The sequence below is a fragment of the Dama dama genome, chromosome 23 (assembly GCF_033118175.1).
Source record: "Dama dama isolate Ldn47 chromosome 23, ASM3311817v1, whole genome shotgun sequence".
In the NCBI taxonomy this organism is placed as follows: domain Eukaryota; kingdom Metazoa; phylum Chordata; class Mammalia; order Artiodactyla; family Cervidae; genus Dama; species Dama dama.
The window spans coordinates 63,639,065-63,711,153 of NC_083703.1; the positions used below are offsets into that span (position 1 = coordinate 63,639,065).

Genomic DNA, 72,089 nt, shown 5'->3' on the forward strand with positions numbered 1-72,089 from the left:
ACATGACCTCACACAAATTAGGGATAGTACTTAGGCAGTACTACCTATGTATTATATAAATGATTACTTAGGAAGAACACAAAGGGAATTCCCTGGTAATCCAGTGGTTAGGACTTGGCACTTTCACTGCTGAAACCTAGGTTTAGTCCCTGGTCAGGGAACTAATCCCACAAGCTATATAGTGCAGAAGAAGAAAAAAAAAGCCCAGATTCTGGGCCCTGAGAGAGACATATGTCATAGTGAGCTAGGACTGAAAAGTGAAGCAGTCATAACTCTTGAGGCCAAAACAGTTAATGATAGTCAAGTTGTTTCCCAGCATATTAGGTTTGACCAATATCTCATGTAATATTTTGGCTTTAGTTTGGTTCCTGGCTCTCTTCAAAGTTCATGAAAATCTGTACAATGAATATAGTTTTTAAAAGTGCCCATTAAAATGGTGATGTTCAATAAGAATATCCGTTAATATCCTTTACAACAGCTTGTTCCCCAGTGGTTTCAAATACTGTGTTTGAAACAGAAGCCACACTTAAAGCAAGGGGCAGTAATTAGAAGGTTCTTGAGTATCTGTTACCAGGGAGGTTTGAAGGGACAGGACCCACAGCAGTCACAGGACACCCAGCAAGTGTTTGGTCCTTTCTTCTCTGGAGAGCACCACCATTAATGGGACAAAGTTTGAAGGATTATGCCTGTTGTTGCAAACCTTTGGGAGAGTGTGATGCTCCTGGAGACAGGTAGCCACCCTGTCTCAAAGCAGAGCAGTTTTTCACAAGGTCAGTAAGCCACTGTCACCATAGAAATAGGTAAGTAATACCTATAGTCCTCAGGATGTGCACAGTTGGCAGGGCAAAGGCAGAGCATCTCTCTTTGGGAAAGGGGATACGCTCACAAGTACTATCAGCCATTGCGTCTCCTCCCCTCTGACCAGCGTAATTCAGCCTGAGAGGAGTACAGAAGGAAGATAGTGTACAGTGCAAGGCAGGCAGGCCTGGGTTAAGCACTTTAAATACATGATATAATCAATGATAGAAGGCTGCCAGTCCAGACTGTTCAAGACCTGTACTCATAGCATTATCAAAACCCACCATTTAGGGTACTGACAATAAACTATGGCACACCATGAATAGATTCTTAGGCAGTTTTTAAAAATACTGTACTAACTTGGAAAATGTTCTTGATATAAAAAGATTCTATGGTGATAGGATTATGGGAATTAAAACTTTGAAATTATAAATTCATCTTAATTAGATAGACACTACCACATGCTATAAAGCCTGACATGTAAAAACACACTGTAAAGCTAAAAAAAACCTGACTTACTACCCACAAGCTAAGTCCTGCTTGCTCTAGGTATGGGGATACATCAATGAACATGTAAACTCTGCTCTCAGCACTTATGGTGACCTGAGGATAAAACAGTTGTTTACATGAAGTGGGCAGGGACCTGTGAAGAGCCAGGAAATCTTAGGAAAAGTTTAAGCTTTTCTGTAGATGGGGCTGGGGGCAGGTATGAAGTCAAGAGATATAACTGCATATTTATATGCTTGTGAAAGTGCACATCCACATACAAAAGACTTTCACTAGGGCTTTACTTAGTCATGGAACATGTTTATCTGGTCTCAAAAAACTCCTCCCACAACCCCCAGCATAATTAGGAACACCCTTTAACAGTTTCTGAAGACACTTTGAAAATGGTGGTCTGATTCCCTTATAACTAGAACATTGCTCTTGATCAGAAACCCTCAATAGCCTTTGCTTTGTCCCTCCATAGAAGATTCCTTCCAGCTGAGCTATGGTTGGTCTGAGATAGTACAGTAGACAGAAGAGATGCTGATGCTACTGGGAATGTTAACCTAGGGTCATTTTGAATGGGTCTGCTACAGTCAATCCAATTTTGACCAAATAGTACCTCAACAGGACTATCTTGAAGAAGTCTTGATCAGTCCGGAGAATCTGTTTTGGAGAATGGACTTAAGAACTGGGGTTGAAACTGCCAATCTGTCACCAAACTAAAATCCCATGTCTCCCGACTAAAGAAATGAACAAAACACACATACATAGGCACAAAAGCGCTAATTACACGAGAGGCACTGATTCTTGGTTTATTCACGCAGTAACAGCTGACATTGGGAATTGTGTGGATATAGATACAAAAGAAGGAAGATGAAATAAACAGCAGTTGAGTTCATCAGGGCAGTGTTGGCAGTTCAGCCAGTGTGTAGTCCCCCTCAGGACCTACTGGGTTGAGAAAGTGCTCTGCCCCCTCTACCACTTCTTGACCAAGGCACCTTAACAACACTTGGCCTATACTTTGGGTCACAGTGATCAAACACAACATGGTCAAGACATTCAAGGCTGAGTGACTGCTCCTGGAATAGTCTGGCAACAAGAAAGAGGAAGGAGCAGCATTATGCCCTTACCCTCAGCAAGTGCGTGCAAGACAGATCACAGCAGGCATTTAAGAGGATCTTTTCTCTTGTGCTCAGTGGAGAAATACCTTTTCGGCCAAAACCACAGAAGGCAGAACCAGGAGGAGGCCCCAGAAGTGGAACACAATCAGAATCACCTCTTGGTTTCTCATGATCACATTCAAAATCTACTTTAATAAAGAAAAAGAAAAAAACATTTGTGGTGGGGCCATTTTTCAAATCCAGAACTCAAGTTGAGGAAAAAGAAAAGTGTCCTCCTCTAGCATCATGGTTTGGACTCTCAAGAGTTCTTTCTACTGCATAAGCCACACCACTTTCTCTCCAACAGATGCCCAACTAGGATTGTTATTGGTGTGCCAGCAAGTTATAAGACATACCCAAAGGCTGTATCTCTCTCTAAGCTTCTCTTAGTGGCCAATAGGGAGGAAAATTCTAAGGAAGGTACTTAGCACCTTGTATTCCCCTCATGATAACAGATGGAGGACTCAGCTGTGAGGTAGTGGCAACAATCCCCACATAATGAAAAAGAATTCAAGTCTATATAATTGTTCTCTGGACACCAAAAACAGGCTGTCCTCCCAGATCTCATGTTCCAACCATCCTCATGTGAAGCTGTGTCTACTTCAGGCATCCCAAGAAAACTGAGAAGGAAAATGACTACCCAGCTTAAGGTTCTCAGGACAAGCATAAAGAGACCTCACCAGAGCTGCCCAGGCACAAACTGTTGTGCTGAATTCATTAAGCATAATTTTTTAATAGAAAAGAAAACTGAAGGACAAACCAAATTGAAAGAATCACTGTTATAATAACTTTAATTTATCTTGCATTTTACAGAAGTCTATGAACGATTTTAAAAAAGCACCGCCTTACCCCATCATGTTTCTCTGACAGTTGTTAAAGTAGGCAATGAGTATGTCAACAGCTTCAGCAACGGCATCTTGCAAGAATTTCAGACCAACCAGCCACACGCCAAAGAACCTGGCAGCTTTTCTATCTTGTTTTTAATAGTGGTATATCCACTCTGATGGTAAACCTGTCCAGCCAAATCTCCAAAACACACTTTGCAAAATCAGTGGTGATTAGCAAATTAGTTAGCTTTGGCACGGAGCTGTGCTCGCTTGCCCGTGACAGCCTGGAAGCCAGTTTTGATGCTGGCAACAGAGCATCGAGAATGACAAGTTTCGCACTGTAAGAAATAGAGTCGGGTGTCCTTTTGCAGGATTGTGTCTGGTGATCGGCACGTGTGACAGGTGACGTATTCCTCTGAGGAGAAACAACACACAGAATTACCTGATAGCCACAGGTTTTTTTACCTGAGCCAAAGGTTTTCTTTCCTCTAAAATGCTTCTACTGAACTCTGCAATCCCACACTGGAACCCAAACTGAAAGCTTATCTTAGCTGCAACCAGCTATTCTAGAGGTAAGAAAACACAAGCTATCTGATGTGATACTTCACAAACTTAACCATGGGTTGAAAAAAGGCTCCAAATGTCCAAAGAAGCAGTGACACCTGCCAGATGCCTACTCCTGGCTTTGTCTATAGGAGATGCACTCAAAAGAGAACTTAATAGCTTTTGTAGGTGGGAACAGATCTGCCAATTTTAAGTGATTAGGAAGGTAAGAAAACTAGGTCAGATCAGGGGTCTGAATGCAGATAGATTTCTTTGACTTGGCCTTCAGCCTAGAACCAACCAGCAGCCTTGATCAGCTGGGTCTTCTTAGGAAATCCAAATCCCACCCCCTGACCCCCAACTGGCTACCAAGAGCCACCTCCCACCCCAGTTCCCCACCACTATCATTTTCCCTCATCTTCTAAGGCCAGCCTGTCTAGCTTCATTAAAAACCAATGGCTGTCACCCAGAATATTTCAGCCCAATGGGAACATTTCAGAGTGATGTGTTAAAAATTATACACTTACTGATATATCTTCTCAAAACATTTTCTATCTGTTTCTGTTGGAATCTTCCTTTAATTACAAGTTGATTATTACCATCTATAGAACCACTATGAAAGAAAACAAATATCTCTATTATTGTTTTTCCCTATAAGGAATCAAATACCAAACATTTTAAATCTTAAATATTTATATTTATTTTTATAATATATAAGTATTAAATATTCAAATATTTTAAATACTAAAATATATTCAACGACACAGGTAAGTCATAGGGGCAATGCTACCTGGTTTCTCAAAAGTTAAGTAGTTGGTGCCTAATGATTTAGTCTTATTTCCTAACATTAAATTCAATTTTTAATTACATCTTCAGCAACAAATGATTTGTAATTGATATTAAGTGTAAAACCAGACTGGTTCAAAATCAGGAAAGGAGTATTGTCAAGGCTAGATATTGTCACTCTGCTTATTTAACTTACATGCGGAGTACATCATGTGAAATGCCAGGCTGGATGAATCACAAGCTGGAATCAAGATTGCCAGGAGAAATATCAATAGCCTGATATGCAGATGACACCACCCTTACGGCAGAAAGTGAAGAGGAACTAAACAGCCTCTTGATGAGGGTGAAAAAGGAGAGCGAAAAAGCTGGCTTGGAACTCAACATGAAAAAAACTAAGATGAATGGCCTCTGGCCCCATCACTTCATGATGGGGAAAAAGTGGAAACTGACAGATTTTTATCTTTCTGGGCTCCAAAATTACTGCAGTGACTGCAGCCATGAAATTAAAAGACACTTGCTCCTTGGAAGGAAAGCTATGACCAACCCTAGACAGTGTATTAAAAAGCAGAGACATCAGTTTGCTGACAAAGGTCTGTCTAGTTAAAAGCTATGGTTTTTCCAGTAGTCTTGTTACGGATGTGACCGTTATACTATAAAAAAGGCTGAGTGCTGAAAAAATTGATGCTTTCAAATTGTGGTGCTGGAGAAGACTCCTGAGAGTCCCTTGGACTGCAAGGAGATCAAACCAGTCAATCAGAAAGGAAATCAACCCGGAATATTCATTGGAAGGACTAATGCTAAAGCTCCAATACTTTGGCTACCTGATGTGCAGAGCTGACGCAATGGAAAAGACCCTGATGCTGGGAAGGAGTGAGGGCAGGAGGAGAAGAGAGTGACAGAGGATAAGACTGGTTGGATAATATCACTGACTCAATGGACACTGAGTTCTGGGAGATAGTGATGGACAGGGAAGCCCAGCATGCTGCAGTCCATGAGGTCACAAAGAGCTGGACTCAGCCACTGAAGGGGAAAAAAACCTGATTCCTTAACTGTGTGATGACCCATTCACACAACAAAGGACAATCACATTTTTATTGACTGTATACCACATGCAAGGCAGTGAGGTGCACTATAAATATAAAAACTATGAAAAGAGCTACAGATATCTTTAAAAATTCTAAGACCAAATCTTTTGATTCAGTGGCATATAGTTAATGAAAGTGTTCTAAAACTGTGATGGTTAACTATGTGAACAAATTAGAACTACTGGATTATACATTTTTAAATGTGTGAATTGTATCTATAAAGCAGTTTCAACCCCTCCCCCAAAAGTACAGTTGAAATCACAGGCCTCATATTGTCAAAGATGCTTAAAGAGAAACTTTTTTAAAAGGCCTGTGATTTTTTAAAAGTAGTTGCTGACAAGTAATACTTTTGAGAAAGCAAGGCTCTGGGCTAGACATCATTTTTTTTTTTTAAAGTTGATGTAAAAATAAACAAACTTATATGGAAATGCCCAGGACTGAGTATAGCCAAAATAATGGTGAAAAAGGAGAAAGTTGGAGGACTCATGTTTTCTGAGATCGAAATACACTGCAAAGCCACAGTACTCATGTACATCAATGAAAGAAATTGAGTCCAAAAATAAACTCTTTATTTTATTGTCAATTAATTTCTGAAGTAGTGTCAAGATAATTCATTGGAGCAGAGAATAGTTTTTTCAACAAATGGTGCAAGATCAACTAGGTTATCTATTCATATGCAAAAGAAACAACTTTGACACTTTTAACATACCAAAAAATAGCTGCAAAATAAATTGTCGACCTAAACATCAGAGCTAAAATTGTAGTCATCTTAGAAGAAAACACAGACATAAATTTCATGACCATGTGTTAGTCAACAGTTTCTTAAATATGACACTGAAAAGCACAAGTGACCAAATAAATACACTGATAAATTGGGTTTCATCAAAATTAAGCTTTGGAATTTCAGCCATACAAAAATGTGAGAAGAAAAAAAGAAATTATAAACCAGAAAGTAAACAAAAATCCAGCCAAGCAGCATTAAATCTATTCCTTATCTTACTATTAAACTGACTTTCGCAAGAACCTCTCCTATGATTCTCCTCTAACTGTAAGTTTATTATCATCCTCCATGAACAGTAACCCTTAATTTCCAGGCAACACTGATTCCAATGCTTGACACTGAAAATCTTTTCCATTCACTGTCAAAAGAAATTTGATTTTCTTGATAGCCCTATAATATTTAGCTCATAGACTATAAATTCACTGGTTACAACTTGTTATAATTTACCTCACCTCCACAAAAACTGTAATTATTCTGAAAAGTAGGAAAAACACTGCTACCTTTTGCTCCATCAGTTTATGTAATTTATGTTTGTAACAAATATACATTTAAAATACAATTCTCCCACAACACAGCCCACATGTCTACCATTGGTCAAGCAAATTACTCCTTCACCTCACAGCAAATACAGCCAGTTCCAACAAAATGAGTTTCTAGATAGGAAGAGACGAGAACACCTTAATTACCTCTGTACTACCAACAAGGCACAAGATTAAGGCTTTTGAAAGAGTTAAAAGCTCCCAAGAAACGTAGACCTGAGTTTACATCTTGACTGCAATTAACTAGCTGTGTGACCTAGTGGCTCAGATGGTAAAGAATCTTGCCTGCAATACAGAAGACTCAGGTTTGATCCCTGGGTCAGGGAGATTCCCTGGAGAAGGAAATGGCAATCCACTCCAGTATTCTTGCCTGGAGAATTCCATGGACAGAGGAGCCTGGCAGGCCACAGTTCGTGGGTTGTGAAGAGTTGGACACAACTGAATGACTAACACTTTTTCTTTTTTCTTTCTCTATGTGACCACCTATACAACCTCACTTCACCAAACCTGTTTCCAAATGTGTTAAGATGGAGTAACACTACTTTCTAACAGTCCACAGAACTGTTGTAAAGATTGAGATGGTATCCAAAAGAGTCTGGCACACAATGGACACTCAACATGTTAGTCATATTCATTATGTCCTTAATTCTACATTACTTATTTTTAAAGGGATATTCAGCTCACTTTGGTATACCTAACAGACCTGTTCACATATGAGCCACTGTGAACCGTTTCCCTATTCCCAAGAAACCAACCTCTCCCATAGAAATGAACAAGTTTCCCTCCTTCATTGCCCTAAAAGTTCTTCTGACAATCAGGTGGATGTTTTTTTTCCTAAGTGTATTACATATCTTTTCAAGTTAAAAGAAGTTCTTATAAAATGTCCATTAATACTGTAAGTAACAAATGTGAATATAGTTTCTTACCTTGTACCCAATTCAGCCAATAAAAATGCAAGGAGATGTTTAGGCTGACGATGTAATCTAAAAAGAAAGTGGAATAATATAAACCTTATCTTTCATGGAAATGTAACCAAACTTCTAACTACCTCATTCTCTTTACTGTTTTGTAATCACTCAGCTGTTAGGTGAATTTTAGCACAGTTCATGATACCATTTGTTTACATTTTAAAGCCCATAAAACAATATTACATTTTATTTACAAGTATATACACACTGGTAAATGTCTATAGACGTGGACAGGAAAGGTAAATACCAACTTTTAAGGATAAGATCTTTTTCTAGGAAGGAAAGTAAAAGAGATCAGAAAGATAAATATATATAAAAAAAAAAAAGATATATAAAGATGGCCTTAAATTGTAACTGTAAAGCCCCCTTTTTAAAGAAGTAAAAAGATGTGAAGTTAAAGTATCAAGAGGTCAAAACACACCAAATCAAGGCAATGAATACTTGGGTGTTATGTGAATTCCTATATATTTCCTGTTTGGAATTCATTTTTAAAAAGGGAAGTATTTCATGGCAGCACAACAACAGAAATTTAAAACAGCTAAAATATTCACCAACTGGGAAGTAGTTAAATTACGGTACATCCATTCTATCCTGCTTTTAAAATACAGGTCTCTAAATAAGAACAAAAAAGCATAAAATGAAAAAGCACATAAATTAAAAAAGCAAATACAAGTAATGCCACTCAGTACACTTTTTAATTCTATTCACTTGGCACGGTTTGAGTTTGTTCCAATAACTAGGTACTACTATTACAATTTTAAAAGGCTTTTTTCCCCCAAAAATGTAATGAGTAAGGGTTGGTGAAATATAATAAAACTGGTAGGTACTTATATTGCTAGTGGGAGTATAAACTGGTATAAACTTGCTGGAAAGCAACTTGCCAATGTTTGCTATAAACAATGTCCATTCCTTTTGACTAGGCAATTCCCTCTTGGGAATTTTCACCCTAAGGCTCTATTCTGAGTTCTGCCAAGATACACGTATCAGGATTGTTCTATGAAGCTCTGCCTGATAACGAAAAATTGGGAGCAACCATGTTCAACCAAGGAACTGTCAGAATATGCTGTATAACTCTTAAAAACATTTGTAAAGATTTAATGATATGGGTAAAAATTTCACTATATATTGAGGAAAATATGTTAAAAACCAGTATAATACCAATTTATTAAAAAATATTTAGATGCTTAATAGTAGCTAAAGAGGGGGCTTCCCTGGTGATCCAGGGGCTAAGACTCTGCACTCACAATGCAGGGGGCCCACATCCTATCCCTGGTCAGGGAACTAGATTCCACATGCCACACCTAAGAGTTCACACACTGCAACTAAAGATCCCAAGTGCTGCAACTAAGAGCCGGTGCAGCCAAATAAATACTAAAAAAAAAAAAAAAAACCACGTAGCTAAACATAAAAATACTAAACTATGATTACCTATCTCTTAACGATGAACTTAGATGATTTCTCATTTTCTTTAGCAGGTCTGTCTTTTCTCATTTTCTATCAATTTCTATAGACAGAAATACTATTATCGCCACCAGCAAAAAAAAAGTCAAACTTTTTAAGTCATGCCTACAAGCAATGAAAAAAAGTGGTTACTCTGGTCAGGGAATTTTTAGTGATTACATTTTCTTTATTTTGACTTCCCTGATGGCTCATATGGTAAAGCATCTGCCTACAATGTGGGAGACCCGGGTTCAATCCCTGGGTCAAGAAGATCACCTGGAGAAGGAAATGGCAACCCACTCCAGTACTCTTGCCTGGAAAATCCCAAGGACGGAGGAACCTGGTGGGCTACAGTCCATGGGGTTGCAAAGAGTCAGACATGACTGAGCGACTTCACTTTCTTTTCTTTCTTTCCCTTTTACTGACAACAAGCCTATATTACTTATGAAATTAAAGAACAAACAGGAGATAACGTCAGTTGCCCTGAGGAACCTGCCAAAAAAGGTGTAGCTGAGGAAGTCTGAGAAGAGCCAGGCCCATGTGACAGTGACATGGGGGTAAGACAGGCATGGAATATGATGGTAATTAATGAAGTAGAAATCTCATCAACTGTGTCTTGGCAATAACCAAGGAAGCAGAACATTAAATGTAGCTGCCTTCCCAAAGCTCACTGCTTGTTACTTGCTTGGCAGGCCCACTCCAGCCTGATGAGCTTTTCCATCTGCCTGGGCTTCCCAGGCTTCTTTCTAAGGACTATATTCAATCTCCTGACTCTTCACTCCATCTGGTTAGAATCCTCTCATAAGTCAGCATGAGTTGCATTCCCTTACTTTTAGATGCCTAATAAATCAAGCCTTAAGACGTATGAATCAAAAGAACTGATGGACTTGAACTGTGACCTCCCTCAACCCAACCCTGACACCTGTGCACTGTCTCTTTCTACATCCATATTAAGGATATTTAACATATACTCCACTGAGAACCTGGCATTTGGGATGGAGACTCTGCATTAACCAACTTACAGTTTACAGATATCTGTAAAGTTGACAAAAGAAGTTTTCTTGGTTCCTACTCGGACGACCTGTGGTGGTTTCATGACAAATTTCCTTTTCTCTCCAGCTACCATATCTGGATTCTTTTCCCTCATGATGTTGAACACTCGATTCAGTAGCTATAGAGATAAAGTGGTATTCATGTACAGTCTTATTAATAGGAGTATACAGTTCCCACTTGAGTAACTTGTGCATTTCCTTTAAGAACCAACTTTACTTATCAAATGTACACACTCATCACATGTTCTGGGAGCTCCTTGAAAATAATTCTCAACCCTGAACAGCAACTGGTCCATTATGAAAGTGGAACAGTTCCATATTCAGAGTTAAAGGAATCAACAAGCTCCTACTAATTCTACTGTTACCGTGGGAAAATATGTGGTACCTGGAAAAGTAAAATTCAGTCTACCCAGAACAAACAAACTCCAGACTAGCTTGGCCCCATATTAACACTTCCTTCTCTAATGTCCCCCTCTAGGGGGGCTCCAATGACCTTAGAAGTTCATGGATTCTGATGATACTATAATGACTGCCTGCCCCATACGTGGGCATCAGAAAGTGCTGTGCATTGGCTGTGTGACCTCTCTGGGTCTGTTTCATTATCAACCTGTACTTCAATGGCCCTTTCAATTCAGGGGACATTTATCCTGCTTTTGAGTTCTAGTGAACAGTTTAGCCCCCTTTCACAACAGAATTTGTCTTACCTCTTCGTATGTGTAGTCTCTTTCTGAGCCTGCCCAAGCAGGGCCTGTCTGGTTACTGAATGAAATACCATCATCTTTTTTGCTGTCTTCATCTTCTAAAGCTACAGATAACAAAGACTATAAGAATGAGGGGTAGGGCCTGATACAAGAACAAAAAGGGGAAGGGAGAAGCAGATCTAGAGAAATGAAAGCTTTAGGACATTTGTCTTCCCTCCCACAACTGCATTCATAACAGTCTTAATCATAAAGGCATCAAGGCTCTTAAATAACCCCATATTCCTTAGGGAGATGTTACAACTTTCATAAATCATCCTTAATAGAGACCTTTCTAATTAAGAATTTGTGGTAATACAGACACACGGAACTGTTTCTTGATTTAACAAACAAACTAATGCACTAGGATAATTAGAGAACAAAATGTCTGTTTTGAAGCACTTAAGAAACAAACACATCCATAAAAACCCATCTGCTGACTATAATAAATTCTCTAAAGTAGTTATAGTACTTTGAGGCTAATAAACAGCACTTTTAACAAAATAGTAAAAAAAAAAAATTTAAATCCAGTTACAATAATTGTCCTGATAATCTAAATCAGTATGTTATAATGTAATCACAACTGTCAAGTTCTTCCCCCATGAAATCTTTTAAACTTTGATTATCAAGTTAGATTCTGTTTCCTTTTAGCTTCCATTACTAGGTAGCAGAAATAAGGGGCCAAGAAAAAATAAATAAGGAACCCATTCATGAAAGAGATTGGGCCAAAGGTTTCTGTGAGCCTAGAAATGAGCTGTTAAGCCCACCAATATTACCTTCATCTTTCTCTAGTATTTCATCTTCATCAGGGAACTTGACAACCTTCTTTTTCTTCTTTTTATTGCCAAGCATAATGTCAAGATCTTCCTCTGGTTCAGCTGCTTCCTGAACATCACTTTCAATCTTAAGATCCTAAGAAAGTGAGATAAGAGTCAACATTTTGCTACTAGAATTATTATTTTTATTTTTAAATGATATGGGCCGACATGGCTTTGGAGGAAAAAAGTATTACACATTCAAAACTGAAGTTATAGATCAGAAATCTCTCTCACAGGTGAACCAAGCTGGTTCAGAGTGTCATTTAAACTGGAAAATTTTTAAGACACTTAACAAGGATTCTTATATCTCACTGACAGTCTTCAGCAGGCATGGGGTTTAGGAATACTTTAAATAAGTTTCTGAGTATTCTGATGCAGTTAGTAGGAGCACTTTTTCCTCCTGACACCAAATGTGTGATGTTTTTCCACACCAATTTTCCAACTCTGACACTAACTAGATAACATACAAATCAATGTAGTTCTGACACTATCCAGTTAGTGACAAACTCCATGGATTTAAGGGCTCAGTTCCATAAGACTGTTTTCATTTCAGAGGCCAATTTCAAGTACAGAGTCCCCAGGTTTCCCACACGTATGTCCTACTTAAAAGTTCAGGGGTTCCCAGACACCCCTAATTCAATCATTTGCTAGAAGGGCTCAAAGAACTCAGGAAAACACTTACCTTATTATACTTGATATACATATACATATACACAATATTATATAAAGGATACACCTGGAAACAGCCAAATGGAGAACATGCATAGAGCAAGAACAGGGAAGCAGAAGTGTAGTGCTTCCATGCTCTCTCCAGGTATACTACTCTTAACATCCCAATGTGGTCACCAGCACTGAAGCTCTCCAAAACCGCCCCCCAAGGGTTTTTTTTTTACCGAGCCCACCCATGAGATTTTTATGGAGGCTTCATTCTGTAGGCATCATTGATGAAATCATTGGCTCTTGGTGATCAAACTTAGATCCAGAGATTCTAAGAGTCTTAGGAACTGTATGCAAGGACCAGTGAAAAAACCAGGTATTTTTTTTCTTATACCACTGCCAACATGGCACTAGGCTGTAAGGAGGTCTTTGGGCAACACTTCAACAGATGAAATCATGAAAGAGGGAAAAGGCAGAACCCATGGAGAATTAGGGTCACATGATGAATGAACAGAGAGAAGGTAAAGCTTGATCCCAAGATTAGCTGCTATAGTCATGGATGTAAAGCAGGCACAACCTTGAAATGAGACACAAAAACCCTAGAAGAGCAGAAAGGGCCAGTTTTAGTTCCAGCCTTCTAATCTCACCTACTTACATCAGTGTATCCAAACTGAAGTGTGCTGTCAACATTACTTATCAACATCTACTTTTGTGCTACTCTGTAGACTTTGCTATAGCAATTTTAGAAATCTAATGAGCAAAAAAGCTCAAATAGCCAGGAATAAATAAAGTGCAGCCTTAAGATGCCAAATCTAGCTGTGTTGTCTCAGTGCCACATCCGACCATCAAAGACCAATCAGCCCATGTGTATCAAGCTGGATACACCAGACAAGAAACCAGATGTTAACCTGGTCTCTAAGACGACAATCAGTAAATGAGAAACTCAGACAGGCTAAATATAAGTTAGCACACACCAGTCAGCTTCTAGTCCTATATTAATAATTTTATCCCAGTAAGCTCTATTTCTAACCTCGAGGCTAAGACCCAGTGAAAGGTAGAGAATAGCACAAAGTATTTTTCAAAAGCCCTGTGGTGGTCTGAAAATGCAAATCTTAAAAACACTTCAGCCTCAAGTTAATGTCCATGTCTTGCCTGATAAGGATACTTGAAACTTCTTGTTATGATTTAAGAGCAGAGAAAAAAGTATCCAAGCACTGAAATTAGAGCTTATAAGTGACTCTTCAGGACAAAAGTTACTAGAGAAATTTGTTAACCAAGATTTTCTGTGGCACATCTCTAATGTGTCACCTGGTTACCTGGGATATTTATACTTCATTTATCCAGTATAATCTGAACATTTCTCTTTATCAATTTCCCTACAGTAGTAGGAAAAGAAGAGAATCTCCAAACAAGGAGAGAATAGGATAAATCCAGGTAAAATCATCTTGTTCTAAAGAACTCCAAATTATCCCTGAACCTCTGAAAACAGAAAGTATCTTACTTGTTTTAGTACCCTAACAATTAGCACACAATGCCTGACTCACGGTCTTCACTAATACATATCTGCTGAATTAACAAATCATTAAAGAACAGACTTTCAGCTCCTTCCTCCACCCATCCTCCTATTCACCTACTTACCCACCCATCTTTCTACTCCTTATTCAAAGTTAACTCTGAGATATTTATATTAGAAATCGATCCAGTAATAAGACAATTACAGGGCCTCAAGTCCCCTCAAGATCAGAGAATCCCATAAAACCAGCCTGATTGCTCTGGTTCTCCTGTAGGAGAACAGGCCATAAAGTCATCAGCCACCAACCACCACAGGCCGGGGTTCATTCTTTGCTGCTCAGAGGTATATACATAAATCTGTGTATCCTCAACATGCTACCAACATTTTAACAGAAGAAATCATAGAGATATTTGCTCTACAGGATTTCCCACAGAAATCTCTCTCCTCAGCCAATCTCAGTATGATTAATGACAAGTGGCATTTTGTAATCATCTTAATGGCACTCAATACAATGTGTAAAAGCTAAATTTACATTCCTTTGAACCATAATTCTTTTAAAATACCTAGTCAGACACAATGCCAAGAAAATGACCTTAACAGTAGTGACTAAATCCTTAATTAAAAAAAGCAAAACTAGTAAGAGATGAGACAAAGAGGGAGAAACATCAGCCATTAGCAACCTTTCAAGAGGTCAAATTTTACCTTCAATAAGAAAGCAATACTACCTTTATACCTTCTTCAGCTTCATCAATATCAAATATCTTTTTCGATTTTTTCTTCTTTTTCTTCTGATTAAAGAAATTCAAATCATCTAGATCATCAGAAGCATCTAAAAGATAATTAAGATTATCAATTATTAACAAATAGCAAAACGCAAAACATTGAATTAAACCAATGTTTCAGTTATTAATCAAGTCCCCAGAATTAGACTGATAGTAATTAGAACAGTCATTCCTCCACAACTACAAAGGTTATGGTTCTAAAAACACAATGGCAGGTCAACTCAAAGCTTTGTAGGAAACTACCTGGCTAGAGGACCATATGCTGTGCTCAGTCACTTAGTCTTGTCCAACTCTGTGACCCCATGGACTGCAGCCCACCAGGCTCCTCTGCCCATGGACTTTTCCAGGCAAGAATACTACAGTAGGGTGCCATTTCCTACTCCAGGGGATCTTCCAGATCCAGGGATCGAATAGGGGACCATGTAGGGGCTATTTATATAGTAGCTGACCATATGATGCCTCATTGTTCCCAAAACAAAGTCAGGGTTCTAACATAATTTTCCAGGGCTCTCCAGCTTTATCTACTTCTGCCTAGTCTCTCATACTCCACCTTAATTCCTAGTTCCAGCTCAACTGAACTACCTCCACTTCTTAGTGCAGTATGTGTGGTCTCTCACCTTCAAGCCTTCCTATGGGCCCTTCTCCCATAGCTCTTACCTTCATCTCACAGGATCTTTGTTAGGAGTTACCTCCACCAAGAAGTCTTCTCTAAGCCTGTCTTTCCTATTCCCTAACCCGGTTAGGTATCCTGTAGGTGCTTTGATAATAGTACATTCTGTCACTCCAACAGAGGTGTTTACTTGCTGCTTGTCTATCTCCCCATGAAATACCAAGGGATTATGCCTTTCTCACCCAAATTATTGTGCCTAGTCCAACAAGTTATTCAATCAATCAACCAACAAAAGGCCTTATAAAGTATTTCAAGTTCATGAAAATGAGACTACAATATGAAAAAGATGAAATTTTATCCACCATTAATGAGTAAAAATAGGTTTGGTTCAATACGTTTTCCATTTGTTCTGCCCTACTGTACACAAGGAATATTTTAACATGCTTCTATTACAAAGTTTTTCAAGGAGCTATTTATGAATTCATAATTAATTCTTATTAAAAGAATGATTTACTTTCCAACTTTGTTTTAAAAGTTTACAAGATGCTTAGCACATGGCAGATGCTCAATGAATGTCAATTTTCTCTACCCCTACTACAGTGTCTTCTATTCAACAGACACAAACATGTTTACTAAATCATTTAAATGGTGTTTTATGTTAGAGCTCGAGAGTGAGTAACTAAATGCTGGCTGTAATTTTAATTTCTTCTATATATTTTCCAACTTGTTAAGACATAAAACTATATCTTGGTCCTATTTCTTTCAAATAAAACCACTGTTAAAATTGGAAAAGAGACAGGGGGGGGAAAAAAAAAACTGAAAGAGACTTCTGGACAGGCTAGACTGGAAAACCAGCCCTGGAGTGACAAAGTTTTATCATCTTTGTCCTGTGGATTTGGTGGAATCTTCCCTGAAACAAGTCGTCTAGAAATCTGGCAAGGTCCCATGTGCCCAGACTGTTCATGGCCTCATCTTCACTATAACAGCCTCTCAGGTCATTGTGTGCACAAAATTCAAAACACCGATGGAAGAGAACGAGGTCTTCCAGAACAATATTGACTCTCTCATATTTACCACTTACCTTTTTTCCTACTGTCTTCTTCATCAGCTTCTACATCTTTGTCCTCAGTTGGCTCTGGCTCCACTTCTTTTGTTTCTGAGGGCTGGGTTTCTTCTGTCTGGGCATCCCCTTCCTCATCTAACATAAAAGGCTTCTTCTTCTTCTTTTTCTTCTTGCTCATAGTAGGATCAAAAATCATCTGTTTAAAAGACAAGAAAAGAAATCAGGACCATGTGATTATTTTTAATGATGCTCACATAACAAACGTGCTGCAGTCTTAAAAGGTATACTCTTAAAAAAACCACATGTACTGTTTTTTAATTTATAAATTATCACAACATAATAGAATTTAGGAAAGGAAGTTTAGCGTTATAATAATCCAAGCTTCGTCCCTTGCTTTATGAATGAGAAAACCAAAGCCCAGACAAGTCATACATGTTTTATTTAAGTTTGGTAACCTGGGTTGCTACACCAGGAGACTTGACCTGATTTTAAAAAAACTTAAAAATGTTTTTTTATCCTGAAATCCATCATCAACCCTTCATATAACAAATCTCTATCTGAGTAAAAGAAACTTCTATACAATCTTTTACTCTGCTTTTTTCTTCTAGAACATTAAAAGATAAAATGTTTAAAAGCACAAGTCCAGAACCTAACTGACTGAATTCAAATCCTAATTCTGGTTTTTACTTTTGTTACCCCAGATAAGTTCTTGCCCTCTCCACGCCTCAATTGTAAAATGGAGATCAGCAGCAGAACCAAAACCAAACCTAAAAAGGTGAATAGGCCTAAAAAGGTAAATAGGCTTCCCTGGGGGCTCAGACGGTAAAGAATCCACCTGCAATGTGGGAGACCTGAGTTAAATCCCTGGGATGGGAAGATCCCCTGGAGGAGGGCATGGCAACACACTTCAGTATTTTTGCCTGGAGAATCCCTTGGACAGAGGCCACTTCAGGCTGCAGTCCATGGGGTGGCAAAGAGTCCGACGTGACTGAGACTAAGCACAGCAAAAAAAGGTAAATATACATAAAACACTTGGCACAGTACCTGGTACAAAAATACTCAATAAATGTTAGCAATTATTATACAATTTATATGTAATGCTTTAGAGGTGACAAAAGCATGGTATGTCTTGATTCCTATCACCAAAATTCATCAACTCAGGGTGATCTAATCTTTAAGACATATCATGAAACTCAAAAAAATTCCCAAACTGATTGTAATTAACTTAAATTCCTTTATGTCCCAAGTACATTAAGGAAACTGAGCTACACTGAAACCAAACTATGGTCTGTAATAAGGGAGAGTGGTAGAGTATCATCCTCACTCAATAAAGAAGGATCTGCAAGAGTTCTGGAAATTGATACAGCCTCATTTCAAAGTTATCCCCTCCTACCTTAAGAATGCTCTAACCGTATAAATGATTAATTCTGGAAAGCAGTCAGTCTGAGGAACATAGTTTGGCAAACTTAAGAGTAGTAAACAGAAGAGTCAGGAGGAAGGAGTTCCCCACTGCTGACCTACTGGGTCTTGGTTTACCCTAAATACAGTCTTGTAATCATTCCAGGGAAGAAGCTATAATCCATCCTCATTCCTGAAATATGGAGATTTGGCAAAAGGACAGATAACACTCCAAGCACTATAAATCTGGTTGTCTGGCAGGGCTTACATGCCATTTATTGCACTTTTTTTTTTTTTTTTTCAGTATCAAGTTTGCCTAGAATATTAATTATCTTTTAACTATATTATTCAGCAAGACACACCAAAGATGAGAGGGACATCCTCACAACTGCCCTGTTATCCTTTGAAAAACATTCATATAGGTCCACAGGGAAACATTATGATTGTAGCCTGGAAAAGAGTTATAAATATGCAAGAATTATACACTGATGTATCTCTCCCAATTACTGTCTCTGGATGCTGAAAACATATACTCATCCCTTCATTTTATTCACACCACTCAGCAAAACTAGAGTTTAAAAATACGGAAACCAGGGATTCCCAAACAGTACCCAAAGTAGACCTCCCTCAAACCACAAGGTCAGTCTTGACTTAAATGTTTTTTTTTTAAAAAGACTTTTATATCTGATTTAACAAATTATCACAATCCAGATGTTTTATGAGACTAGTTGGGATCTGAGAAGCAAATAGTTGCTCACAGTGTGCTTACGGAAAATCAGACTCTTTTGAGTCTACAACAAAGTCTTCAAATGTTTTCTCTTTTTAACTTCCCACACTGGGTTGGGTTGAAGAAGGTGAGGGAAAGGGATACCAGCAAAAATTACCCTGACAACAGGGTGCTTCAGGAAATTGGAAGCCTACTCATATCTATCATACCTTACTCAAGATAACTTTAAGGCCTAGAAGGCACCACACCAAGAAGGCAGGAATGAGCTGCAAAAGAACCCAGAGAGGCAAGTTGAGCAGAACAAATGCTGTGTCGTCATCTCTGGGTGATAGGATTCTGGGAGATTTTTATTTGTATTGTGTTCTTCTGTGTTTGTATACTTCATACAATACACATTCCATTTTTCATTCAGTTTCTTTTGTAAAACACCTTACCATGTTGTGTGAAAACCCAGTATTCAGATACTTTGTGAATGGGGCCCAGTAATAAGCAATAATCTTAGCTACTGACAGCACTTTGATGCCTGTAGATTAGGGAACTTTTCCTCACATGGCAGCACTCATACTTCTAGAATACTGCTTTTTCAGATGTCAGTTCAAAGGAGATTATGCTATGTGAGTTTTGGGCTTACTTGCCAGGTTTGAAAGGAAGTGTGTAGTTTATGGCAACTATACATTAAAAAATTAAAAAAACAGGAAATGTGAAAAAAGAAATAAATTACTTTTTATTAGCAGATTCTTTAATCCTCTGTCCTGGCTACCAGGCAGGACTACTACTGCTGTAGGATGTCCCTAACAGTTTATCATTTCCACCTACTGATTTTTCACTTGATCCTTACAAGCCTGTAAAGTAGCCAGAAGTTAAGGATTGGCCTAAGAAAACTTCTCTATCCAACAGGATTAGAGGAACCAGAACCTGCACATACCTTCAGAGTGGAAGGCAAAGGTGGGATTCTACTTCCACTAACTTGCTCTGTGATGTTAGGCAACTTAACTTCCCTGGGCAGTAATTTACAGTTTACAAAATGGACTGGCAGATCTGAGAAATGCAAAGCTTTTTAATACTTTCTTGGCTTTCAAAGTCCTCTGCTGGAATGCTGGTTCTGCCATCTCTGCTTGACAAAGTTCTTTTCACCCTTCAGTAATATTCCACTTCTTTCACCATCTAATCCCACCGCTAAAACGGAACCCTCCAGCTCTCCAAACTGCTGTGGATGCTCTATTTCTACCTCCTGTACCAACTAGAAGTAGATCTCTTACAATATTTGTGAGCACTTTACCATATAAAACACAGAATAGCACCCCAGAGAACTCTGTGCTATATAGGTGCTTACTTGTTAAAGGTAATGAAAAGCTTAGAAAATGAGTAGAAACAAAACAAGCATGACACAACTCCACTCTCAGAACTTTTAAAAAGACAGGTGGACAGCAATGTCTACCCATGACCTCCAAAGCAGGATCACATACTTCCCTTAGATTCAGTTTCTTTCCTGAGAATCTCCGAGGCACCAAACGGAGATTTGGAATTCTAAATACTACTGACTCGGTCACTTACTATTTGATCACGAGCATCACACAACCCTCTAGAAGCCTCAGTATTCTCATCTCTGAAATGGGCATAACAATAATACACATCTTAAAGGGGCGTCATGAGAATCAAATGAGAGCTTGGAATCGCCTCCGGAATAAAACCCAAATCCCTTAATTTGTCTTCAAATTCCTCCATGAACTAGCCATTACCTGTATTTTAAGGAATTAACTCTAACCAAGTTGGATAATATTCTACTTCCTTGCTCTGAATCCTTTCCACTACTTGAAGAAATTCAAAGCATTTTCAGGACGCACCTCAAATGACAAAGCTCAAAAAGCTTCGAATTTTTCTCTGCTCTCCAAGGCCCTACTGGCCAACCACTCGAATGTTTACTGAAATTAATTAAAAACTTAAGGGGGTTTTCCATTGGCAGTTCTCAAAGTGTTAATCAATACCTATGGCTCGTACTTAAAAGTCAAATGTCATTTTAGGCCGTTTGGATTTAAATAAACTGAGATAAACCTGACCGAAAAGGTTCTTGAGGAAATTTGCTGAGGTACCAGCAAGACAGTGGAAAAAGACCCAGGCAGCTTTGCAGCCCGGACTTCCCGCTGACGTCGCTGAGAGCTATGCTGAGGCAGGCTCAGAGACAACGGCCCTAAAACTTTCCCAGGTTAATCACTTTTTCAGGCTGAAGGATATTTTCCTCTTGACTTCTCCCCCTCTCTCACGTCTTAAAAAAAAAAAAAAAAAAAATGCTCTAGATAAGAACAAAAGTGGATGCTGGGCAGGACAAGCCAGCCTGCGAAGTTTGAAACGCGGTCGCTCTACTAGAGCCGAGAGACGCTCCTCTCAGTACCACCAGCGCCCACCGAGGGAGAGTTGGAGCTGCAGAATCAAATCGAAAGGAATGCAGGAGTCGCCAGCCCGTCTCGTTCAGTTGGGGCATGAACCGGGTATTCAAGCCCTCTTCTGGAGGGCAATTTCTACGTGCTCTCCATTCCGGAAACGCCGGCCACGAGAGGACGCCGGCCTCAGCGCCCCCGTCCTGAGGAGAACCGGGAACCGCCAAGCCAGGGCTCCGGAGCCCTCGCCGGCTCTACCGCTCCGGGTCGCCTAGGCCCGGCTGCCCCACATGGCGGCGACCGGCCGCTAGGCCGCAGGCCCAGTCTCCCATACTGGGGTGGGTCTGGCTCACTGCCGTGGTCCCTAGCCATAGTGCCAGTCTCAGGCCCTCACCTCGTCCCCGGACATGGCTGCGGCTCGAGTGGGCTCGGCACGGACGGAAAGTCTGACGGGTCAGCCCCAGGCCCCGGCTTCAGCGCTGCTCCTGCCGACACTTCTCCCACCACCGCACTAGGCTCTTGCATCAGCGAAAGGGAACGACACCCCGCCCTCTCCTCCCAAGCGTTATAAATGCGCCTGCGCAGAGACCGCCAATGCGCAGGCGCGCGGAGAAGCCGACCTAGCGCGCTCCGACTGGCGCGAGTTACCAGGCGACGCCGACCGCCGGCAAGCTGGTACTTGTAGTCCGCCCGGAAGAGGCAGGCGCTAGCGCGGCGACTGCCCAGCGACACCTGCGCGTGCGCGACGCTGAGGAAGCCGGCCCGGAAGGTTCGATTTTGCCGGTGGCTGTTCTTACCTCAGCTTTTGGAGGAGCAGGGAACCCCGGCTGTTCAGCGTCTCTTGTGGAGTGAATTCGGGGCGGTTTCTCCTGAGTTAGGGAGGTGGGTGAGGCATTCAGTAGTATGCACTCTTTAGTGCTTTAATTTCTCTGCTACCACCTCCACCGTGTCCCCGTGGGGTATGCTAGTGTTTGAGTAACTCGAAGTTGGAAGTGGAAGCGCTCACCTCACTGAGGGGTTTTACTTCAGAAATCTAACCCAACAGGCTGGATTTCAACTTGGGAGGTCGGAAACCAAAAGCCTCCATGTAGACGGGAAAGGAGACGTCTCATGAGGAGAAACGGCCTGGCAAGAGGCATTCTGTCCGGAAACCTCAAAATCCTTGTTTGTAAAGACTTTGAATGCGTGGGTGCAATTCCCCTTGAGGCATAATAGAAGCAGTTAGCCTTTTGGGGGCTCTCACTATTGTCAGTCCCCCCCCCCCCCCCAGCCGAAGACCACCTAGAACACTCGTATTGTTGAACAAAGCTGGGCTTATTGTCTCCTCATAAGGAGTGGAGGCACAGCCTGAGGCACAGGGGGCATCCCAGGAAGATGGTGCTGGAGAGAATTTACAGGGTTGGAGCTTGTATTAGGTAATTTGGGGGAGGGTTCCAGGAAGCAGGCCTTCTCTCTGGATTGGATGCTGTTAAGGAGATGGAGGTAATTCTGATGGGTATTTTAGTAATTCTTACTTGAAAAAGGGAGAAGAACCAAGAGTGGCTAAAGCTGTGATTGGTTAAGAAGCTGCAGTCCCTCAGCCAGGATAGGGGGATATTTGGTCTTTGTGTGTGTGTGAGGTGTGGGTGTGTGTGGGTGCGTGTGGTTGGGGCAATGTTCTTGTTCTTTTGTTAGTAATCAGTAAGTTTATGGAGGTGGTTTTGTTTTTGTCTTGATCCATCATGGTCACAGAGTGGCTTTGTCTGAGGTTGGTGTTTTTTGAAATTGTTTGTATTCAGTAGGACAGCATATTCTAGTTGATAACACTAGCCTAGCTCCGCCTATTTAGGAGCTGCTTAAATGGCAACCCACTCCAGTATTCTTGCCTGGGGAATCCCACAGATGGAGGAGCCTGGTAGGCTACAGTCCACTGGTCGCAAAGAGTCGGACAAGACTGAGCCACTTCACTTTCACTTTCACTTTCTCACTCTCACTGTGCTTCATATCACTTAGTATATGTTCCCTTCTTGAGGCCTCAAAACAACTGTGTGAGACAATCCACAATTGGTTAGCGCTCTCCATTGCATACTAGTCCATAATTTAAGCATGGTAGGTAAAATAAGGCTCCTGCCTCCAAGGAGCCTATAACTCAGTGAGAATGATCCAAGTCTAGGCAATCTGATGTCAGTGGCTGTTGCTTTCCCACCTTGAGAATCTGTATCCTAAGGAGGCTGCACTGCCTCCTCAGTAATTTTCAGCTACTGATAACCTGCATATCAGGATTTCTCAGTAGCAACACCACCAGTGTTTTAGGCCATTCTTTGTTGTTGTGGGCTGTTTTTTGTGTAGCGTGGGGTGTTTAGCAGTATCCCTGACCCCTGTCTACCGATGCCAGTGGCACCCTTCCCATTATTGTGAAAGCCAACCATGTCTCCAGACGTTACCAAATCACCTCTGCTTGAAAGCCATTGTTGAATACCATTTATATTCTCTTGGTCTCTGAGAGGTAAAAAATATTTGGGGCATGACAGTGCCCAATACCCAAATCATTTTGAGCAAGGAGACCTTGAAGAGGAGAGAAGGAAACAGTAGAGAAGAACGAAGTTTCTGAAAAGTCCATTCAAGTAGGAGAATGAAGATCTGAGACAAAGAAAGGACAAGTGGGAAAAAACAAGAGAAATTAGGTAGAAGTAGAGAGGAGCTCATAGGCAATCACTCTTAAGTTACTTAGTTTGGCCTAATGAAGTTGGTTCACATTAACAAAGGCACACAAAGTTTTAATGAGGCCTTACTGTACTGCCATTCCCTGGTTGGAATATGCTGGTCTGCTTAGCAAATAGTGTTGACCGTTTTTGTGAAAAGATTTTTCTGTTACAGCCTGGTACCAGATATGGCCTCTCTGAACTGACTGCTTGCAAGAGACTTTTGTCAGAGATTTCAGACTACTCTCAAGGTAATAGTTTGTTTTCTAGGGAAAGCCAAGAATCCCTGGGAAGCAGGCAAAAGTCAGAAAGCAGTGGTAGCTAAGTGTTTTCAGGTTTTCCAAGAGATAGATTCTGCTTAGATTAAGCTAATAAGTACATCAACACAACAGTAATTTGTATTTTCCTAACCTCTTTCATCCAGGAATCTGTAAAACATCAGTTCAATTCAGTTCAGTCACTCAATCGTGTCTGACTATTTGCTACCCCATGAACTGTAGCACGCCAGGCCTCCCTGTCCATCACCAACTCCCGGAGTCTACCCAAACCCATGTCCATTGAGTTGGTGATGCCATCCAACCATCTCATCCTCTGTCAACCGCTTTTCCTCCTGCTCTCAATCTATCCCAGCATCAGGGTCTTTTCAAATGAGTCAGCTCTTCGCATCAGGTGGCCAAAGTATTGGAGTTTCAGCTTCAGCATCAATCTTTCCAGTGAACACTCAGGACTGATCTCCTTTAGGATGGACTGGTTGGATCTCCTTGCAGTCCAAGGGACTCTCAAGAGTCTTCTCCAACACCACAGTTCACAAGCATCAATTCTTCGGCACTCAGCTTTCTTTATAGTCCAACTCTCACATCCATACATGACTACTGGAAAAACCATAGCCTTGACTAGATGGACCTTTGTTGGCAAAGTAATGTCTCTGCTTTTTAATATGCTGTCTAGGTTGGTCATAACTTTCCTTCCAAGGAATAAGTGTCTTTTAATTTCATGGCTGCAGTCACCATCTGCAGTGATTTTGGAGCCCAAAAAGATGAAGTCTGACACTGTTTCCACTGTTTTCCCATCTATTTGCCATGAAGTAATGGGACCAGATGCCATGATCTTAGTTTTCTGAATAATGAGTTTTAAGCCAACTTTTTCACTCTCCTCTTTGACTTTCATCAAGAGGCTCTTTAGTTCTTCACGTTCTGCCTTAAGGGTGGTGTCATCTGCATATCTGAGGTTATTGATATTTCTCCTGGCAATCTTGATTCCAGCTTGTGCTTCCTCCAGCCCAGCATTTCTCATGATGAATTCTGCATATAAGTTAAATAAGCAGGGTGGCAATGTACAGCCTTGACACACTACTTTTCCTGTTTGGAACCAGTCTGTTGGTCCATGCCCAGTAGTAACTATTGCTTCCTGACCTGCATACAGATTTCTGAAGAGGCAGGTCAGATGGTCTGGTATTCCCATCTCTTTCAGAATTTTCCACAGTTTATTGTGATCCACACAGTCAAAGGCTTTGACGTAGTTAATAAAGCAGAAATAGATGTTTTTCTGGAACTCTCTTGCTTTTTCGATGATCCAGCGGATATTGGCAATTTGATCTCTGGTTCCTCTGCCTTTTCTAAAACCAGCTTGAACATCTGGAAGTTCTCCGTTCACGTATCGCTGAAGCCTGGCTTGGAGAATTTTGAGCATTACTTTACTAGCGTGTGAGATGAGTGCAATTGTGAAACATAGATATTTATTAATTTTTTTATCATAATGGTGAGGGAAATCATGTGATTCTCCTATTTTATAGATACAGAAGCTAAACTATGAAGTCTACAAAAAAGTAGTGAGAAATCCAGAACAGCCTACTGGAATCTTCACTCTGAGCCATTATTGATGCTTAGTACCACCCCAGATCTCCAACTTCCCAGAAGTAAGCTACTGATGATAATGCTTCAATTGTATACTAAATTTATGTTTTCATAGGCTTTAAAATATTCCTTAGTCTCTTCTCTTGACTCATAAAATGGCAGACTTATAGAGGCTATGACTTAAAATTAAAACATGACAGTACTTGAACAGAACCCAGATCTCATGATCTTTAGTTCAATACTCTCTCTTCTTAAGTAAGCCCATACATCCTTGTAGGTGATGTTTAAATTATGGAAATCATAATTAAGATAGAAAGTCTAATCCATAGAGAAATCCAGACCTATTCAGTTCTTTTCATTCATTACATGGGACTTTTACAAGTTAGCTTTGATGAGTAAAGAGAAAGTCACTGAGATAGTAATGAAAAGCGTTTTGTAACTCAAATTTATTTTGGGGTTGATGTATTAGACAGAAGGTATTGTGAGCACCATGCCCTCACCCAAAGAAATCTTATGTAGTTTATCCTTCAAGAACTATGCTAACAGAAATGAATTCTTGATTATTTAGTCATACATAGAAATGACTTATGAGAGATTGTGTCACAGATTTAGAAATCTAGTTTAATGAAAATACTGGCTCCAAATAATCATCATTATGTTAGTGATTCTCAAATCCCATTATTTCCAACCCAGACCTCTCCTCAATTCTAGCCTCATGGTCCAAGTGCATATTTCTTTACATTTGCTTGTCTCACAGAGGTCTCAGAGTTACTGTGTTTATAACAACTTGAGTATTTCCCACTGCAAATCTTCCTCATCTCAATTAACAAGGCACTGCTCTCTACCCAGTTGCTTAAGTTAGAAACCCAGAAGTTAACTCAGTTCCTTCCTTTTTGTCACTTCATCCAATTCTTTATCAAGTCTTATTGAGTCAGTGTCTAAAATCTGAGTCAACCAGTTCTGTCTCTACTGCCACTAGCCTGGTCCGGGTGATTGTCATCTCTTTCTTGGATATTGAAACGTGTTTTTCCTTCATAACAGTTAGCACAATTTGTTTGATTTATTGGTCGGTTTTTTACTTGTGATTTAATAATCTTACTTTGCTACCAGAATGTAGTGAAAGATAATGTATTGTAGTGCTTGAGGTAGGTAAAAAAATCTAATTCACTTTGAAATCCCCAGCACTTAGCAGAGTGCCAGGTTCATTATGGACACTTAAATATTTGGTGAATATTTATTGAATTTATGGATGAAAATCCAATAGTATCCAAAATTTTAACACATTTTTGACAGTGAGATAGTTGAAATTAGAACATTTATTTAATCATATATGGTAAAAATGACTGAACCTTACATAATTAAAATCAATAATATTACAATATGTCTGAAAGAATGTATAAGAATTGAAATGGTTCTCTTGGGATCCAGAAAGAGAACTCTGCCAGGATTTGGCCATGTTTTTCCATCTAGCAAAGTTCAGGATAGAGAAATTATAAATGCAAAGAACATTGTTAAGCTATTCAGTAGAAAAGTACACTTTTTCTGGAGCATAGATGACTTCTTAGGGCTTACCTGGGACCTGAATGAAATGGACCTTAAAACCATCCACTTCTTTTTTTCTGATCTTTGAATGCACAATGTTTTGATTAACAACTTAGAGATTTCCTAAAACATATACACGGGGAAGGGAATGATCTGGGCAGCAAACACAAATATTTTAGTCCCTGAAAAAATATATTCCATGCTAGAATGTAACTCTGTGGAGGAGGCAGGAAATTTTTCATCACAGCTCTGTCCCCAAAACCTACAGCAGTGCTTAACACAAAGTTTTTCCTCACCCTCCATATTCATCTGACCTCTAGCCAGTAACTGACTACCACTTCAAGCATCTCGACAACTTTTTGCAGGTAAGATACTTTACAAGACTTTGTTGAATCCTGAAGCATGGATTTTTACACTACAGGAGTAAACAAACTTATTTCTCGTTGGGAAAAATGTGTTGATTATAATGGTTCCTATTTTGTTTAATAAAGATGTGTTTGAGCTTAGTTATAATGATTTAAAATTCATGGTCCTAAACACATTTTTGCCAATGAGAAATAAGTTTGTCTACTCCTGTAGCGTAAAAATCCATGCTTCAGGATTCGACAAACTCTTAGAAAGCTTTTTCTCTGCAAAAAGTTGTTGAGATGCTTGAAGAAGTAGTAGTTGGTTGGCTAGAGGTCAGTTGAATATGGTGGATGAGGCAAAACTTTGTAGTGCAATTTGTTCAACTTTTGAAGCATTGGTTGTGTGACGTGTGGTTGGGTGTTGTCATGGAGAAGAATTGGGCCCATTCTGTTCATCAGGGCCACCTGCAGGCCTTGCTGTTTTTGGTGCATCTCTTTGATTTGCTAAGCATACTTCTGATGTAATGGTTTTGTCAGGATTCAGAAAGCTGTAGTGGGTCAGACAGGCAGCAGACCACCAAACAGTGACCATTACCTTTTTTTGGTGTAAGTTTGGCTTTGGGAAGTGCTTTGGAGCTGCTTCTCTGTCCAGGCACTGAACTTGTCATTGCCAGTTGTATAAAATCCACTTTTCAACGTCTGTTACAATCCAATCAAGAAATGATTTGTTGTTGCCTAAAGTAAGGGGAAATGACACTTCAAAATGATGATTTTTTTGATTTTCGGTCAGCTCATTGAGGCTCACATTTAGGGAGCTTTTTTACCTTTCTAATTTGCTTCAAAAGCTGCATGACATTACAATGGTTGATGTTGAGTTCTTGGTCAACTTCTCATGTAGTTGTCAGAGGACTAGCTTCGGTGATGGCTCTCAATTGTCATTGTCAACATCTGATGGCTGGCCACTACACTCCTCATCTTGAAGGCTCTCATCTCCTTTGCAGAACTTCTTGAACCACCATTGCACTGTACATTCATTAGCACTTCCCTGGCCAAATGTGTTGTTGATGTTGCAAGTTGTCTCTGCTGCTTTACGACCCATTTTGAACAGGAATAAGAAAATCGGTTGAATTAGCTTTTTGTCTAACATCATTTCCTTAGTCTAAAATAAATATAAAATAAACAGCAAATAATTTCATTAGCAAAAAAACATAAAGCAAGATATGTGCTTTAAAATGATGTATAACATAACCATATTTATTTAAGAATGTATTCCAATATCAAACAGCACAGTTCAACAATGCAGTTAATTCTCTACCAACCTAATACACTGCAGAAAGTGAAAATGTTAGTTGCTCAGTTGTGTCCAACTCTTTGGGAACCCAAGGATTGTAGTCTGACAGGCTCCTCTGTCCATGGGATTCTCCAAACAAGGACACTGGAGTAGGTTGCCATTCCCTTCTCCAGGGATCTTACCTACCCAGGAATCAAACCCCAGTGTCCTGCGTTGCAGGCAGATTATTTACGGTCTGACTCACCAGGGAAGCTTTCAGAGTTTTCTTAAAAACAACAACAAATTGTGCTCCTCCCCTTCCTAGAAACCAGTAAATTCTCTGTTACCTTCAGTATATTATTTGTTCACAGTCTACCTCTCCAGCTCCCCTCATCTCTCTGCTCACTATCCTTCTTACTATTCCTCATCATGAATTGTGAGAGTTGGGCCATAAAGAAGGCTGAGTGTGGAAGAATTGAGGCTTTCAAACTGTGGTGTTGGAGAAGACTCTTGAGAGTCCCTTGGACAACAAAGAGATCAAACCTGTCAATCTTAAAGAAGATCAACCCCAAATATTCAGTGGAAGAACTGATGCTGAAGTTTCAATACTTTGGCCACCTGATGGAAAGAGCCGACTCATTGGAAAAGACCCTGATGCTGGGAAAGATTGAGGGCAAGAGGAGGAGGGAGTGACAAAAGATGAGATGGTTGGATGGCATCACCAACTCAACGAATATGAGTTTGAGCAAACTCAGGGAGATAGTGAAGGACAGGGAAGTCTAGCATGCTGCAATCCATGGGGCTGCAAAGAGTGGGACATGGCTTAGTGACTGAACAACAATGGCAATCATGTATTTTATTTTATTTTATTTTTTTTGCAATCATGTATTTTAAGGTGCAGCTCCACTAAAATCGCTTAATGTTCCTTGAACATGCTGTTCTCCTGACTAGGAATGTTCATCCCTTCTCTTCCCATCTGATTAACTCCTCCTGCACATCCTTTAAGATTCAACTTGTTGTTTAGACGCCCAGTCATGTCTGACTCTCTTGCGACCTCATGGATTAGTATTTCCCAGGCAAGAATACTGGGGTGGGTTGCCATTTCCTTTTACAGGTGACCTTCCCGACCTAGGGATCAAACCCACATCTCCTGCATTGCAGACAATTCCTTACCACTGAGCCACGGTGGAAACCAAGATTCAGCTTAGATGTTGTGTTTTAAAGGAAGCCTATGTTGATTTCCTCGCGCTTTCCCAGTAGCTCAGTGGTAAAGAAACCACTTGCAATGCAGGAGACAAAGCTTTGATCCCTGAGCTGGAAAGATCCCCTGGAGGAGGAAATAGCAACCCACTCCAGTATTCTTGCTGGGAAAATCCCATGGACAGAGGAACCTAGCAGGCTACAGTCTGGAGTCAGAGTCGGACACAACTAAGCACAAACAAACACACATGATTTTCTTGGAGTCAGGGGGAGCGGGGAAGTTCTCTCATTACTCTATTACAGCCCTTATAATATCATATTGTGGCGGTGTTTGAGATCCTAGAGGGCAAGATCTGTGTCTTATTCATCTTTCTTTGCTTTCGTGATGCCAGCACATGTTTGTGAATGTAAGAACCCAAATGGGATGGTGGGTATGAGCACTCATAACTAGTTTACAAAGTCTTAGTCTTGAATGTTGCCCTCTTCCCAAGAGAGAATAGGAAACTTCCCAGCTGTATTCCGTTTGAAATAATTGGGTATGAACATAGTCTGGAAAGAAATGTGCTTCTCATACTCCCTTTGTGAATCATTGTAAAAGTAGGTGATAACAGTCTTTTTGGTACATCAGCCGGCCCTTAGAAAGGATTGATTTCGTGTACCATGTACTTGGTCAGCACCTTGGATTATCACATCTTATTTCTCCCTTGCTCTTGAGAGGAACCCAACACCCAGCACGGTATTTAGCCCTTATTGTGGAGCACAATAAATGTTTGTTGAAAGAATGCATAAATTAAAAAATGAAATAATAATAGAAAGTATCTCATAATTTAAACCCTCTCTTTTAAAATGTTTGAGGTGCTCTTTAAAGCCTTTTCTAATCAGCTCAACCTATTATAATTTTACCCTTCTCTATTTTCATGACAATACTCATCATATAGACTATGAACTTCCAAGGTGGCACAGTGGTCAAGAATCTGCTTGCCAGTGGAGGAGATAGAAGAGATGTGGGTTCAATCCCTGGGTTGGAAAGGTCCCCTGGAGAAAGGAAATGGCAGCCCACTCCAGTATTCTTGCCTTGAAAATTCCATCGACAGAAGGAGCCTGACAGGTTACAGTTCATGGGGTCACAAAAGAGGCAGACATGACAGAGCAACTGAGCACACACACAAAGACTATGCTATTTGCACTGCTGTTTATTTTTAACTGCATATAAATAATTTTATAATCTTTCCAGCTAGATTATAAAATCCTTGAAGACAATGACTATGTACTGTTGCCTCCTACAGTGTTTTAAATCTAGTAGGATGTTAATGCTGTAAATTGTGTTGTAATATGACTTGGGGTTACTTAGTGTGTTGGCATCTCTACAGAAGACTTCAAAACTCTTAAGAAAACCACGGTGAGTTACCACCTTGCACCCACTAGAATAGCTATTAGGGAAAAAAAAAATAATGTGAAGAAATTGGAACCTTTGTGTACTTTTTGGTTAGAGTGTAAAGTGGTGCAGCCACTATGTATAGCTGTTCCCCAAAACAATAATGGTGGTTTCTCAAGAAATTGAAAATAGTATTATCATATGGTACAGCAATACAATTGTGGGCATATATCCAAAATAATTGAAATCAGATTCACAAAGAGATATTTGTATTCCAGTGTGTACTGTGCTGTGCTCACTTGCTTCAGTTGTGTCCGACTCTTTGTGACCTGTGGACTGTAGCCTGCCAGGCTCCTCTGTTCATAGGATTCTCCAGGTAAGAATACTGGAGTGGGTTGCCATGCCCTCCTCCAGGGGATCTTCCCGACCCAGGAATCAATAGCATTATTCACAATAGCCAAAGAGCCAGGCAACCTAGATGTCCATTCATGAATGAATAAACAAAATGTGGTATATACATGTAATGGAATATTATTCAGCCTTAAAAAGAAGGAAATTCTGACATGCTATACCATGGATGAACCTTGAGGACATTATATAAATGAAATAAGCCAGTCACAAAAAGATAGCAGTTTATATGTAGCACCTAGGGTCATCAAATTCATAGAAAGTAGAATGGTGGTTGCTAGAGTCTGGGGAATGAGGGAGAATGGGAATTGTTGTTTAGTGGGTATAGAGTTTCAGTTTTGCGGGATGAAAAAGAGTTATAGAAATTAGTTGCACAACAAGGTGAATGTACTTAATTGTACACAAAAGATTATTAAGATGGTAAATTTTATGTGTATTTAACTAGAACTTCTTTTTTAAAAAGAGAGCCCTGAGTAGGGAGTCAAAAGTCCAAGGTTGGAGTTGCTGATTGTTCCTTGATGACTAATGAACCTTGAGCAAATCACTTTTTCACTCATGCCTTGATTTTTTCATCTTTAAACAGGATGATAAAGCCTTCCAAGCTTCTGGGTTTATGTAAGGATCAAATGGAGGGGAAAAAAAAACTATAACTCTTAAGATAATTTTTTGAGTAGTAGTTCCAGTGTTCCAAAGTCCCTGGTCTCCTTTAATATTCATTACAAATTTTATGTCTTACTTCATAACAAAATATTCTTAAAGAGGTCTCAGTAATAACCTATTACCACTTCAAAGAATATGTATGCTGGGCTCTTTCAACTTGGGTTGCTCACCTTATAATTTGGTCCTGGGAAAAGAGCAAATAAAAAGCTTTTATGAGGACTATTGGTGACTTCAGATCCTAATTACTAATGTGGTTTAGCACTGTGTGTTAGTCACTTAGTCATGTCCAACTCTTTGCAACCCATGGAAGCCTGCCAGGCTTCTCTGTCCATGGAACTCTCCAGGCAAGAATACCGGAGTGGGTTGCCATTTCCTTCTCCAGGGGATCTTCCCGAACCAGAGATTGAACCCACGTCTCTTATGTCTCCTGCATTGACAGGCGAGTTCTTTACCACTAGTACCACCTGGGAAGCCCATGTTACATGCATTATCTCATTTAATCTTCACTACAGTGTTGTCAGGTTCATAATATCATACTCATTTTATAAACAGGGGAAATGAAGCTGAGAGGTTAAGTTACTTACCCAAGATCACACAATGAATGACAGAGATGCAATCATATCTAGGTCTGTATTGACTCTGAAGTCCATACTCTTTCTACTCTGTTACACTGCCTCTCAAAATATATTTGACTATGCCAAGTTAATGATAAATGTTATATATTTTATGTATATTCATACGTTTATATCAGTTATCTTATCTTAGTCATTGCAAGTAAGATAGGCTGTGATAGGGATGATTATCACCAGTTTACAGATGATGAAACATTTGTAACTTAACTAACATCAACCAATCAATAAATAATAATACCAGGACTTGAAAATAGATACTGCAGTTCTCAGACCCATATTTTTTCCGTATCACCTTCATGAGAGCAGAATTTTATCTCTGAGTTTTCTGGTTCTGACATTTTTTTATGGGAGCAAAAGAGTGAGCATCTTGTCAGTTCTGCAATTCTCAATGTACAAGAACAGATTAAACACGTCTTCATCCCTATTCTCTCCCGCATTCACTAAAATAATGAGTTAATATTTTTAATGTTATCAGTCCACAAAGAAAGGGAATAAGAAGGATGACAGCAGATGAGGGATATCGATAGCAGTTTGGAAGTTGGAAGGTTGAGCTGAGGAAACAGAATTCCAAATATTTAGGAGGGGTATACTAACAAGAGGCAAGCAGGTTCTCATTGCAGAACACTGAGACACCAGGAATGAAAGATACTGTAGCATCAGAGACATAATGGTCTAAAAAGTGAAGGATTGGCCAAAAGTCTATTTAAGAAGTTGGACTATAAAAAAAAAAAGAAGTTGGACTGTGAGGCCCCTTCCTCATCCTGCTTAGTTAGGCAATTACTCCTCTATCTCCCTGGTTTATTCTGTGAAAAATTGAGTTTGAAAATCTCCAGACTGGGATACCAGTTAAAGATCACAGCTGAGGAGACTGTAGGATACCACACTGAAAACAGAGATCAGAGGGATACCTACATGCTGAATGATGAAACTTGCCCAGCCCTCTTGCTCTATTTCACTCCAAGGATGCTGACAGCAAGGCTTATATTCTCCAGGCAGGATAGCTGAGAATTAGTTTTGAGAGAAACCTAAAATTGAATAATCCCAGAAGAAATATCTGTGAAGAATGATACTTGAGGGTCTCCCCAAAAAAACATATATCCCCACTTTATTAACCTGCAATGAAACCCACCAGCTGACAGACTCTTCCAGTTAACATAGACCTTCCCAATACCTTTGTAATGACACACTTTTAAATATGAAAGGACAGCAAAGGATCACCAGATAGTTGAGATAAACCTTCAACAAGAAAGAGCAGCAAATCGAAATGGAAAACAGGCAATATGGAAAACAGAAGGATATTTTTTTAAAACAATAATCATCTTCTGCCTCTGATAGTGTAAAATAGTGCACCTATCAAGCAAAGACAGGATGCTCCTCCCCAAAAAAGGAGCAGAGAATAATAGCTCTGGGAAAGTTTTTAAGTAGCAAAAATAATTAATAGAAGTATTAATATATAAAATTGAGGAAATCTGTCAGAAAAATAGAACATAAAGAAGTTAAAACAATTGGAGAATGAATCCATAAAGTCCAACACTAGGCTAACTGGAGTTTTAGGAATGGAGAAGAAATGAAGGGATGGAAATTATCAAAGAAATTACAAGATCTCTGATAACTGAAGGACATGAGTTTCCAGATTGACAGAAACTGCTGAGTGCCCAGCATAATGAAGGGAAAAAAATCAAAAGTACTATGTCACATTGTCGTGGAATTTCTAAGCACAAGGGTTAAAGAGAAGCTTCAAAAATCTTGTGGACAGGAGATGAAGAGGGAGTGGGGAAAGGGGAATGGATTATTCATAAAAGAGTAGGTAATGAGAATAGCGTATTTCTTAATATTGACAGTAGTGGTTAGAAAACAATGAAACAGCGCTTTCAAAATTCTGAGAGAAAATTATTTTCAACCTGTAATTCTACACTAAATCATGTTATCAATCAAATGTGAGGGACCATTAAAGATATTTTCTTGCATGCGATAAAAAACTTACTAACCCCCACTTTTCCTGGGGCACTACTGGAGGATGTGCTCTACTGAAACAATGACAAAGGTAACAGATTTTAGGAAAGAGGGGATCAACCTAGGAAAGGCAAAAGGAAGTTCTAAGACACAATTGTATAGAGCAGACCTAGTGAGGGATAGTCCAGACTGAAGGAAGGAGTGCTCCATGGGAGTTTTTCCATGGTTGAGTTGAAAATAATACATTTTTACTTTTCTGTTGAAAAGTCTGAGACAGTGATAATGATGCAGAAATTTTGTCAAACGGAAAACTGAGGCAACTATTAATTGTGAGACAAAAAGTTGCATAAGAAAGGAAATGTAATCATAATTCAGTTAACTGATCCAGAAGGAAAACACACAAGAGTCATAATAAGGTTAACATGAAACACTGATTTAATTTAAAATATTGTGATATAACAATATTGAGAGGCTGAAGGGAGGAAAAATGTAGTGTTGGATCTTTAAGATCTTTATCTTTTCTATTAGGTACTGTTAAAAATTTACAAAAAGTAGCAGTAAGAATATTTAATTTGGGAAAATGTTGGTAAACATGAAAAAAAAAAAAAGCCAGCGAATAAATCTGGGAGGGTATCTCAAGCTTTCGTGAGGCCACCACTTTTTTTTTTTTAAGACTGTATGTGTGTTAAAATATATTCCCATTGTGCTTTGTTATGAGACTTGTCATTCCACAAGACTTTTTTTTAACCAAAGACTTAAACAAGACTTTTTTTTTTAACCAAAGACTTAAAGTATTTGCATGTATTACCTTGATAAACATCAAAAATATCAAAGGTAGAGAAGGAGAGAGAGAAAGAAAATCTTTAGTGTCTATCCAGACCTATGATATGAAATGACATTATGAATTTTCTTTATAGAGAAGTCCTGGGAGAATACTACAAAGTAATCACCCCAGATATTTGAAAAGAATAAAACCCTATATTTAGACCAGTTTTTAAAAGTGTCAGGCCTTTAGTTTGTGGTGTCACAGGTGCTACCTTCTCCCAAAATGAGAAAAATTAAGTGGAATGCTGGAGCATTACTATCCTCTGAGTTCTAATCAGTCTTACTGGCTTTTTTTCTTTTAGTTGTGAAAATGAATGTCATAAATGAATGTCATATTATTTCAAAAAGATGTATCCTCAAGATTAATGCTGTGAGACTGTCTCATGTGTGGAATTAGGAGACCTAGGTTTAAATCCCCTTTCTATGACTTGCTGGCTCTGTGACCCTAGGAATATCTTGTTTCTGGCCCTCCCATTTCTTCTGTTTACTCCAGAAGCTAAATTGCAGTGGAAAATGTTCAAGAAGAATCATTTCATGCTAAATCCCTCTAATAGTAGTATGCCCCAGTGTATTTATTAAGGATTATTCATTCTCCTCTATTAAATTATAAGAACTTTAAAAGTACCAACTATATTTTTGCTTCTGAAATTTCCCACATTCTATTATTCTCTCCCTCTAATAGGCACCAAATCAGTGTTGTCAGAAATTTATTGACTGGTGTTGTGAAGAGAATGTTTGTCATTAAATGTTTGTCTTGTAATTCCCTGTTTAGAAAAGACAAGATGTCCCATATGTTTCAGGAAAATTCTATTTTCATTGTTAAATTTAGGCTTAAGTTGGACCTAAACAATAAAGTAAAAACAGAACAGTCTTTCTTTCTTCTTCCAAAGAAGGAGTTCCTTAATGATATATATATGTATTTTGTTGTTGTTGTTTTTTAAATTTTTGACCATGCTGCACATCATGAGGGATGGCATGTAGGATCTTAGTTTCCTGACCAGGGATCAAACCCGTGCCTCCTGCATTGAAAGCGTGGAGTCTTAACCATTGGACCACCAGGAATTCCTATAATGGTTTGTATTTTTATAAAAAAGAAAGATTTTTAACTAAAACACTGGAGTACCCCTAAAGATTTGGCAAACTTAACTACTGTTCTTACTCATATCCATGTTCTTATGAGTATTAACAAAAGAATTTTTGACTCATCTAAACAAATAAAATTGTAACATAGAAAGATGAAGCCTAGTGAGAGAGATATAAAGAGACTTTTTATGATCTTGAAAAGTACAGTGAGACTCAATCTGTTCAATAATACCTAGAATATTAGAACTTTAGCTCATCTCTGGCAAATTAAAATACACTTTTGGAAAATAAAAATTAAATTAAAATGCCCATTAAATAATGGATCTTGAATTTATAAAAGTAACCATTTTTTATGTTTTAGAACAGTATAATTTTTTCAATTAAAGCTATGTTATTATAGGTAACTGGCTTCCTAGGTGTCTCAGTGGTAAAGAATCCACCTGCCAATGCAGGAGCCCCAAGAAATATGGGTTTGATCCCTGGAGGATCAAAGGGGATCCTTCCCTGGAGGAAGAGATGGCAACCCACTTCAGTACTCTTGCCTAGAAAATCCCATGGACAGAGGAGCCTGGCAGACTACAGTCCATGGGGTCACAAAGTCATACACGACTGAGCATCTGAGGATGCACACATACTATAGCTAATATTTATTGAATGCTTCCTTTTGAACACTTCTAAGCTCCTTAATATATTATTTTCCTAATCTTGTGAAATATATACTTAGCCCCATTTCACAAGTGAGATAATGAGCTCAAAGAGATTAAGTAACTAAATATCAATTCCAGGTATGCGCTGATCAGTTCCCAGATATTATACCTCCTTTAAATATAACTCCCCCTCCCTTTTGATAGTAGTTGTATCATACTGCTATTTCAGCCTTTGAAGATTTTTTTTCCAGCCTGGTTCTGTTAATTCATCATTTTAGTAGCATCTCCTGTCTTCATGTTATACATTAATTTTGTAGGCATAGATTATGTGCTTTTCTCTAATTTGTTGATAAAAATGTTGAAGGGGCAAAGCCAAGTGTGGTTCATTACTATAGACCTTTGTTTAAGTTCACACAATCCTTCCATCAACAACTATTCAGGCAACTGAAAATTCAACTAATTTTAATCCTTAAGTAGCAATTATTTCTCCTTTGTATCACCACTGTTACTATGAGATAATCTGTCAAATATGAACCTGAAAGAAGGATGCATCATATCTATAGGAGGATGTACTTCATCTAATTGTTTGCCACCCATATCAAGAAATGTAACTCATTTGGTATGACTTGTTTTAGTTAACTCATGCTCATTACTCTATTTTACCTTCCTCCAAGTGTTCATAAATTATCTGTTTAATTTTAGAATGCAGCAGAGAATTAAAGTCACTAACTGGGCTATAATTTCTGGGAATCACTTTTCCCTACATGTAAACTTTGGGCCACCTTTAGTTATCTCTAGACTCCTTACTGTCCTTGATTTCCTGGTGATTATTGGCTGTACAGTTTTAAGAACTACAGAATGAAGTTCTAAACTGCAAAATCATAGTTTATAAAACTGTAAAACTTTAAACTATAAAAGTTGGGTTCCTTTGAAATTATTCAAAGCTCTCTTAATAGCTCCCTTCCTAAATTGTACTCCAATTCCTTTTCGATGGTGTTAAAGTCATTCCAGTGTAAGATTGTTTTTGGTGGAGCCATCTGACCTGGTAGCTTTTATTGTCCTCCCACATGTAGAATCACTTCTTAGACTCTTTTATTTTTAGCTTCCTATAAGTATTTATCTGGTTCTTGATTTCCCAACATAGTGTTACTTCTCTTCTATTAGATAACTCTTCCCCCACCTCCCAACCCCAGGCTGTACTGCATAGTATGTGGGATCTTAGTTCCACTTCCCTGCAGTGGAACCTCGAAACCATGAGAATTCCCTAGAAAAGTCTTTTAAGTGAACAAACAAAGAAATACCTTTAAATCGTCTTTTTCTTTTTAAGAAATCTCTTTTCCTTCCTCAAGTTCCCTTTCACTCAATAACCTCAATAGGCTCTTTTTCTGCTGAACCTTAGTAGTACTTTACTTATTCCTGCTTGCTTTATGTTATTTGTCATGTTCTCTGTAGCAGTAGAGTTGTCTGTGTTCATTTCCTGTTTACTAGAATCTAAACCTCTTGGGACGAGAGCCAGATTTTACACAGCTTTGTATTCCAATTAGTTTAATGCATTGCACATAATAAATGCTCAGTGATTGTTGCTGAATGAATGAATAGGCAAAATAATAAATTGAGTCCTGTTTTATTGTGTGTTGTTGTTCAGTTGCTAAGTCGTATCCAACTCTTTGCAACCCTGTAAACTGCAGCACTCCAGGCTTCTCTTTCCTTCATTGTCTCCCAGGGTTTGCTCAAATTCATGTCCGTTAAATTCGTGTTGCTATCTAACCATCTCATCCTCTGTTGCCTCCTTCTCCTCCTGCCCTCAATCTTTCTCAGCATCAGGTCTTTTCCAATGAGTTGGTTCTTTGCATCACGTGGCCAAAGTATTGAAGCTTCAGCTTCAGTTCTTCCAGTGAATATTCAGAGTTGATTTCCTTTAGGATTGACTGATTTGATCTCCTTGCTGAGTGTTCTCCAGCACCACAATTCGAAAGCATCAATTCTTCGGTGCTCAGCTTTCTTTATGGTCCAACTCTCACATTAGTGGTGTGTTAGAGCTGCTCTTACTAGACTCTAAATGCTAATTAATAAATTTTTAGGAATTTTGCTGATGGGCTAATCAACCATTGGTAACTTGAAAACTGACCATGGTAGAAATATTCCCACCACTGTTCCATTGCATAACAAAACAAAGGGTTTTTTTTTTTTTTTTTCCACCAGAGAGCCAGTTATTATTAAATGTTTGTATTTTTATCAGCATTTACCAGCACACCACTGGTCCTTTTCTTCCATACTAGAAAATTTGTGTATACCTCTTTTTGTTAGTATTAAAAAGCCAGAGGACTTTCTAAGCCATCTTTTCTAACCTTAACATCTTACAGATAAATGGAGATCCAGAGAAGTGAAGCAGTTTGTACATGTCATAGATTTAGATAGTAGCAAAGCAGAAATAGGATTCAAGCTCTTCAATCTTCTGGTCGTTTCTTCTCTTTATGCCACCACATTAACTTCATTTCTATGTTTTTTTCCTGTTGCTTTGTTCCTTGGTATAGCCTCAGATAAGACCATAAGATTGTTCCACACATAATAATATTAAGGGATGTCAGTGAACAGAACACAGTTTCTCTACCTTTTGTTTCTTTTGCAGACAGATTTAAGTTATTGCATTTGTTTTTGGAGAAAGAACAGATTCTGCTCCTGAGTTTTATGGGCTAAGAACAAAAAGTTTTGCTTTTAATGTTTCTCTGTTAGTTTAAATTTTTTAATTGAGTGAAAGAGACTGAATTTTGTAAAAGTATGTTTTATGACATTTAGAAACATGTTTGGAAACTTTTACTGCACATTCCCTGAGAATGATTGTGAATGCCAGGCAGCAACAATTTTGTTGCTTCCACAGTGGCCTGGTTGCCCAGTAATAACTTCCTCATTGACTTGCCCTGTTTTCTAAACTTCTGACCACTAGCTCAACAATCTGGGATCAAGGTATTTATTAAAATGCACAAATGTTACCTAGGAAGAAATGCACAAAAAGCCATTTTAGAACCCTAGAGGAATAAAAATAGGACAGATATTTTGTGATTTTGAAGGGATAAGGGTGACTCACACACACACACACACAAGGGTGATAAAGAGAGACCCAAGATAATATAGAAATTTCCAGTAGAATGAGCCTATCTTTGGTCATTTGTCACAACTTAAAACCCATCACAGTTAGAGGATAGCATGAGAATATTGGTCATAATCAATAGATTTATTGGAGACTTAAGTGAGAACTTGGAAATATGGTTAGCTGCTGAGAGCACAACTAGTAAGAAACAGCCTATGCTTATCAGACCTCAGTTGGAGTATTACCATTAGAAAATATGTAGACAAACTGAAACAGTGTCCAGGGAGAGAATTGGGACTGAAAATCAACCTTCAGTAAGTATTTATATTCAGGCACTGTTCTTTACATTGGGATACATCAGTGAACAAAACAAAGACCCCTGACCTTGTTTCTTTCTTTTGTTTTGTTTTTTGGTCTTAGGAGATCTTAGTTCCCCAGTTAGGGATCCAACTGATGCCCCCTACAGTGGAAGTGTGGAGTCCTAACCACTGGACCACCAGGGGATTCCCCTCCGTGTCCTTGTGGAACTTACATTTTTGTAAGGCTAGACAGAACTGTGGTGCTGGAGAAGATGAAGATCAGATCAGTCAATCCTAAAGGAAATCAACCCTGAATACTCATTGGAAGGACTGATGCTGAAGCTGAAGCTCCAATACTTTGGCCACCTAATGTGAAGAACTGACTTATTGGAAAAGACCCTGATTCTTTGAAAGATTGAGGGGAGGAAGAAAAGGGAGCAATAGAGGATGAGATGGTTGGATAACATCATCAACTCAATGGATATGAGTTTGAGCAAACTCTGGGAGATAATGAAGTATAGGGAATCCTGGAGTGCTGCAGTCTTATTGGGTCACAAAGAGTCAGACATGACTAAGCGACTGAACAACAGCAAGACAGACAATAAACAAAATGATATAAACTATAAAAATACAGTTTCTTAGAAGGTGAAAAGTGCTTTCAGTAAAAGAAAAAAATAGATATGGCAAAGTGAATCATGTCAAGAATATCAGGAAAAGTTGAAATATCTATTTCTTCTAAAATTGTGGATAATAATATTTACCATTGCTATAAATAATTATTGTGATACTATTTGTTAAGTACTTTGTACTATGCCTAACATACTTAACAGTGGATAATAAAAGCTCAGCTTCACATCATCTTTACTCCAGGATCCAGGTCTTCTAACTGAAATATTGCCAGTTTTATGTATGAGGGAAAAGAAGCAGGCAAACCACTCACTGGCTCTTAAAACTTTTGCCCAGAAGCCACTCATGTCACCAATTTTATTAGACCATATCACATGGTGTGATGGTTTTCAAAATATGTCCACAAATTCTTTGACACTCCTCCCTTCAGAGAGTGAAGTCTAATTTGTCTGCCCTTGTGTGTGCGATAAACTTAGTTTCTTGCTTCTGACAAATACATAATGACAGGAGTAATGATATGTGACTTCCAAGACAAGCTCATAAAAGGCATTACAGTTTCTCTCTTGGTCTACTCTGAAAGAAGCCAGCTACCATGCCATGTGGACACTCAAGTACCCAAATGGTTATACCCAGATGGTAAGGAACTTGGACTCTTCACTAATAGCCAGTGAGGATCGGAGATCTCATGCCAATAGCCATGTGAATGCACTTTCAAGGAAGAGGATCATCCTGCTTCACTAAAGTTTTCAGTTATCTACAGCCCAGGAAGCATCCTTTATTAAAATTGAAGTATTAATGTAATTGATTTACAGTATTATAGTAATTTAAGGTGTATAACATAGTGATTCAATATGTATTACAAAATGATCACCATAATGAATATTATTTCCACATGTCACTAGTAAAGTTATTACAATATTATTATTAACAATATTCCCTACGCTGTACCTTACACCCCCAAAGCTTATTTATTTTATAACTAGAAGTTTGTACTTTTTAATCCCCCTCACCTATTGGACTTGTTCACCTATCCACCTCCCCTCTGGCAACCACCAGTTTGTTTTCTGTATCTGTGTCTGGTTTTGTTTCATTATATTTGTTAATTTGTTTTGTTTTTTAGATTACACATGTGAGTGAAATCAGGTATGTGCCTTTCTGTGTCTAACTTATTTCATTTAGCATAATACTCTTTGGACCCATCCATGTTGTTGAAAAATGGCAAGATTTTATTCTTTATGGCTGAGTAATATTCTGTTGTAGGTAGATAAATAAATAAGTAGATACAGAGTAAGCAAGATGAGTAGATATATAGTAGATAAGTAGATATAAATTTTTGAATCATTGTATTTCATTATATTTTCATTTTAAAGCTCAGCATTCAAAAAAATTAGATCATGGCATCCAGTCCCATCGATTCATGGCAAATTGAAGGGGTAAAGGTGGAAACAGTGACAGACTTTATTTTCTGGGGCTCCAAAATCGCTGCAGATGGTGGCTGCAGTCATGAAATTGAAAGACATTTGCTGCTTGGGAGAAAAACTGTGACAAAACTAGACAACATATTAAAAAGCAGAGACATCACTTTGCCAACAAAGGTCCATCTAGTCAAGGCTATGGTTTTTCCAGTAGTCATGTATGGGTGTGAGAGTTGGACCATAATGAAAGCTGAGCACTGAAGAATCAATGTTTCCGAATTGTGGTGCAGGAGAAGACTCTTGAGAGTCCCTTGGACTGCAAGGAGATCCAACCAGTCAATCCTAAAGGAAATCAGTCCTGAATATTCATTGGAAGGACTGATGCTGAAGCTGAAACTCCAGAACTTTGGCCACCTGATGCAGAGAGTCAACACATTGGAAAAGACCCTGAGGGTGGGAAAGATTGAAGGCAGGAGGAGAAGGGGACAATAGAGGATGAGATGGTTGGATGGCATCACTGACTCAATGGACATGAGTTTGAGCAAACTCCAGGAGATGGTAAAGGACAGGGATGCTTGGCATGCTACAGTTCATGAGGTCACAAGGAGTTGGACACAACTGAGCAACTGAACAACTATCTATCTATCTATCTATATAAATATATCTTGTTTTTGTATCCATTCAACCATACCTGTCTTGTTGGAACATTTAGTCCATTAAAGTAACTATTGATAGATGTGTACTTATTGCCATTTTGTTCATTGTTTTTTGACTTCTCTTTCAAATATAAATTAAAACCCTGCTGGGTAGAGTTTTTCTTTTTTTTTTTTTTCGTCTATGCCATGCAGCTTGCAGAATATTAGTTCCTGATCAGGGATCGAACCCATGCCCTCTGCAGTGGAAGAGTCCTAATTACTAGACCACTAGGGAACTCCCCTGGGTAGAGCTTTCTTGGTTGTAAGTTTTTCCCTTTGATCATTTTGAGATTTTGAGTGTATTATGTCACTTCCTTCTGACCTACAAAGATTCTGCTGAAAAGTCAGCTGATTGTCTTATGGGAGTTCCTTTGTAACTCCCATAGTTGCTTTTCTCTTGACACTTTTGAGTCTCTCATTATATCTAATCTTTGCCATTTAAAAATTTATTTATTTTTCGCCTGTGCTGAGTCTTTGTTGCTGTGGGCTTTTCTCTAGCAGCAGCAATCAGGGGCTACTCTGTAGTTGTGGTATGCAGGCTTCTCTCTGTGGTGGCTTCTCTTGTTGCAGACCACGGGCTCTAGAGCTTGTAGGCTTCAGTAGTTGTGGCTCCTCGACTTTAGAGCACAGGCTCAATAGTTGTTGGCTCATGGGCTTAGTTGCTCTTCGGCATGTGGGATCTTCCTAGACCTGGGATCAAACCGTATCTCCTGCATTGGCAGGTGAATTCTTTACCACTAAGCCACCAAGGAAGCCCTAATCTTTGCCATTTTAATTATAATGTATATTGGTGTGACCTCTTTAGAGTTATCTTATTTGAGGCTCTTTGTGCTTCCTGAACTTGGATGTCTGTATCCTTTCCCAGGTTAGTGAAGGTTTTAGCTATTTCTTCAAATAAGTTCTTTGCCTCTGTCTTATTCTTCTGGGATTCCTATAATGTAATGTTAGTATGTGTGATGTTGACCCAGAAGTCTCTTATTAAACTATCTTTTTTTTTTTTTTTAATGTACACATGGCATGTGGAATCTTAGTTACCTGACCAAGGATCAAACCCGTGCCCCCTGCATTGGAAGCATGGAGTCTTAACCACTGGACTGCTAGGGAAATCCCAAACTATCCTCATTTTTGAAAAACTCTATCCTCTTCAGCTTGGGTGATTTCCACTACTCTGTCTTCCAGTTCCCTAATCTGTTGCTTTGTATCATCAGTCTAATGTTGATTCCTTCACTGTATTTTTTAATTTCAGTCATTGTATTCTTCAGCTCTGTTTGTTTCTTCTTTAACTCTGTTGAACTTATCTTTGTGTTCATCCATTCTTCTCCTGAGTTCACTGAACCATGTATATGATCATTACCTTGAACTTTTTATCAGATAGATTGCTTATCTCTACCTCAGTTCTTTTTCTGGGTATTTGTCTTATTCCTTTGTTTAGAGCATATTCCTCTGTCTCCTCATTTTGATTAATTCTCTGAGGTTTTTTATGTTTTTCCTATGTTTTACATAGGTCAGTTATGTTTCCTAATCTTGGAAACCTCACAGTATGAGATTTTATGTACCTCCTTTAAGAGGAGAGCCTCTGTATCCTACAGCCTTCTGACTCTGTTCTGGGGGCTTATCTTCCCATGCAAGACCCCCAGCCTAGGGAGCCAGATGAGGGTCTCAGACCTCTCACTCCTTGGGGCAAACCTCTGCAGTTGTGATTATCCTCCTGTCTGTGGGTTACCTACCTAGAATTATGGTCTGAAGTACACTATATCTCTCCCCCTCCTACTGATTTGTTATGATTCGTTCTTTATATCTTTAGTAGTAGAAAATCTTTTCTGCTGCTCCTCAAGTTGTGCTTATAGTTAGTTACCATATAAATAGTCATAATTTTGGTGTGCTGGTGAGAGGACGTGAGCTCAGGGTGTGCCATCTTGGCCTGCTCCTCTCCTCAGCAAATCTATGAGAGACCCTGAACCAGGAATACCTAGCCAAACTACTCCCAAATTCTTGACATACAGAAACCATGAGATGATAAATATTTATTGTTTCTAACTGTAAAGTTTTGGAGTAATTTGTTGTGCACCTGCATACTAAGTTGTTTCAGTCATGTTCAACTCTTTGTGAACCTTTGTGACCTTTGTGAACTCTTTGTTCAGCTCTATGGACTGTAGCCCACCAGGCTCTTCTGTCTATGGGATTCTCCAGACAAGAATACTGGAGTGGATTGCCATGACCTTCTCCAGGGGATCTTCCCGACCCAGGGATTGACCTCACATCTCTTACGTCTCCTTCATTGGCAGTTGAGTTCTTTACCTCTAGCGCCACCTGGGAAGCCCAAAAGTGTTACTCAGTGGTATCCAACTCTTTGGGAACCCAAGGACAGGCTGACAGGCTCCTCTGTCCATGGAATTCTCCAGACAAGAACAGTGGAGTGGGTTGCCATTCCCTTCTCCAAGGGATCTTCCCAAACCAGATCAAACCCTGGTCTCCTGCACTGCAAGCCAATTCTTTCCCATCTGAGCCACATAGATAGACTAATACCTATAGCCACCTTTGAGTTCATCAGGGCAGAATATACAATCCTCATGCAGAGAGAGGTATAGTAGAGAGAGAAACTGGAATATTTGATGAACATAATATCTACAACAGTAACTAGAATATTTAAATCTAGTCCTCTACCTTTCCATTAGGCAAATAACTGAAGCAAGAAATAAATCATATAACCTCTTAGCATTTACTCCCTTTTCCCTATCCTATTATCCAGCATGTTCCATAATCAGCAAATAAGGTGTTTTAAGTCTGGGTTCTAATACTCCCTTCCTAATCCCTGTTGTTCAGTCGCTCAGTTGTGTCTGATTATTTGCAACCCCATGGATTGCAGCACACCAGGCTTCCCTGTGCTTCACTATCTCCTGGAGTTTGCTCAAACTCATGTCCATTGAATCAGTGATGCCATCCAAACATCTCATCCTTTGTCATCCCCTTCTTCTCCTGCCTTCAATCTTTCCCAGCACCAGGATCTTTTCCAATGTGTCAGCTTTTTGCATCAGTTGGCTAAAGCATTGGAGCTTCAGCTTCAGCATCAGTCCTTCCAGTGAATATTCAGGATTGATTTCCTTTAGGATTGACTGCTTTGATTTCCTTGCAGTCCAAGGGACTCTCAAGAGTCTTCTCCAACCAACACCACAGTTTGAACACATCAATTCTTTAGCCCTCAGCCTTTCTTATGGTCCAACTCACATCCATACATGACTATTGCAAAAACCATACCTTTGACTATATGATTCCTATTATTGTTTTAATCTGAATTTATCTAGGAAATTTCCCAGCAGTCCAGTGGTTAGGACTCCATGTGGTACGGCCAAAGACTTTTCTTCAATTTCTTTCAACTTTTCTTCAACTTTTTCTTCAGTTTTTCTTCAATCTTTGATGGTGGAAAAACTCTGGTCCCAATTTTTCCTTGGCATCCTGCTTCATTTTCTGTCCATGTGTCTTTTAAAACATCAGGTCCTTGATTACCAAGACAAGCAAACTCCTTCACTTCCCCATCTATACGATCAATTCATATTTGTCCTACAATTTTAATTCGCTCTTTATTTTTAGGCCCTCTACTTAAAAAAAAAAAAAAAACAACTTTCTTAGGAGCTCAAATGTAGTATTTAAAATAATGTTTGTGGTATTTTAGTCAGCAAGTTTAGGTGTTTTGTAGCAGGGTAGGAGGGTATTAGAAAATATAGACTTAAATATTAGTAGAAATACAATGCCAAACATTTCTGTACCCATTAAATCATTCCTTTTCTCATCTCCTCACAGTCCCTTGGGAGAAAATATGTAATAAAGATGTGAGGGCCTCTCTACTCAACACAGACTTCCTCGGAGTCTGAAAAGTCAAAACAGTGTCCCTTAACTTTCCTCATTAATTATGCTTAATCCTTAAGGAGTTTGTTAACATTTGGTTTTGCTTAATTTTACCCACATCCTCTTTTCTCAGAAATGGGCATTATATGGGTGTTCTAATGGCTTCTTGAACATCAAATAACTCTTAAAAGTAAAACTGTGATGTATTGAGTGTGAATGAATCAAACAGGGATTAAATTTCCATTGAAACACATATGGATTTAATAATTAGCAAGAAAGCTCCTCCTAATTAAAAAAATGTTTTCGGATAATGTTTGAAATGTTAGAGAAATGCAAAATGTTGCTGATTGTATTGTCTCAGCTTATAGATTTTCTCTGAAACTCTGATATCACAGCCATAGGCCAGATAGTCCCAACCAGTGAGTGATCAAGTTAGTAGTTTTGGGGCAGATAGTAAGGATTTAAGAAATTTTAGCTACTCTGTTTTTCATGTGTTGGAAAATCCCTAAACTTTATGTTGATGGAAGAAACTTCTTGCATCAGTCTAGTAGAGGAGTCTCTACTGCTCTCAGTCCAGTAGAGGAGTCAATATGCAAACAAATGAAAGCAATAGAATATGCAGGGAATAGTATTGAAAAAAGGAGGGCTTAGTATTTGCAGCCTAAAGTGCCATAGAAGGTCAGCCCACGTGATGCTTGACCTGAGTCCTAAAGGAAGAGCCATTTACCTGCTATTCTACCATCAGCAGAGGGATAGTGTACCTTAAGACTTAGAGGTGGGGAAAACAGATTGGAATTTGGGGAGTACTACAGTTGAGAGTGGTCCAGTGAAAGACAGGCCTACATGAGAAAAAGTTAGTGAAAAAGTGAAAGTGAAAGTTGCTTAGTCGTGTCTGACTCCTTGCGACTCCATGGACTACAGTCCATGGAATTCTCTAGGCCAGAATACTGGAGTGGGTAGCCTTTCCCTTCTCCAGGGGATCTTCCCAGCCCAGGGATAGAACCCAGGTCTCCCACATTGCAGGTGGATTCTTTACCAACTGAGCTATCAGGAAAGCCCATGGGTAGTTAGACATCTGACTAAAGAAGAATTGGGCTCCAAGGATCTTTGGTTTTATCCTGAAAAATCAGTATTTTTATTATTATCACAGCACTTCACTCATTTTATGTGTATTTTTGATATCACCTTTATCAAGGCATAATTTATATAGAATAAAATGCACCTATTTTAAGCATAAACCTTGGTGTCTCGACAGATTTATATACCCATGTAACTACTATCACTCAATCCATAGAATGTTATCATTATCTCAGAAAATTCCCTTGTGCCCTTTCTCAGTCAACTACCCCAATCCCCAATACACATACCTAGGCAGCCACTATAGATTTCTGTCAATATAAATTAGATATAGCTTTTTCAAAGTTTTAATTAAATAGAATTATATATTCTTGTGTCTATATATACTTCTTTTTGCTCAGCATGATATTTTTCAGGTCCACCCACATTGTTGTGTTTAGCAGTAGTTCTTTTTTATTTATTGCTGTGATTTTGTTAGATTTATATACTTTGTTCGTCTATTTGTTGGAGGACATTGGGTCATTTTCAGTTTATGGCTATTGAAAGTGAAAGTCTCTCAGTCATGTCCCACTCTTTGCGAACCCATGGACTGTAGCCTACCAACTCTTCCATGGAATTTTCCAGGCCAAAATACTGGAGTGGGTAGCCTTTCCCGTCTCCAGGCGATCTTCCCAACCCAAGGATCGAATCCAGGTTTCCCACATTACAGGCAGTTTCTTTACCATCTGAGCCACGAGGGAAGGTCTTCTGGCTATTATAAAGTGACTATAAACATTTGTGTATAAGTCTTTATCAGTACTCACTTTAACGTGTTGTAGCTAATAAATTTTCTAGAAAGACCCTATCACCCCACCACCTTTAGCCAAAGTATCTATGTATGTTTCTGGGAGTGAAGGGAGAGCAGCATTGAGAATTTGTTTCAGGTTGGGGCAGTCATGGTACCTCATTCCCCTGCAATAATAATTGGTACAAGGATCAGGCATATGACCGAAGATTAGAGTCTTTTCCCAGAAGAAATTCTTTTTTTTTTTTTTTCCATTTGGCTTGCTAAAATGGGACTATATAAGCTTGAAGCTGCCACATCTTTCTTCCCTGGTGGCACAGAGGAAGGCCTTCTGTGGTAGGAGAGAATAATAACAATGCATGAGAGAAAATGAAGATGGGTGAAAGAGAATTCCTACCTCTTCTAGGAATTACCTATGCCTGACAGGAATACCCACATTTAGACAGAATTGGGAAACCAAAGAGAGGAGAGCATGGCAACCCACTCCAGTATTCTTGCCTGGAAAATCCCATGGACAGAGGAGCCTGGCAGGCTAGAGTCCATGGGGTCACAAAGAGTCGGACATGACTGAAGCAACTTAGCACACACACATGGGAATCCAAAGAACCTGATAAAGAGAAAATGGAGGCTAGAAGAGAGAGACACAATAGGACAGCTGAAACTCATGGATCATGTTTTCAGTGTCTTAAGATCCATATGTCAGCCTTTTCTTAACTTTGAAATTAAACAAGGAAGCTGCCAGCCTGAGGCTTTGACAAAGAGGAGTAAGTTGACTCCTCACTGTGGATCAAGGATATCACTCAGACAGAAAACTGTTTCCCTACCTCTCTTAAGGAGCTAAGTTTTAGAGGATAAAATGAGAAAGAGACTAGAGCACTTTAGGCAAAGATATATAGATAAGAAACATTTAATGTTCTAGAGTGTATGGTCAGAGATAGGGCATAGCCAGAACTAATACTGCAGAAGCAGGAGTTGGGTCGTGAAGGACCTAGAATGCCACACTAAGAAGTTACATTTTATGTTGTAGGCATTGGGAAGTTATATTAATTTTTCAGACCTGCTAAACAAAAGTACCATAACTTGGGAGCTAAACAACAGAAACTTATTTTTCTCAAAATTCTGGAGGCTAAAAGTCCCGGATTAAGAGATCAACAGGTTTGATTTCTTCTGAGACTTCTTTCCTTGGCTTGTGGATGGCTGTCTTCTCCCTGTGCCTTCATATGGTCTTTTCTCTCTATGTGTCTGTATCTAAATTTCCTTTTCTTATAAGGACACCACTTAGATTGGATTAGGGCCCACTCTAATGACCTCATTTCGACCTAATTATCTCTTTAAAGACCCTGTCTTCAAATACAGTTACATTCAGAGGTACTAGAGGTTAGGACTTCAAGACATGAATTTTTATGGGACACAATTCAGCCCATAACAGAAGCCATTGAGGGATTTTAAGTAAGGAAGGGCATAAACAGATTTGTACTTCAGAAACATTACCAGTCATAAGTGTGAAGGATGGATTGAAGGAGGACAAGATCAGAGGCATGAAATCTTGTTAGGAGGCTTTCATAATTGTCCAGGCAAGAGATGATAAGGGTCTAAATTAGAGAGGCTACTCACTGCTAACCTGGCTACAGACTGCTGCCTGGTTAGAATATGTCACCTCTGGATAGAGTGGCCTATTAATAGGTGGTGACTCTTCTCACTAGGACAACTTTTGCTGTATAAAATGTTTATGCACATTTCGTTTAAAGGAGAAGGGTAGGTGGAATGAGGCAGTAAGAAGTTCCATGAAGGTTTTTAACCACATTATGGTTTTTAGAAAGCTCCCTAATTTGGGGTTGTGTTCCTTTACTTGCCATTGTTCCTATTCCTACTCTTGTTATGGAGGTTTGTTTTTGCTTTGGTAGAAAGATCATAAATTATGGAGTTGTAGCCTACTCGGATCCTTAATTCTGGTGAGGCATTATTACTAGGTGAGTAACCTTGGGAAGGGCTTCCCAAGTGACTCAGCGGGTAAAAAATCTGCCTGCCAGTGCAGGAGACACAAGAGATGTGGGTTCAGTCCCTGGGTCAAGAAGGTCCCCTGGAGGAGGGCATGGCAACCCAGTCCAGTATTATTGCCTGGAGAATCCCATAAACAGAGGAGCCTGGGGGGCTATAGTCCACAGTGTTGCAGAGTTGAACATGACTGAGCACACACACATGCAACTTTGGGAAAGTCATTTTATCTCTGTGAACTTCAGGGTTTTTTATGTAAAATGGGATGCTAATAATAATAATCTACCTCACAGGTTTGTTGAAAGAATTAAATGAAATCATGAATGAAAAGTGTTTTGTAGAAAGCTGTGTACTTGTTATTTATGCTCCTTGGTATTCCCACAGGATATCTGTAGGTGGGAGTGGGAAGCAAATATCCTTTACAGAGGATTTGATAACTATGATTTATTGAATTACCTGCCAGAAGCCCTAGATGTGAGCCCTAGAGTATCTCTTTCTTCTAGAAGGGGATCCCCAGGCCACAGGCATTGGTTGGCTGGCAGTTATGTCAACATTTGAGAAAAATATGACTTCTCTGGGCTATTTGGATCTGAAATTATGGTAATTTCCTGATTATCAGGAAAGAAAAAAATGCAGTTTGATTTCAGTAAATGCTAGAATTTAGGGAGCATGTTTAATATCATTAAAACAAAGGAGAAGATAGACAAAGGCAGAGAAAAAAAGGGTGAGAGCCACAAGAGGGAATAGAAAAACAAAATCAAAAGAAACTAGGAATAAAAAAACAAAGACTTCCAAAATGTCTCCTATTTCAGACTTCTTATTTATGTCTTGTTTCTTTAAGTATAAGAACCTCAAGGGAAAGGAGAGAAACTGTTCTTTTTAATATTTATGTATATGTCTGGACAGTGTCAACTCATTATTAATATTGTTGCTAACAAGAAATGATTCCTGGAACTATTGACTTGGGTCTGTTATTACATATAGTAACTAGTATTTCTGTGAATTATATATCTCAGTCAGCACAAAGATTCCATTTAACTTTTTAAAAAGATGATTTAGTTGATCAAACATTTAATTCTTCTTAAAACCATGCCTCAGAGGGGAATGTTTCTTCAAAGAAGCCTGACATGTTTTCATATGAGGAAACATTTTCTTAAACTTGAAACTGAACACTAACAACATTTCTTGATAAAAACAAGGAATACTGACAAGGATAATACTAACAATAGAATACTAAAAAAATTCTTTTATAAAGAAACTGGAAAACATAGCAAGATTGGTCCCCAGATGAGACCAGGAATCAATGATTCCTTCATTCAACAGACATAGAGGACAGGAGGTTTTTGTCAAGTGCTAGGTGAAGGGTGAGTGAATAAAACATAGAGCCTGACCTCGTGGAGTTATAGTCATGTGGGTGAGTTCAAATAGATAGTAAATAAATAAATAAATAAATATACACTTAACATATAATTACAAATTGTGAGAACTTTTATGGAGGAAAGGAACAGTTGCTATGAATGAGAGTAACAGAGTAACGAGAATAATCTCTATAGCTAAAGAAGGCTTTAGATTTGGGTTGCTAAAGAAATGACATTGAAACCTGAAAGATGAGTAGGAATTAGTCCTAAGAAGAATGGGAAGAAACTAGTCTAGGCAGAGGAAACATCATGGTTTAGCCCTGAAAGAGGAAAGAATTCATCATCGAGTTCATCAAAGCAGGCTCATGTAGCCAATCTCAGGTAAAGCTCAGTAAAAAAAAAAAAAAAATCTTTTTGTATTTCTCCTGTGAAAAATTTGGCTTAAAACTCAACTTTCAGAAAACTAAGATCACAGCATCCAGTCCCATCACTTCATGGTGAATAGATAGGGGAACAATGGAAACAGTGAGAGACTTTATTTTCTTGGGCTCCAAAATCACTGCAGATGGTGACTGCAGTCATGAAATTAAAAGATGCTTGCTCCTTGGAAGAAAAGCTATGATCAACCTAGACAGCATAGTAGAAAGCAGAGACGTTACTTTGCCAACAAACGTCTTTCTAGTCAAGGCTATGGTTTTTCCAGTAGTCATGTATGGATGTAAGGGTTGGACTATAAAGCAAGCTGAGTGTAGAATTGATGCTTTTGAACTGTGATGTTGGAGAAGACTCTTGAGAGTCCCTTGGACTGCAAGGATATCAAACCAGTCAATCCTAAAGAAAATCAGTCCTAAATATTCATTGGAAGGACTGATGCTGACGCTGAAACTCCAATACTTTGGCCACCTGATGTGAAGAACTGACTCATTGGAAAAGACCCTGGTGTTGGGAAAGATTGAAGGCAGGAGGAGAAGGGGATGACAGAGGATGAGATGGTTGGATGGCATCACCGACTCAATGGACATGAGTTTGAGCTAGCTCTGGGAGTTGGTGATGGCCAGGGAAGCCTGGCGTGCTGCAGTCCATGGGGTCGCAGAGAGTCAGACATGACTGAGCACCTGAACTGACTGACTGATTTCTCCTGTCCTTATAGTTAATAGGGACCACAGACACTTACTAAGTTGTGCATTGGGTATGGTCAAGGCTAAAATAACTGCTAACAGTTGAAACTCATGAGATCATGGCTAATTCTGTCCCTGGTGAAGACAAGAGATTCAGGGGATGGGGGAGAATCTAACCTAGGGATCTAGTGTAAACTTTATTTATTATATCATTATAGGTGGACTACTTAAAAATTAATGTTGGTTCTTCTTAACATTCCACCATAGTTTTTTTTTTTAATTATGTGAATTTCCCTGGTGATCTGATGACCTGTGTGGTTCCTATGTTCCCTATTTCTGTTATTGCTATTCCTCCTTTTCCTCACTACCCCATGACAATTTCCCAGGCCAGGCACCTTGGAGCCACCTTTGACTCTTCTGTCACTTGCCAGGAACAATAGATTACACATCTGCAGTGTCTCTCCAATGAGGCAATGAGGGGCCTCTGATCCATTCTCATGACCACTGACTATGCCCAGGCTCTCCTGCTTAGTTCCTTGACTCCAGCCTCGTCCAACTCAATCCATCCTTCAGGTTACTGCCATATTAATCTTCCTTTGAATACTGTTCTAATTCTGCCCCTTTCTTAGCTCTGACCATTTGTTCTGTTAAAAAAAAAAAAAAAAAAAGCCCATAAAACTCATTTACCCTTAAGGGTCAGAAAGTGTGATCTTTAAGATTACCTCAACCTTTGTTCTTGTTCAGTCTAGAGTACTACTTCTATCTCCTACTCACTGTTTGGCCATCCCAATACAAGAGTCTTCCAGTCCTTTAAGCCATTCTTTTATTAATTCATTCATTCAATAAATATTTATTGAATGTTTATCACCTGTCAGGAACTGTGCTAGGCACCCAAGATACACAGTGAGCAAGATAGATACAGTCCCTGCCCTTTTGGCACCCACTTTTTCACAAAGGGATGGTAAAGGTTCAGTCAAAGAAATATAATAAGTCAGAATAAAACAGGCACATTTTCCTTACAGCAGTTTAAATAAGTTCCTCAGACCCTTCAAGCTGAAAAACTACATTTGAAACTAGATTGGGAAGCTAATGGGTCAAAAGTTACTCATCATCAGTATACTGTAAGGCAGTAGAGAGAAATAAGGTTGGAGAGGTTAAAACCAGTTCATGGAGGGCCTTGCATACCAGGCTAATGGGTTTTAAACAGTTTATAGACAATGAGAAGGCATTCACTTTTTCTATTCCCTTTTTAAAATTTAAATTCTAAAGAACTGACAACTTTCTTCATGCCCCGCCTTCCTTAACAAAACTGGTGAAGGTTGATGAATTGACTAACGACCTACACTTGAGGCTGTTTCTTTTAATATTTACATTTAGCCAGTTTTTGTAACTTTACACATTCCCCACCGCCCCCCCCCCCGCCCCCAACAGTGAGATCAGAGGCAAAAGAAATGTCAGAAATAATAAAGACAAGCAATAAAGCTCCATATTCATCTTCTTCCCAGGCAGACCAAACTGGAACTTAACCACTGGAGTTAGAGGACCATGTGTCCTCATAGTTTTCTCTGTATCTGTTGGCCCTTTCTGCTTTCTCTGGATTGAACCCCTCCTTCAGTCACTCCTCTGAGAAGAAAGCTCAGGAAAAGCTCTCCATCCTCAGTCTTCACATGCACTTTCCTCCCTCTGCTATTTTAATTAACATTTAATGACATGTACAAACCATAATCCTTCTTAACTGACAATCTATGACAGTATCTCTTTGCCTCCTAAATTACCTAGGCAATAGCAAGAAGATTTTTGAAAGAACCATATTGGAATTAGTCCTTTTTCCTTATAGGAAGTGGTATTGAAATTTTCACTCAGTTGTATCCAACTCTTTGTGACCCCATGGATTGTAGCCCACCAGGCTCCTCTGTCCATGGAATTGTCCAGGCAAGAATACTGGAATGGGTAGCCATTTCCTTCTCTAGGGGATCTTCCCTACCCAGAAATCAAACCTGGGTCTGTTGCATTGCAGGCAGATTCTTTACCATCTGAGCCACCAGGGAAGCTCCATTGTATTGTTGAACCTATAGACAGTTAGTTATGAACACAGTCATATTATTTCAGTTTGGCATGGGTTTATAATACATCATGCTTTTATGGTTATTTCCAAACAACTTCCTGTCCCCTTTCAGCCCATTCCAGGACTCCCACATACAACTCTTCTAGTCATGGTAGAAGTTGCACTTCCACAAACCATGTGCCTTTGGTATACCTAACATATGAGTTTAAAATGCTCTTGAACCTGAACTCTTAAGATCCTCTTGAACCTGAAATACTAAGGTGCCACCTTGAAATCTGCCTGAAAACATGTCCAAACTAGCCTTTTTCCTTCCCTGTCATACAACTTGTCACATATGTTCTCACCATGTGTTAGTCATTCAGTGGTGTCCAACTCTTTGCTACCCCATGGACCACAATCTGCCAGGCTCTTCTATCCACGGAATTCTCCAGGCAGGAATACTGGAGTGGGATGCCATTCCCTTCTCCAGTGGGTTTTCACCCTACTTAGTCCCTTTTCAATTCTTCTTTACAACTTTTTCTAGAAATGCCCCTTCATATCACAGGAAGCACACAGCTATATATGTTTTATTGTTTTCATAGTCACCTCTATTCATCTCTGTTTCATAGTTCACCTCTGTTATCTGTATTAGGATAAACTACAAGTTAGGACAGTAACCTAAAACCCAGTTGTATTTTGATTATCTTAACCTTAGACTAGAATCAGCCACAACCCATACACAAGTCATGTACAATTGGGAGAATGAGGTTGTTCTAGAGGTAGTAGTAGAAAGAATGGAATTTTGTCACCTGTTCCTAATGTAGGCTTCTTTTGCTAAAACTGCATAAAAACATGTGTCAAGAGTACTCAGAGCATGATTGTTCTGGAACTGACAGCAGGTCTGCACTTTGTCACTTGGCAGCTCACATCTGGGAATTACCACTGGAAAAATATCTTTGTGCTCTCCCTCTTCTTTTTCACAGACATCTGCTTTGGAGGGGAGATTTGAAATTTCTAAGTGAGTAGGGGAAGGCCTGGAGACAAAACACTTCAAAGTGAAGAACATATTCTTTCTCCTGATGTATTAGATTGTACAAGATTTAAACGTTTTCCTTTCTCGAAGCTGGTACCAGTTTTCTCTCTTGTAGAAAAGCTGCTGCTCTTTAAAGAAATGTAGAAATTCACTTTGACTGGAAAACATCTAAGGAGAGAACAGCTGGTCTTCAAGGTTGGAAGAACATTTGTCAGATGTTCTTATGCTTCCTATGGGTAACTCTGAGCTATTGACAACTTCCTTTTTCTTCCTGAAACTGAGTCAGTCAGGCATTAAAGAACAAACAGTCCCCAAAAAGTCCACCCAACAAAGTCTCAATATAAAGTTTGGGTTTTTCTTACTTTCTAAGCTGTCGTGACTTATCTTCCCTCCTCGGGCTTGCTGGAATCTGACCACTCTGGTGTTAAATGTAGTGAATGAAATATAGGGTAACTTGGAGCTTCTACTATTAAACTCTTTTCAAAAATGTTCTAGGATTGATTAACTTCTCTTTTAGGAAAAAAAGAAGGCTCTGAAAGAGTATGTTTATTTGAAAGGTTTACTTATCATATTCTAGAAATAGTTTACATTTTTCCATATTCTCTTCCTTTAGTAAGAAGTTCAAAATTAAAGAATCAATGCACTCATATTTGTTAATGCAATGATATCTGGCAAGTTAACAGAAATGTAGATTTAAGAGTAGTATTTTAATTGCAAATACTCTTCAGAGGTACAAGAAAAATCTTTTCTTCTTCTGAAGCAAATAGTGAGACATGAGAATGAAATTGGTCACTTTTGAAAGACAAGATTAGAATTAATAAGAACATCACGTTTAGATTAAGAGGTTAAGTGTTTTATGGCTAGAACAAGGTTAGCACCAGTCAGTGTAACCAGGGTATGGACTCCAGAACAGAGGAGCCATTTATTTATGAATCATGCAAAGAAGGAGGAACATGACCCATAATGAGGAGAAAAAACAATCAATAGGAACAAATCAAGAATTACACAGAAGATATAATTGTAGATAAAAATATTAAAACAGTTGCTATAACTGTATTCCATGTGTTCAAGAAGCTATAGGAAAGACTGAAAATGTTAAGTAGAGATATGGAAGATATTTAAGACGACCTAACTCTAACTTCTAGAGATGAAAATAAAATATTGGATGTGAAAAATACATTGGATGGGATTAACAGCAGTTATATATTATGGAAGAAAAGACTAAAGAACTTGAAGATATAGTAGTAGAAACAATCCAAAGTGAAGCACATAAGAGAAAAAAGACTTACAAATAGAACAATATAAGTTGGACAACTTCAGGTGACCTAATATATGTATAATTGGAATCCTCAAAGGAGAAGGGAGGGTATAGAAAAAATATTTGAAGATGTGATGACTGAAAATTTTTCAAATTTGATTAGAACTATAAAACCATAGATTCAAGAAGCTTAAAAATCTTTTAACACAAGAAGCACAAAGAAAACTCTATCAAGGCACATCATAATCAAATTTCTTACAGCATAGATAAAATCTTAATCCCTATTTTTCATCCCCACTGCATTAGGTTTGGTCCTGTTATGTCTTAGCTGGATATTTACAATAGCCTGAGATCAGTCCTGGGTGTTTCTTGGAAGGACTGATGTTGAAGCTGAAACTCCAATACTTTGGCCACCTGATGCAAAGAGCTAACTCATTTGAAAAGACCCTGATGCTGGGAAAGATTGAGGTCAGGAGGAGAAGGGGACAACAGAGGATGAGATGATTGGATGGCATCACTGGCTAAATGGACATGAGTTTGGGTAGACTCTGGGAGTCGGTGATGGACAGGGAGGCCTGGCGTGCTGTGGTTCATGGGGCTGCAAAGAGTCAGACACAACTGAGTGAATGAACTGAACTGAACTGAATCTCCTTACCTCTGACTTACTTCCCCTCCAGTCTTCTTTTTACCACTATGACAGAATAGAGTTCTTGACTGCTCACCGAATAAAATCCAAATCTCTTAGCTTGGCATATCCAGTCTTTCTCCTTTCTCCAATCTCAATACCTTCCATCACTCACGGCTATTCACATCTTCTAGCCAGATGGAACTATTTGTGAAAAGAGCTGTCCACTCTCTGGCCTCTGTGCCATATATGTGCCTTTGCCTTAGTCCTTCCTTTCCTTGGCTTACTAATCTGTGGTTCCCACTAATTTCTAAGTTTTTAGAAGGCAAGGACTATCTTTCCTCTCTACAGTGCTTTCTGCACAGCTCAATACTTATTTTCAAGTGAGTGAAATTTTCATTTACAATTATTTTTATTGTGTAACAGCCCAACGGTCTGAGAAATCTTTTGTCATACACTTGTACATTGAGATCGAAGAGAAACTGTATTTTCAGAAGCCAGAAAAGTTTCTTCTCAGTACAAGGTATTGCTGGTTGTTGATACATTTGTCTTTGGCTTCATTGAATTTTTAGCTCACTGAGGCTAAAAATGAAAAATTTCAATTGATGATTGTGCTTTAAAAGGCTATTAAAATGGTATCAGCACCAATAATGCTAAAATGCCTGAAAAAGGCTGTGTTTTCTGGATCTCCTAAATATGTGTTTTTTTTGTTTTTTTTTTGTTTTTAATGAATGGGCATTTGACATGACCCATTTCCACACACACAAAAAAAAATGGAAGTTCTTTTGATAACTGCCAGAAAAGAAAATCCCTGAAAGTGTATATTCATTGCTATAAATAATCAGGGATATTTTTCACACATACTCAGAGACTGCATAGATATTACAGCCTACATGTAGAAACCAGTGGCCCATTCACTGCCACTGGGCTTGTAGAACATGCCCAGGTGGCTGGAGAAGGCACAGACTAGAGCTTTATAAATTAATAATGTTTAAGATCAGCTGTATTGAGGCTGATTTCATTAAATTGTATTTAAACTAATTGGATTGAAATTCATAAAAAAAGTTCCATTAGTGAGTTCCCAGTCAAGCAGTGACTCTGAGGTGGGATTGGGGAAGGCCTTTATGAAGACATATTGTTGTTTTCAAGGGAAAGTCATTGACCCTTGAAAACTACAAACTATCCACCCTGAATCTGATTGTGTGGAAGAAGGATTTTCTCTGATGGGAATGTGCTACACATGGAGATCCATTAGTAGTGGCAGCGACTAAGATATTAACCTCAAATTATAATATTGAGGCCAGTATATTATTGGCCATGTAAAGGGTATTATAAGAGGACCCAACTTTATCTGGAAATGTCTGATAGGCAGTGGAAGATATGTATCTTGAAAGAGATCTCAAGATCTGGAGATACTAATTGAAGAGTCATCAATTTGTATATAGGAATTGAAGCACTGAGAAGTGGGTGAGATCACTCAAAGAGAGTGTATGAAGCTGGAAGAAAAGAGTGAAGTCATTATCATCATCATCCGGCCATTTATTGAATGAGTCACTGTATGCCAGACATAGTGCCAAGCACTTTCTATGCATTATCTCATCTAATCTTCCCAAAAAGCCTACAAGTTTAGGTGCTCTGGAGCCTTTGCCAATGCTAACATTTAGGATGTTTGGCAGCTGAGGCTGCTATATCAAGTGGGTCTGAAAAGGAGCCATCAGAGAGAAAGAACTAGTAGGGGTTGATGTCATAGAAATCAGCAGGATAGTGTCTTGAGAAAGAGGTCAGCAGTGCCACATGCTGCAAAGATGCCAAGGAAAACCCAGAGTGAAAAGGAACCGCTGGCTTCAGAGGTTGAGGGTGACCTTCTAGAAATCATTTTCAAAAGAGTGGCGAGATACCAAGGAACAAATTTGAGTCAGTTGAACTGAGGTGGATGAACCTAGAGTGTGTTATATGGAGTGAAGTAAGTCAGAAAGAGGAAAACAAATATATCAACACATATGTATGGAATCTAGAAAATGGTACTGATGAACATATTTGCAGGGCAGGAATAGGGATGCAGATGTAGGGAATGAACTTATGGACACAGCAGGGGAAGGAGAGGGTGAGATGAATTGAGAGAGTAAAATTGACATATATATACTACATGTGTAAAATGATAACTAGTGGGAAGTTGCTGCATAGCTCAGTGCTCTGTGATGACCTAGAAGGGTGAGATGGGGGGTGGGGGGGAGGCTCAAGAGGGAGAGGATATATGTATATATATAACTGATTTACGTTGTATGGCAGAAACCAACATTTCATTGTAAAGCAATTATCCTCTAATTAAAAATAAATAAACAACAACAAAACGAATGGCGAGGGAGGGATGAGAGGCATATTAAAAAGGTTTGAGGAAAGAATGGGATGTGCAGAGGAGAGGCAATTGGAAGGCGAAGGTTGGGCTGGAAAGGGAAATAGAGTGGATCCTAAGAGGAGAGTGGTAGGGGAAGGAAGAAAAGAAGAAATAGAAAAGACAAGACTAAGAACCTAGCCAAGCAAGGTATACCATTTCCAGAAACAAGGTAGATATAGAAGAGAGAGAAAAGATGGGGCAAGAAGTTATGATTAAAAGGTCTAACGGAAGGGTGAGCTTTGAACAAGGTTCAACAGGTTTCTTCTTATAGTGAGACTGAACAAAAGGAGAAATAGAAGGTATAGAAAGAGGTCATGAGAGTTTACTACTGGGGGGTTCTGTTTTGTTCTGAAAAGTAGGAGGCAAAATCATCTGCTTCAAGTTAGGTTGACGGGTCTTGAAGAAAGTGGGAAAGGTTGTGATATGGGGCACAACTACTGATGTTCAAAATGATGTACTCTAATCTTCTGAAGACTTTATCTGCTGAAGACTTTAAATCAGAGTTGAAAAATAGGAGAAGGTATAGCCTAACAGGTCCTCCTCTTTTATAAAAAACCATGTTCCTAGACTCTCTAGGGAGATCCCTGCCTTGGATTTGGGGCATGGGGTTTTCCCTGTGGAAGGGAACTGAAAAAAGTAGTATGTAAGAGTGGAGGAAGGGGACAGAATGTGAAGAGTTCTCAAGAGGAAGCTATACACATTTCAGAAATGTACAGAATGTAATTAATATAGCCAAAACCCCTGTGTTTTCCTCAAACCCTATGTGTGGACAGTGGATAGGATGCACTCTAAATGTGTCCACTGACAATTTCTTGGAAATTTAAGCAGCTCTGGAGCATTGGGAGAGAGCTATAGCTAACAGTCTTCTTTAGAGAGCAGTAGTGTTCCCTCCAGGGATGTTATTTTAAAATCAAAGCAAAATGTCTAGTAACAAGTTAAGTGTCCTTAATGAAGAACATCTCCATTTCAAAGTATCACTTGAAATGAAACAGACATTCTATTAGAGTGTTTCTTAGAGTGTGGTCTGAAGAACAACTGCATGGGGAGGGGGATGCTTAGGGGGTGAGAACAGGCGAGGACAGAAGAGATTCATGTTGTATTCTCTTGGATCCCACATCAGATCTGCTAAGTTAGAATCTCTGGGATGGGGCCAGAAATCTAAATATTTCACAGATGTTCCAGGTAATTTTAAAAATGTTTTACTATGGAAAACTTCAATCCAATACAAAACCATTATCATGCTTAATAATTCTTGGTTACACTAAAGATCTGTCTATTTCAGTTGTTGGGAAATTATGAACTTATGCACACATTTCCATCCAAGGTTCCAAGGCTGTATGTATCTCACTGATACATCATTCCCCCAAAGTTTCACATGCTAGTGTTAACATTTTACATTGTATAAACAATGGCAGATAGGTGTTTTAAATAGTGAATGGGCGTGGAATTTAATTTTTTAATACATATTGATACATATGTGTAAAGTTTTTAATGTAGAAACACTCCTGTCATAAAAATTCTTTTTGGTAGTGCAATTTAATTCTTTTTATATTTAATTTGTGATTTTTGCATCTATGTTCGTGAATAAGATTGGCCTGTAATTTTTCTTCTGTTACAGTCCTTGTTGGATTTTAGCTTCAAGGGTGTGGTAGTCTCATAAACTAGCACAATTTACCAACATATCTTAGCAACTTTTTTTTTCACCATTGCTTCTTATATCCCTCTGTTTCCTTGTTGGTTTATTTTTATTTTGTTTTGTTTTTTTAAACAAAAACTCTTTTAAAGAGTTGACTAGCTAATTCATTCAGCAAATATTGTTTGCTCACCTATTATGAAAAGCACAGTTTAGTTCTGACAGTACAGTGGTAAATCAAAGTATCACTTCCATTACTTTTCTTCTATTTATCTTTTGAGTTCTCTTACCCATTTCTCTTTCACTCATTTCACTGAACAACAATAACAACAACAAAGGAGTAAAAGCAAAATAAATGCATTTAAAGAACTACAGAGATTTAGAATATTTACCATCAAAATAATCTTGCTGAAAGAGGAATGTACTCAAACCAAAAAAAGAATTAACCAAGTTTCCATCAATGGGTGAATGGATAAAGAAATTGTGATAAACACACATTGTTGTTCTTGTTCAGTTGCTGAGTTGTGTCCAGCTCTTTTGTGACTCCATGGATTGTAGCCCGCCAGGCTCCTCTGGCCATGGGATTTCCCAGGCAAGAATAGTGGAGTGGGTTGCCATTTCCTTCTCCAGAGGATCTCCCTAGCCTGGGATTGAACCTGTATCTCCTGCATTATAGGTGGATTCTTTACCACTGAGCCACCAGGGAAGCACACACATGAAAATATTGTTTAGCCATAAAAAAGAATGAAATCTTGCCATTTTGTGATAACATGAGTAGACATCAAGGGCATTATGCTAAGTGAAATAAGTCAGACAGAGAAAGACAAATACCTTATGATCTCTCTCATAGGTGGGATCTAAAAACAACAATAAGAAGCTCATACATACAGAGAATAGACTGGTGTTTGCCAAAGCTGGGGGGTGGGGGTAAGAAAAATGGGTGAAACAAGTCAAAAGAAATATAAGAAAAGTAATGAAAGTGATCCTTTAACTGATTTACCACTATACTGCCAGAACTAAACTGTTTTTCATAGTAGGTGAGCAAACAGTATTTGCTGAATGAATTAGCTAGTCAACTCTTAGTTTAAAAAAACAACAAAACAAAATAAAAATGAACCAAGAAGGAAACAGGGGGATATAAGAAGCAATGGTGAAAAAAAAAGTTGCTAAGATATGTTGGTAAATTGTGCTAGTTTATGAGACTACCTACCATACCCTTGAAGCTAAAATCCAACAAGGACAGTAACAGAAGAAAAATTACAGGCCAATCTTACAAACATAGGTGCAAAAATCACAAATACAAAAAGAATCAAATTTCACTACCAAAAATAATTTTTATGACAGGAGTGTTTCTACATTAAAAAACTATATGCATATGTATCAATATGTATCAAAAAATTAAATTCCATGCCCATTCACTATTTAAAACACCTATCTGCCATTGTTTATACAATGTAAAATGTTAACACTAGCATGTGAAACTTTGGGGGAATGATGTATCAGTGAGATACATACAGCCTTGGAACCTTGGATGGAAATGTGTGCATAAGTTCATAATTTCCCAACAACTGAAATAGACAGATCTTTAGTGTAACCAAGAATTATTAAGCATGATAATGGTTTTGTATTGGATTGAAGTTTTCCATAGTAAAACATTTTTAAAATTACCTGGAACATCTGTGAAATATTTAGATTTCTGGCCCCATCCCAGAGATTCTAACTTACTAGATCTGATGTGTGTGATCCAAGAGAATACAACATGAATCTCTTCTGTCCTCGCCTGTTCTCACCCCCTAAGCATCCTCCTCCCCATGCAGTTGTTCTTCAGACCACACTCTAAGAAACACTCTAATAGAATGTCTGTTTCATTTCAAGTGATACTTTGAAATGGAGATATTCTTCATTAAAGACACTTACTTTAACTCCTACAGTATAGTTTATCTAGGTATAGCCTTTTAGGTTCACCCAGTCCATGGAGCCCTCTGGATTCTATCAATTCTGAACCTCCTTTTATGTTAATTTCTCAGTTCAATGGTCCTGAACTACATGGGTAGTATGAATATGAACCATGTGGCTAATTCAGTGCAAACTTGGAGATCTAGTTTCTCCCTAATATCTGTTTTCTATCCATAGTCCTGACTCAGTTCAGTTCAGTAGCTCAGTCATGTCCAACTCTTTGTGACCCCATGGACTGCAGCACACCAGGCCTCCCTGTTCATCACCAACTCCCAGAGTTTACCCAAACTCATGTCCATTGAGTTGGTGATGCCATCCAACCATCTCATCCTCTGTCGTCCCCTTCTCCTCCTGCCCTCATTCTTTCCCAGCATCAAGGTCTTTTCAAATAAGCCATAATTTCCTTGTGAACCTAAGGTATCAGAATAAAGAGACACAGGTATGACTACTTTGAAAAACAGTTTAGCAACTCCTCAAAATGTTAAATACATAGTTATTATATGAACCAACAATTCTATGCCTAGGTATCTACCCAAGAGAAGTGAAAACACACACCCACACAAAAAATTGTACATGAATGTGCATAGGAACTTTATTCATAATACTAAAAAAGTAGAAGCAACTCAGATTTCACCAACTGATAAATTGATATACAATGTGTAGTATATTTATATAAAGAATATTATTCTGCCATAAAAAGAAATAAGTACTGATTTATGCTAGCATTGATGAATCTTGAAAATTATGGTAAGTATCCAGACATAAAGGCTATGTGCCATGTTGTATGATTTCATTTTTATGAAACATACAAAATAGACAAATCTACAGAGACCAAAAGTAGATTAGTGATTGCCTATGGCTGAGGAGTGGACAGAAGGGTGAGGAGGATGAGAATGTTTGTTTATAGGTATAAAGTATTATTATCTTTTGGGGGTGATAAAAATATTCTAAAACTAGATTATGGTGATTGTTGCAAAACTGTAGATATACTAAAAACCATTGAATTGTACACTTTAAAGTGGTGAACCTTATGGTAGATAAATTACATCTCAACAAAGCTGTTAAACATAACAACTGTAGAATGAAAGCAGCCATGGACAAGATGAAAATGAATGAGCATGGCTGCATTCCAACAAAACTTTACTAAAAAAAAAACCAAAAAAAGATGGTGGGCCAGATTTGACCTGTGGGCTGCGGTTTGCTAACACCTAAGCTACAGTGTGAAGAAAGAGCTTAAGTCATGGAGTTACTGGAACCAGTTGTAGGTCGTACACTGTAATTGTAACAATGCTACTGCAGGAGCTATCTGGTTTCAGCTCCGGCATCAAGTTTTTCTTACCATTCTGACATTCATTTTTAGCACTGGAGATTTCTTGCTCTAGTTTTAGAATTCAACCATAGATTTTAAATGTATTTTTGTATTTTATCTATTACTTCCCTGTGTTTAGAAAGGTGGAGGAGACTTCCTGCCTCAGTTTAGACTGCCAAATTGACCAAAAGTTACATATATGCTAACTCCCTGTCTCTTTCTCCAGTCTCACCTCTTATTACTCCTTTACTGTCTCAGTAAATTTTAGCCACACTGATTTCTTTTCTGCCTTAGGGCCTTTCAAATAGTTCTTTCCTCTGCCCCTAAATCTTCACTTGGCAGGCAGCTTCTTGTCATCAAGTCAAGTATCATATAGCCCTTCCTAAATACTCAACCTAATTTGTCCCTCCTCACCCCCACAGTCTATCTCACTACCTTGTTCTGTTTTCTTCCTAAGGAAGTTATTAGGAGGAGAAGGGGACGACAGAGGATGAGATGGTTGGATGGCATCACTGACTCGATGGACATCAGTTTGAGCAAGCTCCAGGTGTTGGTGATGGACAGGGAAGCCTGGTGTGCTGCACTCCATTGGGTTGCAAAAGGTCGGACACGATTGAGCTACTGAACTGAACTGAGAGTCATTAGGTAGGTGATTTTGTCTTGCCCAAGCTCTGAGTATGTACCTTTCTTTTGAGATTCTGTTCGTAAGTGGGCAATGCTAACTGAGCCTCTGGCTTTCACCACAGTTTGTTGTGCTTTTGCTTCTGTTTGCCCATGGCTTGTGTTCATTTCTCGTTCCTATGGCTTCTGAGACTTTTGGTACTGTGGATACCTGGGTAATTGTTGTTATTGTTTGAGGGAAATTTCCCCATTTTTTGGTCCTTGAGTATCTTTCCTCTTCTTGTTTTTGACTACAGCACAAAATTTTAAAAATATATATCATATAAAAATTAGCTTGCTCCTTGGAATAAAAGCTATGACAAACCTAGACAGTGGCCCCATGAACTGCAGCATGCCAGGCTTCCTTGTTCTTCACTATCTCCCGGAGTTTGCTTGAACCCATGTCCATTGAGTCAGTGATGCCATCCAACCATCTCATCCTCTGTCATTCCCTTCTCCTCCTGTCTTCAATCTTTCCCAGCATCAGGGTCCTTTCCAATGAGTCAGCTCTTCACATCAGGTGGCCAGAGTACTGGAGCTTCAGCTTCAGCATCAGTCCTTTTAAGGAATATTCAGGGTTGATTTCCTTTAAGATTGAGTGGTTTGATCTCCTTGCTGTCCAAGGGACTCTCAAGAGTCTTTTCCAACACCACAGTTCGAAAGCACCACCTTCATCAAGAAGCTCTTTAGTTCCTCTTCACTTTCTGCCATTAAAGTGGTATCATTTGCATATCTGAGGTTGTTGATATTTCTCCCAGCAATCTTGATTCCAGCCTGTGAGTCATCCAGCCTGGCATTTCGCATAATATACTCTGCATATAAGTTAAATAATCAGGGTGACAATATACAGCCTTGACATACTCCCTTCCCAATTCTGAACCAGTTCGTTGTTACATGTCCGGTTCTAACTGTTGCTTCTTGTCCTGAATACAGGTTTCTCAGGAGGCAGGTAAGGTGGTCTGGTATTCCTATCTCTTTAAGAATTTTCCAGTTTGTTGTAATCCACACAGTCAAAGGCTTTAGTGTAGACAACAAAGCAGAAGTGGATGGGTTTTTTTGGAATTCCCTTGCTTTTACTGTGATCCAGAGGATGTTGGCAATTTGATCTCTGGTTCCTCTGCCTTTTCTAAATCCAGCTTGAACATCTAGAACTTCTTGGTTCACGTGCTGCTGAAGCCTCACTTGAAGGATTTTGAGTATAGTCTTGCTAGCATGTGAAATGAATGCATTGTACGATAATTTGAACATTCTTTGGCATTACCTTTTTTGGGATTGGAATGAAAACTGACTTTTCCAGTCCTGTGGCCACTGCTGAGTTTTCCAAATTTTCTGGCATGCCAAGTGCAGCACTTCAACAGCATCGTCTTTTAGGATATGAAATAGCTAAGCTGGAATTCCATAACCTCCACTAGCTTTGTTTGCAGTAATGCTTCCTAAGGCCCATTTGACTTCACATTCTAAGATATTTGGCTCTAGGTGAGTGCCCCCACCATTGTGGTTATCCGGGTCTTTAAGACCTTTTTTGTATAGTTCTTCTGTGCCTTCTTGCCACCTCTTCTTAATCTCTTCTTTCTGTTACAGAAACCTTATGGCCTACAAAACCTTTATAGAAAGTTGGTCCCTGAGATCAACCACAAAGACTTGATGAAAGTGGGATTTTAAGGAAAGACTGTACCAGGTTAATCTAAGACTGATGCCAAAACTGATCCAAGACTTAAGGCATTTTCAAAAGATTTCATACCTAGATGATGAGAATCTTAGGTTGAAGAACAGAGAAATACAAAATCCTCTGAAAAAGAGGAGAGTTTAGGTTGTATTGGAGACCATTTGTTAAAAATCTAATATATTTACAGCCTCTTAACTAAAGCTCCAAAGCAGATTTAAAAAACTTTAATTGAAATATTTTCCCACTTTGCAGAAAATGTGCCTTAAGGAATAATTTAGGTTGAAATGAACCTCATTGTCTTGCCTTAAAACAGTTCTTGAACCATTATTTGTTTTTCCTTGCTGTTCTTTTGTTTCTGAATCTTTCACAAGCCAATTGGAACCAATTATCTTCCATGCAATTAAAACCAAATAGTTTGTGCCATGCTGCTGTTTAGTGCAGCTGTTTCCCCTTAATCTCGGGCGTTTTTTATGACACTATTTTCCCTCCTAAAGCTTTCTCATTCTATGGTGGGGGCATTTGCAAATTAACATTCCCAGCAAAAGTTTTATAGGCTTCAAATTTTTCTGAATAGTATCTTCTCTCCTATGGTGACAGCCCAGGAGCATCCTCAGGTTCAGTAAAGTGCTGTTTTTATAGTCACAAACACGCAGCAGATGAAACAGGTTAAGGTTATCATAACTTTGGAGTTGCACCTAGGAAATAAAAATGTAACAGGAAAACAGAATGTTCCCCCTAAAAATTTACTTTCACTTATTATCATCTGTGCCCAAAATTTCCACACTTCCACAATTAACATTTATTGAAATCTTAAAATGTGCATGGCAATAGAGACACTAAGAAATATATCTGCTTCCTGATCTCTTACAGAGCAACAACTCAGACTTTTGGTTTCAGGATCTCTTTCCACTTTGTAAAATTTGAGGATCCCAAAAGACTTTTGTTTATGTGAGTTTTACCTATTAATATTTTCCATATTAGAAATTAAGAATGAGAAAAATGTTTAAATATTTCTTTATTCACTTAAAAATAACAATATTATACCTATTACAACTTAACAAAAATACCTTATTTTTATGAAAACTATGTTGTCTGAAACAAAAAAAGTAGTAGAAAATGGCCATAATCATTCAGGAAAACCATATATCTCAGGTTTTAAAAAACCCAATGTCTCTTTCAATATACTGAATATCTTTCTTAAACTACACATAATCTCTTTTAAAATTCATCTGTCTTGAGAAACCCTGCAGCAGAAGAATAAACTGCACCAAGAATGCATCCATACTCAGCATGGACTGTAGAGATGGTCTTAAGGAGGCATTTTCATCATGTTTATCAACAGAGAGACATCAACATAATGACTTTACATTCTGCACACTTGACTATCTTGCAAAATTTGGAATGTGAATTTTAGGATCAATTTAGAAGGCAGAATTTGTAAATATACTTAGTTTAACCACTAGAAGGTTTCTCTTCCAATAATATTAGGGTTGTATATTTTTACGAGAAGACTAAGTTTATATGTGCCATTCAATGCAAATATAGCAGTTATATTCATAATTGCAAAATCTTGGAAGCAACCAATATGTCCAAAAAATAATGAAAATATTGGAATTATTTTACATTTATGTGGATCTCTTTAATGTCTGGCTTAATAAAAGACAACTGGATTATCATATCTGATTTTGCACTTAGCTGTCATGATATCACTTGTCATATAGCGTCGAGAAAATTCCACTTGTGAGAGAATCAGAGTTAAAAAGGCAAATAATGAATTATTTTGAAAATAGTTTTGACCTCATGTACCCACTGAAAGGTTCTCAGAGACCACAAGGGGTCCTTGGATCTCACTTTGCAAATCCCTACTCTACGATGAGAAAGAAGATCTGTACATGAAAAGAGAAAAATGGCAACATAGGCAGCATATTTCAACTGACAAAGAAAAGGGATTTAAGATTTTTAGGGGAGTTGTAATTAACACTGGTCAAGGGAAGGGTAGAGATAAGGAAGGAGGAAAAGGCTTTGGAAAATAAACAGGATTAGACCTTGGCCTTAATGGAGTCATAGGGCTATTAAATGGAGATCTTAGAAGAGGGTCTTGCAAAGGAGTAATTGAATAAAGGCACTAGCACAAATAGCAGCCACATACAGGAAGCAGTAAGGAAACCAATCAGTTGAAAAGGAGGATTCATGTATCAGTAAGTGAGTATTCCAGCTCTTTTAAGCAGAAGGGAGAATGTTTTCATGCAGGAAATCAGATCAAGAACAGCTATCGAGAAGAGTAGTACCCTAGCACTTCTCTGGTGGTTCAGTGGTGAGACTCCACTATCCCAATGCAGGGGGCCTGGGTCTGATCCGTGGTCAGGGAACTAGATCCCACATGCTGCAACTAAGAGTTCACATGCCGCAACTAAAGTTCCCTCACAGCAAAGATCGAAGGCTGAAGATCCCAAGTGCCTCAACTAAGATCCGATGCAACCAAATAAATATTTTTAAAAATGCAAAAGAAACTTAAAATAAAAGAAGAAGAGTACGATCCCACCTCTCAAGTCACCACAGCCTAAGAGAAAATCTGTTAGGAATGGTGATAGGTAGATGGAACTAAAAATCACTACAATATGGGTGGAGGAGCAATAGATGATAGTGATGGAAAAAAAGAATTAGGGTCAGCCTATAAAAGGCCTTAAATATAATACCAAAGAGTTTGGACTTTATCCTATGAGCAGTAGTGAGCCACTGAAAATTTTGACCAGAAAAAGAAAATGATCCTTGAACTTATATAACCCTTGTCACTTTCTCCCTGTCAGACCATGTCTTCACATCTATATTTTTCAAGGGCATCACAAATGTAGCCTTTCTAAAACTAGGCTGTCTGTAAAAGTTGAATTGTTGAATGACCAGATTCATATAAATAGACTTGAGGAGGGACTTCCCTGGTGGTCCAGGTATTAAGAATTGGTCTGCCAATGCAGGGGACACAGGTTCAATCCCTGGTCCAGGAAGAACCTGGAGCATGCCTGCGAGCATGTGGCACCTAAGGGCACCTAAGCCTGCGAGTGACAACTACTGAAGCATGAGCATCTAGAGCCGGTGTTCTGCAACGAGAAGCCCATGCACTGAAACTAGAGAGTAGCCCCTGCTTGATGCAACTAGAGAAAGCCCACACACAGGAACAAGGAAACAGCACAGCCAAAAATAAATAAACCTTAAAAAAAAAAAAGTGGGGCCACCTAGATTGGGACTTTCCTTGTGGTCCAGTGCCTAAGACTCTGCACTCCCAATGCAGGCAGCCTGGGTCTGATCCCTGGTCAGGGAAGTAGATCCTGTATGTCACAACTAAGACATGACACAGCCAAATAAATAATAAGTATTTTAAAAAATAGACTTGAGGAGGTGGGACACAGGACAAAGACAACAGGCTACATGATACTTAATCATATTATTATTCAGTTATTCAATAAGTATTTGTTGAATGTGAAATATATACCAAACACTGTGCTGGGAATTTGAGATTCAGAAATTAAGTTATATTCTCTGCTCTTAGGGAATTTATAGTACAGTGGAAAGAAGGCAGTCAACAAATCATA

General features: G+C 38.8%; 1 protein-coding gene across 1 annotated transcript; it reads right to left on the bottom strand.

Annotated features, from left to right (window-relative positions):
• Nucleotides 1-3,220: 3,220 nt before the first annotated feature.
• EIF2S2 (eukaryotic translation initiation factor 2 subunit beta) lies at nucleotides 3,221-21,681 on the bottom strand. The gene is made up of 9 exons (XM_061127092.1): nucleotides 21,543-21,681; nucleotides 16,667-16,844; nucleotides 14,919-15,022; nucleotides 11,982-12,117; nucleotides 11,173-11,273; nucleotides 10,439-10,587; nucleotides 7,935-7,991; nucleotides 4,345-4,430; nucleotides 3,221-3,689 (listed from the first exon to the last, which is right to left on the bottom strand). The coding sequence occupies exons 1-9, from the start codon at nucleotides 21,555-21,557 to the stop codon at nucleotides 3,514-3,516; spliced, it is 1,002 nt and encodes a 333-aa protein (XP_060983075.1). The 5' UTR covers nucleotides 21,558-21,681; the 3' UTR covers nucleotides 3,221-3,513.
• Between the last annotated feature and the right edge of the window lie 50,408 nt (nucleotides 21,682-72,089).

Bases quoted from the DNA above. Each gene is read 5' to 3' on its own strand.
- EIF2S2 (XM_061127092.1), bottom strand. The intron at 11,274-11,981 runs GTAATATTGGTG...TGTTATCTGTAG, and splicing joins AATACTAGAGAAAGATGAAG to CTTTAGAAGATGAAGACAGC. The intron at 4,431-7,934 runs GTAAGAAACTAT...TTTCTTTCATAG, and splicing joins TTGGCTGAATTGGGTACAAG to TGGTTCTATAGATGGTAATA.